At 44.4% G+C, this 70256-nt stretch overlaps 5 protein-coding genes and 1 long non-coding RNA gene across 8 annotated transcripts in view; 3 read left to right on the forward strand and 3 right to left on the reverse strand.

Moving 5' to 3' along the window:
- The window catches only part of LOC140703687 (vomeronasal type-2 receptor 26-like), a 7468-nt gene extending 6578 nt beyond the window's left edge, over positions 1-890 (reverse strand). The window contains exon 1 of the mRNA XM_078388646.1: positions 1-890. This exon is cut by the window's left edge and continues 480 nt beyond it. The gene's annotated coding sequence lies outside the window, so the exon portion shown is untranslated.
- A 12531-nt stretch (positions 891-13421) lies between these two features.
- On the reverse strand, positions 13422-15996 carry LOC144587556 (vomeronasal type-2 receptor 26-like). Its single transcript, XM_078388647.1, has 2 exons — positions 15427-15996; positions 13422-15125 (listed from the first exon to the last, which is right to left on the reverse strand). The coding sequence occupies exons 1-2, from the start codon at positions 15587-15589 to the stop codon at positions 14215-14217; spliced, it is 1074 nt and encodes a 357-aa protein (XP_078244773.1). The 5' UTR covers positions 15590-15996; the 3' UTR covers positions 13422-14214.
- Positions 15997-16166: 170 nt separating this feature from the next.
- LOC110070709 (vomeronasal type-2 receptor 26) lies at positions 16167-25070 on the reverse strand. Its single transcript, XM_078386850.1, has 4 exons — positions 23259-25070; positions 19770-20061; positions 17232-18047; positions 16167-16430 (listed from the first exon to the last, which is right to left on the reverse strand). The coding sequence occupies exons 1-4, from the start codon at positions 23501-23503 to the stop codon at positions 16167-16169; spliced, it is 1617 nt and encodes a 538-aa protein (XP_078242976.1). The 5' UTR covers positions 23504-25070.
- A 5102-nt stretch (positions 25071-30172) lies between these two features.
- On the forward strand, positions 30173-36607 carry LOC140704290 (uncharacterized). Of its 2 annotated transcripts, none has more exons than XM_078388648.1 (2): positions 30173-32354; positions 35652-36607. In XM_078388648.1, the coding sequence occupies exons 1-2, from the start codon at positions 31892-31894 to the stop codon at positions 36071-36073; spliced, it is 885 nt and encodes a 294-aa protein (XP_078244774.1). In that variant the 5' UTR covers positions 30173-31891; the 3' UTR covers positions 36074-36607. The 2 variants fall into 2 exon arrangements, with proteins under 2 accessions (XP_078244774.1, XP_072845162.2); XM_072989061.2 differs by having other exon boundaries at positions 30177-32354; positions 33491-36607.
- A 5352-nt stretch (positions 36608-41959) lies between these two features.
- LOC110070708 (zinc finger protein RFP) lies at positions 41960-55353 on the forward strand. Of its 2 annotated transcripts, none has more exons than XM_078388653.1 (4): positions 41960-47321; positions 51306-51754; positions 52857-52952; positions 54092-55353. In XM_078388653.1, exons 2-4 carry the CDS (start codon positions 51347-51349, stop codon positions 54419-54421), a joined length of 834 nt encoding a protein of 277 aa, XP_078244779.1. In that variant the 5' UTR covers positions 41960-47321; positions 51306-51346; the 3' UTR covers positions 54422-55353. The 2 variants fall into 2 exon arrangements, with proteins under 2 accessions (XP_078244779.1, XP_078244780.1); XM_078388654.1 differs by lacking the exon at positions 41960-47321 and adding an exon at positions 47874-48447.
- Positions 55354-58100: 2747 nt separating this feature from the next.
- LOC144587557 (uncharacterized) lies at positions 58101-59881 on the forward strand. The gene is made up of 3 exons (XR_013542702.1): positions 58101-58212; positions 59229-59295; positions 59860-59881. It is a non-coding gene; the product is annotated as an uncharacterized LOC144587557 (long non-coding RNA).
- The last annotated feature ends 10375 nt before the right edge of the window (positions 59882-70256 follow it).

The following is a 70256-nucleotide window of genomic DNA, read 5'->3' on the forward strand; positions in this document are numbered from 1 at the left end:
ACTCTCCAAGAGCTCATATGTCTCCTCTGTCTCCTCTTTGTGGATGATCCCCACGTACGGGACACGATTTACTTTAATCTTGCAATTAATCTTAATATAAGGTACAGAACATGAGCAAGGGAAATGTCCTTTTGGTACAGGAACACTCTTTTCATATCCAAGATACCGTAGGAAAAGCATAAGGAAGAAAATGAGATAGAATTTTTAAAAATCAAGAGGAAATCAAGGGATTGAAATGAAACAAGTGGTTTTTCCCACCTGGTTAAACCAACTGGACCATCCAATGGCATTTTCATCAACGGTCACCTTGATCTCAGGGGAGTCCCGTCTCTCTATACGCCCAACTTCTACTCCAGCGGTCGACTTGTTGGGAAACATTAACCAGTTCACGATATGGAAGTCGGCTGCCAGCTCCCCATTCTCATCCAGATAAACTCCATTCATGGCAATATTGTAATACTGGACATTTTTAAGAAAAGGATGAAGCTAAAAGGACAAGCAAGCTCATTAGACAATCAGGAAATCCTGTTAGACATCTTGGCCCTCACCATAATTACTAGGGATTTTTTAAATAATATAACTAGATCATGTCGAACTTGAACTCTGTTAGCAAAAGTGACTAAACTGAGACAATAGTATTTTGAGCACATCACGAGAAGAAAAGACAAAATGAAAGAATACTGGGATAAATTTAAGGCAACAGGTAAAGGAATGGTGCAAATAGGAGGTGAATTTACCCAATTAAACAGCCCATTGTCTTGGGTTTGGGAGAGCTGAGCTGGGCTTTGCAGAACAGAACATATTGGAGGTCATTCATTGCTGGAGAGCCCTTAAAGCCAAACCAACATCATAGAATACAAGAAGAAAACTGAAACCCTCTCCATTGCGTCTAGTAATATCGGTGGTGAGGTGAGGGAATCAAACCAGAATGGCTTCATATCTGAGCCTGTTCTCATTTAGAAGAGGATGATACAGGCCATGAAGCCCTAAACCATTCCCCCAACTGGTCAGGCAATACATAAATTCTGTAGAGACCAAACCCAGATTTGTCTGTGCAGCTGAGAAGCAGATCGGTGAACTGGACATCAAGAGAATTCTCATTTTAACAAAGGATCATTTCACCACCCTGACTGATCACTGGAAAGTGGAGAATGGTTCATTGGGACAACAGATCCCACACAGAAAATCTGCTTCCATTGCCACAGGACCCTCACAGATCTTGGTTTCAGCAATTAATAACAGTTTTCCCTGGAACCTTCTGTGAACAGAAAGGAGTACCTGCCATGGCTGGATCCTTTGAGCTGCCAGCCTATCCCCACCCATTGTCTTCCTCCAATTTGATCGGGAAAGGTGTGCTGCACGCAAAGACTGTGTCACAACCTGGATGGCATTGTAAATGCTGTAGCTGCCTTGAGACAGGATCCTCTCGATCACATCCTGGGGCAGATTGTCCCTCTTCTCTTTCTCAATACACCTCTTCCAGACTTTCACAGACAACGTATCTCTTGGATAGAAACAATGAAATGTTGCCCTGATTAACTGGCCATTTTTATAGAGAACCGACTCAAGATCATTATATTGTGTCCCTTTGTTGGTCTGGATCAAGAAGGACAAGTAAACATGGGTGTACTGGAGATCAAACATTCTGAACAACAATCTCACGGTAAGATCCTGCAAAGATGTTGCAATCCATACTTTTCCCACAGGGGATTTTTTTATCACTTCAACTCTTTGAATTGTCAATCCAAGATACAACATGGCCTGAGAGTCTACTTGACAGACAACAACATTGACTTTCGTGCTGCTAAGATTGGAAATCAAGTCAGAAAGTGTTCTTCTGACAAAAACCCCTATGGGTATTTTGTTTGAGAAAGCAATACATATGCCGTTCTTTGTGATCACAGCCGAGAAAGTGGCCATAAATCTTTCTCCGCTTTCATTATCTGGAGCTAGGAGGCCAATCCAAGTCCACCTGAAGTGCAGGAGCAGTTTGACAATCCCCAGGTAAGGAGGCTCCTGATTTGGGACTGCTCGATAGAAAAATGGATATTGGTGTGTCTCCTTTGGTATTTGACTGACGAAACGATAACTGACCTAATGAGAAAGAAAGGGAACAAAACACAGACTCCTAAGATGATCTAAAATGATTTTTACTAACTGATGTGTTGCTACAGTAAAGGAATGCACCTTCCTCTGTCTAAAAACAAAACTGATATCATATACAGTAAATGAAAACTCCGGGATCTTCATTTCTGGTTCAACATGAAAGAGAGTAATAAAAATAATGTATATCCACAAAACAGCAACAATAACACTTTTAATATATATATCATCTGTCTTTCACCCTCCCTGACATTGCCCTCCCCAATGTGGCAATCTATAGAGATTTTTAATAATACAAGGCAACTCGCCCTCTACCCCTTTCATACCTGTGGGATCTTGTAGATGTCCAGTATTGTTGAAATCTGGGTGGACATTTCTGAGTCGGCCCCTTCCAGAACCACCGACAAACTAGTCTGCTTCCCACAGAGGTAGTTTGGAACGTGCTGCTGCCCCACAGACAGCAGGTCCACCAAAGCCTCAGAAGTCGTCCTTGCACTGAAATGATTCTCGTAGATGTTGTAGCCCAGAGTGATATTGGGTAAAAGGGTTGATTTCTCGTTGATCTCACGAACAGCAAACAAGAAGGGCAGGATGTGCCAGAATGTCGTGCCTTCTACACTGTTACAAAAAGGGGACTCATCAAGCACTGTACAAGGAAATAATGAGACTTCTTAGGAAGTCCTAACCTTCACACTGGACTTGTAACATCTATTCAAAATTTATTTATATACAGTATATATATTCCAAGAACGAAAAGAAATAAAGGCCACTTTCTTTTACTGCACACTAAGTTTGACCCTCACAACAATTCTGAATTGCATACGAAAGCCTAAAAATGGGTCCCAACTACCTTTCGTGCACGGAAGAGAGGTCTCCTTGAGATAAGATTCGGACCCACTGAGGGAAGAAAATGCAGGAACGAAAGAAGCAGGCTGCAATCTGTGCCAGTTGGAGTGAGTTAAATTTCAGTGTGCACAAGGTTTCTTTTACATCCCACAGTTGGCAGCTTTGCTTTCATTGTTTCATAAGTTTAGATGGGATTCCTCTGCGGTCTGACTTCTCCAGTGGGGTCATCGCTTTCTGCAATAGGTTACCTGCAACTTTTCTTACTTCCTTTATCCTCCTATTCTCCTTTTCTGCTTTGTTAAGCTGCATAGAAGTGGGTAATTTAAGCAAACATCAAGGCTCAGTGGAAATTTGAATCCAAGTCTCCCTAGTGCTAGTCAAAATGTGTGTTGCTTATATACCGCCCCATAGCACTTCAAGCACTTCCCGGGAGGTTTACAAGTGAATTATGCAGGCTACACATTGCCTGAGCCCGAAAGCTGGGTACTCATTTTACCGGCCTCAGAAGGATAGAAGGCTGAGCCAACCTTGGGACAGCTACCTGGTTTTGAGACTCAGGTCATAAGCACAGTTTTGGCAGCAGTACAGCTGTTAAATCACTGCGCCACATGGCTCCTGCATTCAAGGCTACATGCTGGGTCTCCTCAGGTACAGGAACACACTACACATATGTCAAAGACCACAAAGTACTTGCACCTGCTCTTGGATGAACACCTAAATGTGGTGAGGGAGTTTCAAAGGGTTGTGACAATATAATATAATGAGGAGAGTCCACTGTCGTCAGGATCATAATTGGTCACATCAGCAGGTCATTCTACTGGCGATGAGGGCAAATAAATTCCTGACCGGCAGCTTCTAGGCAGCAACATTACTGGACGATGTCATTACTGACAAGACCTGTGGCACTCAAAGTAACTTTTGTTGCTGTGCAAAAGAAGGCAATGGTGAACCACTCAGAAATTTTTCTCGCTTCAAAACTGCACAGTGAGGAAGACACTCAGTCAGGTGATAGGAAAAAGCAAAAGACAAGGAAGAATAACCCTGCTACTAATGAAGCAACTAGGTTAACGTCGCCACAATAGCTGGTGGCTGATGCGCAGCAAAGTCTGATGCCGTAATTCAACTGCAGTTGGACAATGGGACATGAGAAATAGGAACCAAGGTAAACTGGAAATTGTAAAGCAAAAAATTGAACATTCAAAAATTATAGCGCTTGGTGTGAATGAAGAAAAATGGACTGGAATCGGATATTAACCATCAGAAAACACCTTATTTTACTATTTATATGAAAGAATCAGAAAGCAACAATGCCTCTAATGCTGAGGGAAGATGAAGCTGAGGAAGTTAGAGATATGAAGCAAAGAATGATGCCATAATATCACTCAGACATCTTGGGAAAACTTTTAACATAAACAGCATTCAAATCTAAGTCACCAGCACAGATGCTGAAGAAGAAATGAAAACCTGTAATGAAAATGTCCAGGAAGAAACTGACCAGAGATTCCTGAGAATCATAGATGATTGGAAGACATAAGGATGAACCAAAACATAACCAACGATGTTCAGATGCTGAAGAAAAAGAAATCAAAATCTTTTATGATTGACCAGGAGGAAACACACAGGTATGAACCAAGGTAGAACCGAGAGTGTTACAATGGAAAGAAACCAGAGATATTATTAATGAAGAATATGAAAGACATATTGATTATCAAAAGAAAAGCCCAGATACATAATAGAAGAAACACTTAAAATAGTTACGGACAGATCAAAAGCAAAAATCTATAGAAATAGGGTAAGGATAAATAACCCTTCCAATACTCAGTGCAAAGAAATAGTACAAGAGAAAGGGGAAAACAAGAGATCTCTTCTATAAGACCAAAGAAGTCAAAAGGAAATTTAAACCTACATTACGAATGCTAAAAGATCAACAGAAGAACATAACATCTCACCTGGATGAAATAGAAAGAAGGAGAAAGCAGTATACTGAAGACTTGTACGGAAGATCCTCAAAGCAAACGGATTTCAATTGAAAAACCTGTAATTTCTGAATATTTATTTATTTATTTATTTATTTATTTATTTATTTATTTATTTATTTATTTATTTATTTATTTATTAAACTTATATGCCGCCCATTTAGACATAGTCTACTTTGGGGGGGTCACAAAACACAGAGTAAAAACAGTTTATATATATTGACAATTTTCAACATTTATACAAAAGACGATAGTTAAGAAGAGGTAAGTTAAGTAATGCCTGGAGGGAAGACCTGTCTATATAACCAGGTTTTGAGTTGGTTTTTAAAAATGCCCAGCAAGGGAGCCAAATGGATCTCGGGGGGGGGGGGAGTTTGTTCCACAGACATCAAAATACTATTTATGCCCACCCTAACAGCAAAACAAACGACAATTATAAAAATATAAAAATATAAAGAGAAAGACATGCTCAAAGTGCTTTGAAGAAAGAAATCACCAGGATTGGATGGAATACCCATAAAGCTATTTGAAGTAACAAAAAAAAATAGGTGTGCATCAATAACTTGATTGTTCTGATGGACAAGACTCAATGCTAGGACAGAATGTGGAGAGAAAGAATGTTTTTCCATAAGCAGATGCATAAGAAAAGTGTTAAATTTATCTCCATATCTGTTCATTCTGTATTTACCTCATTTCATGTGGAAAATTAGACTGGATTCAGATCAAGGAGGATTGAAAACTGGTGGGATTAACTTCAATAATTAAAAATATGCCAAACATTCAGGTAGAAAGCAGGAATGACTTGAAACGTACGCCAATGAAAATGAATAAATAAAATGCTCTCAAATAAATGCAGTTGACCATTAAGAACATAAAGATGAGAGCTACAGAAAACGTATGTGGCTTTAATGTTGACATTAAAGATTTTCAGATATTGGAACTATAAATAATTTTTACCAGTGCATTCACTCATCAAAGAAACTGGAAACTGCAGCCAAGAAATCTGAAGAAGGTTGAGATTGGATGATGAAGAAAACTGATGTGAATATTTTTTTAAAGAATAATAATATAGTGCTGAAAGATAGCTTTGCTGATACCCTGGATGGTTAAAAAGAAAACTTGTTAGTCCTTGACCAAATCAAGCCCAAACTGTCTCTCGGGGGGGAAATGATGAACCGGAGTTTGTCCTACTTAGAGCATGTCATGAGAAGACAACAATGAAAAAGACAATAATACTAGGAAAAAGTGAAGGCGGTAGAGAAAGAGGAAGAAGGTGGGGCTTCATAAAGGATGCTAAAGATTTGACGTTCAGAGTGCTAAGCAGAGCTGCTAATGATATGACATTTTGGAAGCCACTCATTCATGGGGTCACCATACGTGTGAGGCTACTTGATGGCACATAAGAATAACGAACGCACCTAGGAACCCTGCAACTCCCAAACCCAGAAACAACCTGACCAAATAAAATGGATCTGGGACCACCTGTGTCCACAAGCACTGGCTCTCTTGCTGGGGCTCAAATCTTCCAGCCTCTTTCCTGGGGTTGCCAGCAGCATCACTGAAACAAGTGTATTAATCAACAGAAATGTCCTTTCTTTAAAAAATAGAAAAGAGTACAGCTCTACTAAATATTAGGGTAAAGGGAAAAGAGTCACCTATTTCATCCTCCAGTATTTCCTACACGTGGAACTGCACATATTTCTACTCCACCCAAATCCAAATTTAAGTGGCAAAGATCACCTTAATGCTAACATTTAAAGAAGAGAAAAGTTCAGAATACGACTGGGCATAAAATGTGCCCCAAACCCCACCCACAGAGAAGTCCAATCAACTCAACAGCAAAGAAAAATACAGAAGTGGGGAAAAATCTTAACAACCATTTGCTTTTATAAAAACCAACTTTTCCAAAACAATCACTTTCATTACAGAGGTCACAATGATTTTTAGTAACACAAGATGCTATTTCATCAATCATTTCGCCTATCATTTGTTCATCTGAAACTCAGATGGCGAGTGTCCATAGAAACAGAATAAAATTGCAAATAAACTTCAGAGGTGGGGAGGCTAAAAGAGCTGGAGCCCCCCTCCTCATTTACTGCTCAGAGACCTGGCCACATTTGAAAAGGTAGCCATGAAATAATTAGAGGTACTTTTGCATTTATGAACCACTCCCATAAACTGTTTTATTAAGGGAAACCTGCAGGAGAGGGGGAAGTACATGATTCTCTAGAACCAGATGAGAGAAATATCCTTTTTGCCATGAGAAAATTGGAAAATGTGGCACCAGTCACCATTACCTACATGAAAACATTGTTGGAGGGAGAACGGTAGAAATGATACGGTTGAAATACAGAATTTGCGGTAGTTATGATCCCAGTAATCTGGTAATCTCCTGGCCTGTAATAATTAAAGAAACCGTATCGATCTCTGATCTTCTTCCAGGGGCATTGTCTCTTGATCCCCAAATGAAAAGCACAGGGTGGCAGCATCAGCATCAGCAGATACCACTGGATCAAGCTGGAGATGCTTAGTAAAGCTCTTTCCATCCTCTCTTCCTTGATTCTCAGAGCCAACTTGTTAAAAGCCAAACCCTCCCTGCAGGAGCATGACTGCACTGCCTCTTCTCTGATATACTTGGGTATCCAGGTCGCCTGTTCTAGCATCTGAAGGGGAGATTAGCTCAATTAAAGCTCACTCCGGCACAACCCTTGCCTTACCTCAGCATCAGCCCCAGGTGCTCAGTGGCCCAGGAGGTCTTTATGCACTAGCTTTTCCAGGCTTTGTACAGAAGAAGTTCCTGAGTTCCTCTGAGGCTCTCACCTGGGATTCAAAGGAGGAAAATATCCTCTGCTGACCTTTGCTGAGAAGTGTAATAAATCACTGTGATTTTGATAATTATTGGGTTCAAAAATCACTTCTGCCAGGTCAGCTCGCTTCGCAGCTGGTCCCACAGACGGCTCCAGAAAATATCCTTATTGTGACACTCGGCTGCAGGGTCTACTTCCTGGGTCCCAAAAGGAGTTGTTCTGGCATGTTCGTCTGTCCTTCAGGGAAGAAAAAGGAGGCCTCCATCTTTTCATGCCTTAGACGGCCACTGACCACTGACTGGGATTATGGGTGTGGAAGTCCAAAATGTTGGGGCCAAATGCTGCGGCTCGCCTTGTTCTCCCCCCTCTCCCCTTCCCCAACAGCCAGTGCTGGTAAGAGATTAGCGGTGCTTTATTCACATAGTCCCACCTGCTGGTCGACATTTAGAAATATTTTAAAACTTAATAATAAATAAAATTTATTATTATTATTATTATTATTATTATTATTATTATTATTATTATTATTATTATTATTATTATTATTATTATTATTATTATTATTATTATTATTATTATTATTATTATTATTAACAACAACAACAACAACAACAACAACAACAAAACAACAATAATAATTTATTAAATTAATTTTATTTATTATTAAATAAAATATTATCAATATTATTAATAATAACAACAACAACAACAAAACAACAACAACAAAACAACAACAACAAGAAGAACAACAAGAACAACAAGAAGAACAACAAGAACAAGAACAAGAACAAGAACAAGAACAAGAACAAAAACAAGAACAAGAACAAGAACAACAACAACAACAACAACAACAACAACAACAACAACAACAACAACAATAATAATAATAATAATAATAATAATAATAATAATAATAATAATAATAATAATAATAATAATAATAATAATAATAATAATGCACAGTAAAATAAAATAAAAATATAATAGACAATACATTAGTTGTTTAGCGAGGCATGGAAGATAGATTAGCCTCATTACTGTAATAAATACAAAAAGGTACTGGTCTGGCAGTGGACATTTTTCTCCGGCAGTCTATGCACCATATGACACACAGAGTTTTAGGACTCCTAAAACACTGTGGCTTTGTTCAAACATGCAGTTTGGAGGATGGGGTACACCGTACCCCAGGTTACATTACCAGCTTAGTTTAACACCACGGCTGGTGTGGGTGTGTGGCCATACCCGTCTGCCTCTTACATGGGTTATAATACCATGCTTCTATGAGCTTTACCATCTGGCAATTAATCAAGGCCATTGGGTGATCACCTCACCCCAGTGACTGAAGAAAAAATATAGAAGGATAAATACATGGATTTGTGAGGAGGAGGAGGATAGAGAAACAGCTAAGAGTGAGCCATCCCCTCATGTAATTGAGGTAGAATCAGAAAGATCAAAGAAACCCGAGACAAGAAGACAAGCAGAAGAGGTAGAGGAAAGTCACGAGGTGAAAGTAGAGGGAGCTTGAGAGGAAGGAGCGCGCGCAAAAGAGAAGCAGTTGGGACCGTTAGAGAGCCCAGAGGCAGGAGACAGAAGATCGTTATACTGCAAAAGGGAAAAGTAACAAAGGTTAAGAACCACTGGTCCAACTGGTTACAAGGGTTCTTAATTTACGCTGGGGTGATTGTTAAGGCTCAACCGTGGTGAGCACAATCTCTCTTCCAGTATCTCATTTTGATATACCTGGCAAATATAGATTTTGCAGGGCATGCCTGGCTTCATTATGACAAATCGTTCTGTATGAGGAGTGCGATTTCCCCAAATCTTCGTTGGGATGAGCCACTGCCGGGTCTCTGGATGTGGCACATGACACCAGCCAGACCCAATTTGGGGGACAGGTTTGATAGTGGCCATTTGAACAGAAAGGTCACCCTGAATCAGAATCCCCGCGTAGGAGCGGGTCAGGTGGTTCAACCCCACCTGCTTTGCTGGGAATACAATGCCAAGGGCGCTTGCACTAGAAAACCATGACGTTTCAGGCATGAGTGTTCAGCATGTGGGGGTCATCATCCCACCACCTCATGTTTTAGAGAAGGGGCCCAGGAGGCCGTTAATTGACCCGGCCCAATTAAAGTTACAGTTCTGGAAGAGTGGTTGAGGGAGTATCCCCACAGAGAGGATGCTATTTACCTGTTGGAGGGCTTCAAACATGGCTTTAGGATTCCAGCAATTGGCAAGCGCAAGGCGTTTTTTGTGTAAAACCTCAAATTGGTGTACGGAATGGAAGAGGTCATCCAGGCGAATATTGAGAAGGAAGTTAAAGAAGGGAGGCTGCTGGGACCCTTTGAAATGGCTCCTTTGGAGACATTGAGGGTTTCGCCTTTGGGAATAGTGCCAAAAAAGGCCCAAAGCGAGTTAAGGCTCATACATCTCTTGTCCTACTCAGAGGGAGCATTGGTTAACGACACCATCCCATCTTTGAGTAGGTTGCAATTCAATTTTTTAAAAATGTTCTGTAGTTGTGTCAAACTATCGTTATTTCAGATAGCAGACAATGCAATGGCGATGGAGGGGAGGTGGGTAGGAGCTGCTGCAAATTAAGAACAGACAGGTTGAGGAGAGACCAACACACGCACATGGAGAGCAGCAGCTTCTAGGCTTGGGTAGGGAGGAGTGCTCTCCTTCATCAGAATGCACCGGCTACCTCCTGCTCTTTCTCTGTAGAGAGAGTTGCTTCGAGTCAAGAAAATCATAAAGAGCCTCAGAGGTGTAAGCGGGAAGGGACTTAAGAGTAGAGAACGACATTCCCCAGGACTGTAGCCTTGATGACTGAGTGGAAGGTCATTTATGGGGCACTTTGTAGGACAATACATGACGATAGATTTCTGTTGCCAGGGACAGGCATGGGGATATAGGCCTGGGCCCTCACATTGCCTGAATGCCAGTGGCACCATGTGTGGTTGCTCTGATGTCCTTCCTTCAAGAACAGAATGTGGTTACAGTAGGAGGGGAACCCATATTTGAATCAGGTTCAGCATGTTTTAAATGAGTGGGGGGGAGGATGAATACACAATGCACAAGGAAGCTCCGGAAACATATTTTCCCCACAGGATATGTGTTTTGTCAGAAAGCGAATTATTTTGAGGTACCTTTCAGGTTCTGAGGCTTGGAATGCTGGTGGGGAGCCTTTAACAGTCAAAAACTGAAGTCAGAAGACTTCTGGTGGGATCAGGACCTCCACCATCAATTCAGCACCCATACGTGACTATTTAAGGCTTCCTCCCCCACATCCCAAAGGCAGAAGGGAGCCTTCGGGACCTAGAAATAAAATGGGAGAATAAAGATTTTCAGGGGTTTAAATTAATTCCTTCCAATCTAGATTACAGGGCCGAAAATGTCCGACAACAAGATTTTGTTCTGGATTCAATATATCGTATACTGGCTGTTCTCCTAATATTACAAACTTGTGTTTCTTTTTTAAAAACAGGGACCAATGTTATTTCCAGCCAAACTGCATTTCTCTTAAGATAAAGGCCTAATGTGGGGGTGGGGAGGCTGGGCAACGGCCAAGGACAGCAATCTTGAAGAGAAATCTTGAAGAGAAATCTCTGTTTGTCGTCCCATTAAAAGCCTGCTCTAAGGCTCTTTATGATTTTCTTGACTCGAAGCAACTCTCTCTACAGAGAAAGAGCAAGGACGAAACCCTTTGGGCCCCTTAAAGACTAACTGCACTCTTTTAATGTGAACTTTTGTGGATAAATTCACTTCCTCAGACAGAGAAACATTTACTTATTTATTTCATTATACTTTTACCTCACCCAACTAGTGGCCAAACTGGGTAGCAAACGGAGGGCATAATATATACGGTACATAGAAGAGCCGTAACATAATTAACATAGGAAAATCAGGGGGTGGGAGGACATCAGCTATAAGAAAAAGTGACTTAAATACTGAGGCAACACTAAAAGAAATAAATTGTTAAGTAAAGAGTATACTATTCAGCAGTGGCAGATGACATCAAGTTCACAGGCACAGGGAAAGCGGGGTGGGGGGGAGGAACCTGACTACTGGCGACAGGATGAATCTGTGGGAAGGCATAAAAGGTCTGTGTGAACAGTCAGATTTAATCTGTCTCTAGAAGCCAAGGAGGAATTTGGAATTTAACCCCAGAAGGTAGCCAGTTCCAGAAAGTTGTAGCCACCACAGAAAAGACACAGTTTTTTTTGGGGGGGGGCAGATTTCTGGGCCTTCCTCAGGGTCAGCTCTCATAACATCCCAGTAGAAGAGGTGTGGGTGGGATGAGGAGATATTTTGAGGGAAAGGTACTCAGAGAAGTAGCAAAGTCCTGAACTACATGTTTCCCTGAAAATAAGACAGGGTTTTATATTAATTTTTGCTCCAAAAACACATTAGGGCTTGTTTTCATGTACAACAATCTACATTTATGCAAATAAAGTCATGTCATCTTCTGGCTGCTGCACAAGAATGGAGGGCCGGGTTTCACTGAAATGGGGCTTATTTAGGGGGGTACGGTTTATATCACAAGGATCCTGAAAAATCATACTAGGGCTTATTTTCAGGGTAGGTCTCATTTTTGGGGAAAGAGGGTATGAAGGGCTTCCAATGTTGTCATCAGCACATTTGTGGAATGCCCTGCAACCCTTGCCCTAAAGAGGTTGACTTGTGTTAGATGCTCTGCAAGTTGCCACAGGTGGGCAGGAGCTGGAGGTTGCTGCTCTGCCTCCTGGGCCACCCCTGATCTTTAGCAGATGGATTTGTGGCAGCGAAGGGAGTATTTCAAATATGCTGTGTGAGTTCCTATGACCTATGATCATACTAAGGGATAGAATATCTTTCTCTTTCTCTTCACCACCAGTTTTCATCTCAATATACGTATGTGAAGTGAAGAGAGATATTAACTAAGGAAACATATAAACTTCGCTATAATTACAGCTGACAAAAATTGCCAAAAACTATTTTTAAAGAAGATTGTAGGATCAAGTACCATCCTGAGTTTTGAGCATCAAATGCTTCTTTCTGTTCAGCTCAGGCCTTAAAAACAATCATGTAATATTTAGCATGAGAGGGCGGTTGTCAAAATGTATGGAGCATAGAAATCGCTTTTAAACCACCCACAAGGCCTCAGTGTATTGGCAGCACTGGAGATTGAAAGAGCAGCGCTCAGCGAGATCTCCTGTCTGCTGAGCCTTTGCAGTAGAAATAGTTGGTGGAGGTTTATGAAGAAAGATGCAAAATAGAGCTTGTCCTTCTTCAAGGCGTGTCTCCAAAATCTTCCATTCTGTTCTTGAATGAAGGATGTCAGAGCAACCACACATGGACCACTGGCATTCAGGCAATGTGAGGGCCCAGGCCTCTATCCCCATGCTTTGCTCCCTCTGGCGAGTCGATAGCGAGTTTCCGAGACTGAGCAGGGATTTGAACCGGTATCACCTGGTTCTCACTTGGACGCTTTGTTCACTCCACCATACTGGTTCAAAGACCTTCAGTGAGTGTTGGTGGGTAGGTGGGTTGGATCAAATATCTGGAGCTCTGAGACACCTTTCAAATTTCACACATTGCCTTAAGTTATATTGGAGGCATTGTGGAATCATAGAACCATAGACTTATGAAGTTGGAAGGGGCCTATTAGGCCATGGAGTCCAACCTCTTGCTAAAAGCAGGAAAGCAAATCAACTGAACATGCAACTTTATTCAGCAGATTGGAAAGTATACAAATATGTTGTAATTAGCAAGTGATAATGGTGAGTACAGGTGGCTAAAAGAACACAATCCTGAGAGATAGGTTATCCTAAAGCAAACCCTGATGTGATTGGTTAAAGGAAATATAAATTAAGGGAAGTGTTACTATGTTCTTTGCAGTTCCTTGTTTGATTGTCTTGGTGAATTTCTGCCCCGTCAACTACTGTATGTTAAGTTCCTGAGGACACTATGTCAGTTTCTATAGCCATCTAAATATATTTCTCCCCATGGATTCCTGCTATCTGTGTGTGATTCCTGTCTTAAGACTTTGCAAGGAGAAGCTTCTGCTAAATCTTTTAAAGCTAACATTCTCCAACACTTTTTCCCCTTGTACGGTGCAAGGAAGACAGAGTCATACATTCAGGTTTCCCCAAAACAAAAATGATTGGAGCAGCTACGGACTCAGCCTTGTACACCCTTCAGCTCCAATCTTGCTTAAGCCATGCCTGACCACAGTCTTGGTGACTTTTAGTACAGATCATTGGCACACTTACCGTAGAGAAGGAAAGGCCCACTGAAACTACTCAAACTTTCAAATCAGTCATTTGGATGCATTTTCCTGTACTATGGGATAGAATACCTTCATCTTTCTCTTCCCTTCTAGTAATTCCTCTCAGTGAATGTGAAGTTAGAAAATATGTTGATTAGGGAAATACGCTAGTTCATTGTAAGTACAGAAGAAAAAGAAGTGTCATTTCCCCCCCTCCCCCCAAAAATATGAAGGATCAGTTATCATTCTGGGTTTTCAACATTAAATGCTCCTTGGCGTTCAGGTCAGGCCTAAACACAATAATGTAGCATTTGGGAGCAAAGATGCAGCCCAGTAACCCCAGACTGGAGGAAATGATGGCAAAGACCTGCACGGCCACCATGTACTTCCCTTTGGTGCTCAGGTAGGTGGGCACAAAGGACACCCAAACGCTGCAGAAGACCAACATGCTGAAGGTGATCAGCTTGGCTTCATTGAAGGCCCCAGGCAGCTTCCTGGCTAGGAAAGCCAGGGTGAAACAGGTGGCAGCCAGAAAGCCCATATAGCCAAGGGCACTATAAAACATCACAACAGAGCCCTCGTTGCACTGCAGTATGATCAGCATGGGTTGGGAATGCATGTCAGATTCTGGGAATGGAGGAGAGATGCCCAGCCAAACAGTGCAGATGCCCACTTGTACACTGGAACAAGAAAGGACAATGGAGTTGGCCAGAGTCTTCCCCAGCCATTTCCTCATCGTGTTCCCTGGCTTCGTGGCCATAAAAGCTACCACTACCATGACGGTTTTTGCCAACAGGGAAGAGACGGCAACTGAGAAGATGACACTGAAGGCAGTTTGTCGGAGAAGGCAGGTCACTCTCTGGGGTCGGCCAATGAATAGAAAGGGGGACAAGAAGCAAAAGAGGAGGGAGCCGAGGAGGACATAAGTGAGGTCCCGGTTGTTGGCTTTGACGATGGGCGTTTCTCGGTGTTTCACGAATATTCCTAACACCAAGAGTGTACTTAGGGATGAGAGCAGGGCCAAGAAAGTAAGGGAGATCCCCAAAGGTTCTTCATAGGAGAGGAAGCTGATAGCTTTGTCAACGCATTGATCTCGGTCCTCATTTGAAAATTGATCATCTGGACATTTGTCGCAGTCTTCTGCATCTGGAAAGAATTACAACACTTTCAGCATTCATACAATCCATCTCGCATCAGTTATCATCACTGGTCTTTTTCATTTATTAAAAGAGAATGGGGAATATATGGCCTCTCGATGTTGATGGATTGTAACTGCCCTCCATAGTAGAGGGATAAAGGTTCATGGGAAATGCAGTCCAGCATCAAAGGGAGGTCAGTTCTGAAGAAAACAACAGATGTGGGATTTACAGTGAAAAACAGAGAGTGTAGGTGAGTTATGCTTAATTATGCTCCTCCTGAACACCTCCTTCGGCCTGGAGTTACCCACCTTCCTGAGTGGAGATGGTTCCTCCTGCACACGGGGCACAGCCATAGCAACAGGCGGGTTCTCCCTCCTTCACCAGCTTGACATGTCCTGGATGGCAACTTTTGGTGCATCTAGAAAAGGGCATCGTCTGGGCATCAGGAGAAGCAGCGTTGAGAGAAAACATGCTAGTTAATCATTTCTGCATTAGTGGAAATTATTTCTGGAAGAGTTGAGATCTTAAGGGGAGACCTTCAATTGCATGCAGGGTTTTATTAACAAGTGACACACTTAACACCATTGCTTTTTTTTATTCAGGATAGTCTGGAGACCAGGCTGGACCAGGCTAAGTAGGGTCGCTTCAGGTCATGTTGAGGTCCAGGATGCATTTGGCATGATCTTTGCATCTGCATGGCATCTGCACCTCAAGGGGCTCCATTTGGCCTGCCTCCCTTCAGAAAAACAAACAATCCCCACAGCAGGGAGGCAGTCTTTGTGTTGTGCAAAAAAGATACCTGCCGTCCTTCCAAAACTCTCCAGGACTTCATATGGCTCCTTTTATCCCCTGGTTGTGGATGGGCTTCTCTGATACCCATGTACAGGACACTATTTACTATAATCTTGCAATTAATCTTAATATAAGGTACAAAACATGAGCAAGGGAAAAGCCCTTTAGGTATAGGAACACTTTTTTCATATCCAAGATACCACAGGAAAAACATAAGGAAGAAAATGAGATAGACTTTTTAAAAATCAAGAGGAAATCAAGGGATTGAAATGAAACAAGTGGTTTTCCGCACCTGGTTAAACCAACTGGACCATCCAATGGCATTTTCATCAACGGTCACCTTGATCTCAGGGGAGTCCCGTCTCTCTATACGCCCAACTTCTACTCCAGCAGTTGACTTGTTGGGAAACATTAACCAGTTCACGATATGGAAGTCAGCTGCCAGCTCCCCATTCTCATCCAAATAAACTCCATTCATGGCAATATTGTAATACTGGACATTTTTAAGAAAAGGATGAAGCTAAAAGGACAAGCAAGCTCATGAGACAATCGGGAAATCCTGTTAGACATCTTGGCCCTCACCACAATTACTAGGGATTTTTAAAATAATATAACTAGAACATGTCGAACTGGAATTCTGGGAGCAAAAGTGATTAAACTGAGTCAATAGTATTTTGAGCACATCACGAGAAGAAAAGACGAAATGAAAGAACACTGAGATAAATTTAAGGCAACAGGTAAAGGAATGGTGCAAATACAGTAGGAGGTGAATTTATCCAATTAAACAGCCCATTGTCTTGAGTTTGGGAGAGCTGAGCTGGGCTGTGCAGAACAGAATGTAGAATGGAGGTCATTCATTGCTGGAGAGCCCTTAAAGCCGAACCAACATCATAGAATACAAGAAGAAAACCAAAATCCTCTCCATTGCATCTAGTAAAATCGGGGGTGAGGGAATCAAACTGGAATGGCTTCATATCTGAGCCTGTTCTCATTTAGAAGACGCTGATACAGGCCATGAAGCCCCGAACTGGGCAGCCAATACATAAATTCTGTAGAGTCCGAACCCTATAATATAAGGAGACTCCAGACTTGTCTGTGCAGCTGAGAAGCAGATCGGTGAATTGGACATCCAGAGAATTCTCATTTTAACAAAGGCCCATTTCACCACCCTGACTGATCATTGGAAAGTGGAGAATTGTTCATTGGGACAACAGATCCCACACAGAAAATCTGCTCCCACTGCCACAGGAGCCTCACAGATCTTGATTTCAGCAATTAATAACAGTTTTCCCTGGAACCTTCTGTGAACAGAAAGGAGTACCTGCCATGGCTGGATCCTTTGAGCTGCCAGGCTATGCCCACCCATTGTCTTCCTCGAATTCGATCGGGAAAGGTGTGCTGCATGCAAAGACTGTGTCACAACCTGGATGGCATTGTAAATGCTGTAGCTGTCTTGAGACAGGATCCTCTCGATCACATCCTGGGGCAGATTCTCCCTCTTCTCTCTCTCAATGCACCTGTTCCAGACTTTCACAGACAACGTATCTCTTGGAGAGAAACAACGAAATGCTGCCTTGCTTAACTGGTCATTATTATCGAGAATCGTTTCAAAATCATTATATTGTGTCCCTTTGTTGGTCTGGATCAAGAAGGACAAGTAAACATGGGTGAACTGGAGATCAAACATTCTGAACAAGATTCTCACGGTAAGATCCTGCAAAGCTGTTGCAATCCACACTTTTCCCACAGGGGATTTTTTTATCACTCCAACTCTTTGAATTGTCAGTCCAAGAGTGAGCACGGTCTGAGAGTCTATTTGACAGACGACAACATTGACTTCAGTGCTGCTAAGATTGGAAACCAAGTCAGAATCTGTTCTTCTATAAAAAACTCCTATGGGCATTTTGTTTGAGAAAGCAATACATATGCCGTTCTTTGTGATCACAGCAGAGAAAGTGCTCATAAATCTTTCCCCACTTTCATTATCTGGAGCCAGGAGGCCGATCCAAGTCCACCTGAAGTGCAGGAGCAGTTTGACAATCCCCAGGTAAGGAGGCTCCTGATTTGGGACTGCTCGATAGAAAAAAGGGTATTGATGTGTCTCCTTTGGTATTTGACTGACGACACGATAACTGACCTAATGAGGAAGAAAGGGAACAAAACTCAGACTCCTAGGATGATCTAAAATGATTTTTGCTAACTGCTGTGTTGCTACAGTAAAGGAATGCACTTTCCTCTGTCTAAAAACATTTTGGAAGATGACACCCCTCATAGAGAGAGAGAGAGAGAGACATATTTGGGACTGTTTTACCTGATTTAGCCCAGCCCTTGCTCCTGTAGAAATTCCCTTTCCCTCCTTCCTTCCTTTTTTTACAGCATCCAAATTACATTTCATCCTAGGATACCTCACCCCTCTGGTATGCACGGCATACATCCATTGTTGTTACTGTTTCTCATCCCTGTTCCTCTACATTTTCCACTAGAGGTTGGACATAACATGGCTATCCTGGCTTTCTCAAGCCAGTTTCCCAGGTCCTAATCCTCCCTGCAATTTTTTCCCATTTATTTATTAAGCTGTTTTTGTGAAATGAGGTCTACCACTTCCGCTCAGGAAAGCTGATGTATGAGAAGGAATGATTCTGTGGATCAAAACTGATATCATATAAATGAAAACTCAAGGATCTTCATTATTTGTTCAACATCAAAGGGAGGAATCAAAAGTACAGTGGTGCCTCGCTTAACGAGCGCACCGTTTAACGAAGAATCCGCACAGCGATTCCTTTTCCGGGATCGCTAATGCGGAGGCATCGCGTCGGCCCCAATAGGCGAAAATCGCCTTGCGAAGATCGGTAAGCTTTGCAACCCGCGGATCAGCTGTTCGGCGGGTCCAAAATGGCTGCCGGAACAGCCGAAATGGCCGCGCACAGTGTTTTCGAGCCGTCCCCTCCCTTAACGAGGGCGCGAAAATGGCTGCCGGCCATAGGAAGCATCGCTGAACGGTACGTTTTCGGCCCACTTGGAACACATTAAACAATGTTTAATGCGTTCCTATGGGTTTTCTTGATCCGTTCAGTGATGCTTCGCCATAGCGAAGGTTAATCCGGAACGGATTAACCTCGCTATGCGAGGCAACACTGTAATGTGTATCCACACAACATCATCAATAACACTTTTAATATTTATATCATCTGTCTTTCACCCTCCCTGACATTGCCCTCCCCAATGTGGCAATCTACAGTGGGGCCTCGCACAGCGAGGTTAATCCGTTCCGGATTAACCCTCGCTGTGTGAAACATCGCTGTACGGAAGTAAAAAAGCCAATCGGCACGTTTACTTACCGTACAGCGATGCCGGCAGCCATTTTCGCGCCCTCCCCTCGCAGAACGTGGGAGCGAAAATGGCTGCGATCAGCTGTCCGGCGGGTCCAAAATGGCCGCCGGAACAGCCAAAAGGGGCCGGGGCGCAGCGTTTTCGCGCCCTTGGTAAGCAAGGGGAGGGCGAGAAAACACTGCGGGAAGCCCCGAAATGGCTGCGCACAGCATTTTCGCGCCCTCCCCTTCCTTACCAAGGGCGCGAAAACGCTGCGCCCCGGCCCCTTTCGGCTGTTCCAGCGGCCATTTTGAAGCCACGGAACAGCTGATTGTCGGGTCGCAAAGTGAAGGTCAGTAAGCGAGCAGCTTACCGACCTTCGCTCTGCGATTTCCCGCCTATACGGGCACCGTTTTGCGATCGCATTTGTGATCGCAAAAATGGCCTCGTAGAGCGAACTCATTGCTCTACGAGGCGCCCGTTCTGCGAGGCACCACTGTATAGAGATTTTAAAAACTAGAAGGAGACTCACCCTCCACTCCTTTCATACCTGTGGGATCTTGTAGATGTCCAATATTGTTGAAATCTGGTTGGAGATTTCTGAGTCGGCCCCTTCCAGAACCACTGACAAGCCATTCTGCTTCCCACAGAGGTAGTTTGGAACATGCTGCTGCCCCACAGACAGCAGGTCCACCAAAGCCTCAGAAGTTATCCTTGCATTGAAATGATTCTCGTAGATGTTGTAGCCCAGAGTGACATTGGCTAAAAGGGTTGGCTTCTCGTTGATCTCACGAACAGCAAACAAGAAGGGCAGGATGTTCCAGAATGTCGTGCCTTCTAGACTGTTACAAACAGGACGCAACAGGTAGAAGCCGATAATAAGACTTATTGGGAAGTCCTAACCTTAACACTTGACATGTAACAGCTATTCAAAATTTATTTATATATATATTCCAAGAACTAAAATAAACAAAGACCACTTTCTTTTACTGCACACTAAATTTGACCCTCACAACAATTCAAAATTGCATATAAAAGCCTAAAAATGGGTCCCAACTACCTTTCGTGCATGGAAGAGAAATATCTTTGAGATAAGATAAGGACTCACTTAGGGATTAAAATGCAGGAAGGAAGGAAGCAGGCTGCAATCTTTGCTGAATGGAGTGAGTTAAATTTCAGGGAGCACAAGGCCATGTTGTGCCTTTGCTCCAAGAGGGTGACATCTTGAGCCTCCTGGAAATTCTTGAAAACTTAGGAAGTTCATGGCTGGGTATGTAATTTCACCTCTCACCTCCTATATCTCAGGACAGAAACTATGTAGGCAGCAATCCATGAAGTGGACAATTAGAAATAGCAGATTGAATAGCTGTATTATACTAGCCAAAGCAAAACCAGGAGCAGATTCTCCTACTGGCCACAAATTGTTAATATCAAAATGTAGAACTGAATAAAGCTGAAAAAGAACAATAAAATAATTATAGTGAGAAAATATTATTTAAATAATATTTCTGCTGAATTCAAATTCCACATAAAAATAAATTTTTACTAAACTCCCTGGATCATGAACAACAGTTACAATGGATAGAAACCAGAGATATTATTAATGAAGAATATAAAAGTCATTTTGTTTATCAAAAGAAAAACCCAGATACACAATAGAAGAAATACTTAAAATAGTTACGGACAGATCAAAAGCTTAAATCTATAGATATAGGGTAAGGATAACCCGTACAATACTCAGTGCAGAGAAATAGTACAAGAGAAAAGGGAAAGCAAGAGATCTCTTCTAAAAGACCAAATAAGTCAAAAGGAAATTTAAACCTATATTACAAATATTAAAAAATCAACAGAAGAACATAACATCTCACGAAGATGAAATAAAAACTATGGGAAAGCAGTATACTGAAGATCCTCAAAGCAAATAGATTTCTTTGAAATTGAAAGAGCTGTAATTTCTGAATATAAAGTGAAAGCCATGCTCAAAATGCTTGGAAGAAAGAAATCACAGAGATTGGATGGAATACTCATAAAGCTATTTGAAGTAACAGAAAAAAATGGGTGTTCATCAATAGCTTGATTGTACTGATGGACAAGACCGAATGCTAGGACAGAGCGTGGAGAAAAAGAATGTCTTTCCATAACCAAACGCATCAGAAAAGTGTGAAGTTTATCTCCATATCCGTTCATTCTATATTCAGCTCATTTCATAATGAAAATTACTGTAGACTGGATTTAGATCAAGGAGCATTGAATACTGCTGGGATTAACTTCAATAATTAAAAATATGCCAAACATTCAGGTAGAAAGCAGGAATGACGTGAAACATACGCCAATGAAAATGAATAAATAAAATGCTCTCAAATAAATGCAGTTGACCATTAAGAACATAAAGATGAGAGCTACAGAAAACATATGTGGCTTTAATGTTGACATTAAAGATTTTCAGATATTGGAATTGTAAATATTTTTAACCAGTGTATCCACTTATCAAAGAAACTGGAAACTGCAGCCAAGAAATCTGAAGAAGGTTGAGATCGCATGATGAAGAAAACTGATGTGAATATTTTTTAAAGAATAATAATATAGTGCTGAAAGATGGCTTTCTTGATACCCTGAATGGTTCAAAATAAAACTTGTGAGTCTTTGCGAAGGCTTTCACGGCCGGGATCTAATGGTTGTTCTGGTTTTTTCGGGCTCTTTGGCCGTGTTCTGAAGGTTGTTCTTCTGAAGGTTGCTGTCCTCTGAAGATGCCGGCCACAGAAACTGACGAAACGTCAGTAAGAACAACCTTCAGAACATGGCCAAAGAGCCCGAAAACCCAGAATAACCAAAACTTGGGAGTCCTTGATCAAATCAACCCCAAACTGTCTCTAGCGGGGGAAAAATGAAGAAACAGAGTTTGTCCTACTTTGAGCATGCCATGAGAAAACAACAATGAAAAAGCCAATAATACTAGGAAAAAGTGAAGGCGGTAGAGAAAGAGGAAGACTAAATATGAGATGGTGCGGCTTCATAAAGGACGCTAAAGGTTTGACGTTCAGAGTGCTAAGCAGAGCTGCTAATGATGTGACATTTTGGAGGCCACTCATTCATGGGGTCACCATACGTGTGAGGCTACTTGATGGCAGATAACAATAATGAACACATCTAGGAACCCTGCAGCTCCCAAACCCAGAAACAACCTGACCAAATAAACTGGATATGGGACCACCTGTGTCCACAGCCCTGGCTCTCCTGCTGGGGCTTGAATCTTCCAGCCTTTTTCCTGGCATTGCCGGCAGCGTCACTGAAACAAGTGTATTAATCAACAGATATGTCCTTTCTTTAACAATTAGGAAAGAGTTAAGGTACAGTTCTACTAAATACTAGGGTAAAAGGAAAAGAGTCACCTCTTTTATCCCCCAGCATTTCTCACATGTGGAACTGCACATATTTCTAATCCACCCAAATCCAAATTCAAGTGGCAAAGATCACCTTAATGCTAACATTTAAAGAAGAGAAAAGTTCAGAATGTGACTATGCATAAAATGTGCCCCGAACCCCACCCGCAAAGAAGACCAATCAACTCAACAGAAAAAAAAAGTGAAAAAAAAATCCTAATAACCATTTGCTTTTCTAAAAACCAGCTTTTCCAAAACAATCACTTTCAGGAGCTGAAATACATTACAGAGGTCACAATGATTTTTAGTTACACAAGATACTATTTCAGCAGTCAATTCACCTATCATTTGTTCATCTGAAACTCAGAGGGCGAGTGTCCATAGAAACATAATAAAAGTGCAAATAAACTTTGGGGGTGGGGAAGGCTAAAAAGGGCTGGAGCCCCTCCTCAGTTACTCAGAGAACTGGCCACATTTGAAAAAGTAGCCACAAAATAACGAGAGGTACCTCTGCATTTATGAACCACCCCCAGAACCTGGCTTATTAAGGGAAACCTGCCAGAGAGGGGGAAGTACATGATTCTCTAGAACCATATAAGAGAAGTCTCCCTTTTGCCATGAGAAAGTTGGAAAATGTGGCACCAGTCACCATTACTTACACGAGAATATTGCTGGAGGGAGAACTGTAGAAATCATATGGCCGAAATATAGAATTTGCGGTCGTTATGATCCCAGTAATCTGGTAATCTCCTGGCCTGTAATAATTAAAGAAAGCACTTCGATCTTTGATCTTCTTCCAGGGGCATTGCCTCTTGATCCCCAAATGAAAAGCACAGGGTGGCAGCATCAGCATCAGCAGATACCACTGGATCATGCTGGAGATGCTCAGTAAAGCTCTTTCCATCCTCTCTTCCTTGGTTCTCAGAGACAACTTGTTAGAAGCCGAACCCTCCTCGCAGGAGCATGACTGCAGTGCCAGCCTCTTCTCTGATACAATAGGGCCTCCTGGACGCCTGTTCTCGCATCTGAAGGGGAGATTAGCTTCAATTAAAGCTCACTCCGGCACAACCCTTGCCTTTCCTCAGCATCAGCCCCAGGTGCTCAGTGGCCCAGGTGGTCTTTATGCATTACCTTTTCCAGGATTTGTACACAAGAGGTTCCTGAGTTGCTCTGAGGCTCTCACCTGGGTTTCAAAGTAGGAAAATATCCTCTGTTGACCTTTGCTGAGAAGTGTAATAAATCACGGTGATTTTGATAATTATTGGGTTCAAAAATCACTTCTGCCAGGTCAGCTCACTTCACAGCTGATCCCATGGACGGTTCCAGAAAATATGCTTATTGTGACACTCGGCTGCAGGGTCTACTTCATGGGTCCCAAAAGGAGTTGCTCTGGCATGTTCGTCTGTCCTTCAGGGAAGACAAAGGAGGCCTCCATCTTTTCATGCCTCAGGGAGGCCACTGACCTGTAATTCTGAGTGTGGAAGTCCAAAAAGTACGTTTCCATAGCTCTTCCTGGCTGACCATGGAGACATCTGACTTCAGTTGGTCTGCAGCCTTATGGGCTTGGGGAGATTAAGGTAACCCGAATCCATATTATTACGCTGTGGGCTGGCTGTGCTTTAGTCTGTTCTGCAGCAATGTCACAGAGCACTCCTAAATTGTGGGGTGGTCTCTCTTCCTGCCCCATTGGATTCCCACAAGGAGGTGGTATGTGAGGTAATACAGAGAGTAGTCTTCCCCTTTTCAAAAAAAAAAAAAACACCAAAAAACAGGGCTCTAAAAGCTAACGCTTCATTTCCCCACATTACCTCACAGAAACGATCTGCTGAACATGCTGTGGAAAATTAATGCTAGTTTGTGCCTCTGCCACTGAGCCCAAATGGCCCAACCAACATGAGATGGCACACACTATATTTATGAGTGTGCCTCCTTCAAGGAAGCCATGTTTCATCAGTTATCAAATCTTCCCCACTGATGCCTGGACCGAGAGCTGTCTTCTGGGGCCATCCTCCATGAAATAAAAAAAAGTGGGCTAAAGTTCATGACATCTTATGTCAATAGAGTTTCTCCAGCTCCTCTTCATCTCGGAAAATACCTTCCAATACTTGAAGAGAGGACTTCAGGGCAGCCAGACACAGTACCACTGGCTTGCAGTCAGAGTGAGACCTCGGTTTGTCTTCACTTGCCTGTCTCTGGCAACATACATTTGACCTGTATACTCGGATGGAGCACTTTGCTGCCCCATGGGAACTGCCCTGGGCCAGTAATGCTCTGCCTTCAAGGCTCCCTCTGAGGGTTCTTGTTACATGTCATGAAGTCCCTTCCATCTTATGCCCACCCTCATAGGTTTCTAGAGGCATGAGATGTTCTACCTTTGCCATGCCGCAGTGACTTTTCCATGGCTGATTGGGAATTGGAACCCATATCTCTTTAATCCTATTCCCACACTCTGTGCACTGCACCACACTGGATCCCAGCTAGGAAGAGGGATGTAAAAATGTCTGGAGTACGGAAATACCCTTTAAAGCAGTGGTCCCCAACCTTGGGCCTCCAGATGTTCTTGGACTACAACTCCCAGAAGCCTTCACCACCACCTCTGCTGGCCAGGATTTCTTGGAGCTGAAGTCCAAGAACATCTGGAGGCCCAAGGTTGGGGAACCCTGCTTTAAAGCATCCCCAATGCCTCAGAGTATTGGGAGTACTGGAGATTAAAGAAGGAGAACAGGGAAAGCTTGTCATTCTAAACAGTGTGCCTCCCCACACCCTACACTCAAAATCTGTCATAGTGTTCTTGAAGAAGGGACCTCGGAACAACCAGACATACTGCCACTGGTATGCAGGCAATGTTGAGCTCGATCCCTATATCCATATGTCTGTCTAGCAATAGAAATCTATCGTCATATGTTCTGGGGTGCATTGCCTTTCTGTCCCATTGGCTATCCTGCACTTGGTTAAGTCACTTCTGGCTTCCATATTAGGATTTTCAAAGTACAGTGGTGCCCCGCACAACGGTCGCTCCATAGAGCGACGAAATCGCGCAACGGAGCCGTTTTTGCGATCGCAAAAGCGATCGCAAAACGGCACCTAGATAGGGGGAATTTCTCAGAGCGAAGGTCGGTAAGCCGTTCGCTTACCAACCTTCGCTTAGCGCCCCGCCGATCAGCTGTTCGGCGGGTCGAAAATGGCCGCCGCGCGCCCCAAAATGGCTGCGCGCAGCCTTTTCGCACCCTCGTTCAGCGAGGGGAGGACGCGAAAATGGCTGCCGGCCATCCAGGGACGTCGCTGTACGGTAAGTAAACCTGCCGATTGGAACGCATTAAACGCTGTTTAATGTGTTCCAATGGGCTTTTACATTCCGTACAGCGATGTTTCACACAGCGAGGGTTAATCCGGAACGGATTAACCCTCGCTGTGTGAGGCACCACTGTATGTCAAATGTTCAAGTATTTTCAAATCAACTTTCACTCACCACCACCCCTCCCTGTGTCCATCTAACAAACCTATTCAGACCAATGAGTAGGCATCCTTCAGTCTTGAGAGACTATGGCGGTGGCTCCTCGCCTTTGGAACAATCTCCCTCCTCAGATCCGCGCGGCCCCTACGCTGGGTACATTTAAAATCCAACTAAAAACATGGCTTTATGGCCTTCCCTCCCGCCAGCATTTAATCTAATTTAATTTTAATCTTCTCTTCCTTATCTATCATTTATGATTTTTGGTATGTTTTGTTAATCATCCGATGTTTTGATTTTATATTATAATTGTATATATTTTGTTGTTAGCCATTCAGAGTGGTATAAATACACCAGATGAGCGGGATATAAATCAAATAAATAAATAAAATAAAATAAATATGGTAACCTTCTCAGCCATGTCTAGTGTGGCTGAGAAGGCCAGTTTGAGAGTGACATTTCCTTCCACACTGAAGATAAATACAATCTCTCCCCTGTCCAGCTCCCTGATTTAGCTAGTTTCAGGACTGTCTCCTTGCCTCGGCCTGCTGTACAAGGGTCTCTTCAAATTGGGAGAGGCTGTGATGCAACGCCTGCCTCCAGGCTGAACGCTCAGATGTCAAGGTTTCCCATCTGTTGGGGTCTGTTCCTAAGGCCTTCAGATCCCGCAGATTCAGACCAGATCCAGACCACATTGAAACCAATGTGGAGGATAGATCAGGGGTCTCCTACCAACTCTCAGACTGAAGAAGCTACTTGGATGAGTATTGAAACATTTCCTGAAAAATTAGGACCACACACACAAGAAAGACCACTATTAACAACTGTTAACAATCCAAGACAATGAGTGGAGAAGGATTGCAAAAGTGGGATTATCCCTCACCCCCAGTCCTTTGTCCATCTAAGGAACCTATTCAGACCAGGGTGAAGTGAAACCAATATGGAAGATATATCAGGGGTCTCCTACCAACTCTCCTCAGACTGAAGAAGGTACTCGGATAAGTTGTAATACGTTTCAACCTAATAAAAAAGTCCAGTTGCCATGACTCAACTTCCAGATAACCTTGCCTGCATGACTGAGAATCTTCACAGATATATCTTGTTAACCTACATTTTTAAAGATAAAAACCTGGGGTGGAGGGAGGGTGGGAAACTACCAAGGAGAATATCTGCTTGAGGATAAATCTATGTGTGCCATATGATTATTAAAGAGTTCCTCTGAAGCTCTGAATAATATTTTGGTTATCCCTATTCCTAGAATAGATCGAAAAGCGACACTTGTTAAATTCGCCTCTAGGATTCTTGTATTCCTTTCTAGGACTCTGGCCAGGAAACCTGAACATTTCCCATGTTATCTAGTATGTTTGGATGTGCTAGTTTAATAACACCCAAGCTAGATTTGAAATGTGCTTTTCCCACTCAAACTGCACACTCCGACTTATGAAATGTACCTATAGTCAAGTTCAAATTCTCTTGCAAAAACAGACATCCCTCCCAAACCCTTCCTGCATTACTGTAACTGAGGGGATCACAAACTTCTGAAGAACTTCCCGCCATGTTTGAGTGGATCTAATCCTCTGCTTTTCCCACTGGTTGGTTGAAGGTTATGCCACACATAAGGAAGTTGAATTTCTCTGTCATGAGCTAAAACACTGGTTCTTAACCTTGGGTTACTCAGGAGTTTTGGACTGCAACTCCCAGAAGCCTTCACCACCAACTGTGCTGGCTGGGGTTTCTGGGAGTTGCAGTTCAAAAGCATCCGAGTAACAAAGGTTAAGAACCACTGAGCTAAAAGAATCCTGGCCTCTTTGTCTTACGAAGTCAAAATAACACGGGATGCTGTTTTCCCATTTTGCTCACCCACCCCCATGTTCTCCCCCACAAAGAACAGATGTGTGATTTACAGTGAAGAAGGAAGAGTACAAGTGAATTGTGCTTAAGGACACCTCCTTCATCAGCTTGACATGTCCTGGATCGCAACTACTGGTGCATCTAGAGAAACACACGGTCTGGGCATCAGGAGAAGCATCCAGGAAAACATGTTAAGAGGTTCATTTCAGCAATAGTCAAAATGGTGGATTGAACAGTTTAGATCCTAAAGGGAGACCTTTAGTCTTCTCTTTGGTGGAATGCACTACTGGTGAAGGTGCACCATGCCCCTTCCCCCCTAACATTTAGAAGGCATTTAAAAACTTTGCTTCCCAGCAAAGCAGCTCAGGATATCCTCTCCTCATAATCCCCACCCCCACACCCAGACCTGTTATCACTGTCTTGGGTTGTTTTATATCTTTGCTGGTTGGCTGCAATAAGCAGGATGAGCTCCTATCTTTATGTGCTATTGAAAGTACATAAATTTAATAAATAAATAAGCACATAGCTGGTGTTACTAATGAGTGATCCTCTACTCTTGTCATTTTATTAGGGCTTGGCTACATCTTTCAACTGAGATATCTAGCCGGCTGGACCAGACTAAGCAGGGTCTCTAAAGGTCATGTAGAGCAGTGGTTCTTAACCTTTGTTACTCGGATGTTTTTGAACTGCAACTCCCAGGAACCCCAGCCAGCACAGTTGGTGGTGAAGGCTTCTGGGAGTTACAGTCCAAAACTCCTGAGTAACCCAAGGTTAAGAACCAGTGATGTAGAGCCCTGGTTCCCAACCTTGGGTTACTCAGGAGTTTTGGACTACAACTCCCAGAAGCCTTCACCACCAACTGTGCTGGCTGGGGTTTCTGGGAGTTGCAGTTCAAAAACATCCAAGTAACAAAGGTTAAGAACGAGTGATGTAGAGTACCATCTGGTGTGACCCTCAAATCCACATGACACAGGGGAGGAGGAAAAGGAGGAAGAGGAGATGGCAGCAGGACCAAGTAAAGCGTGATGGGGTGGTGGGAAGGGGATGGGAGAGCAGCCTGTGGGGCTGAGGGGGTCTAGTTTTCCCTCCCCCCAGACACAAACTTCTTTTAAAAAGAACAACCAATTTGAGGTTCATTTTTTAAAACAAACGTTTGAATGGTTTGTGGTTCGTGGACAGCCATGAGTTACAAACCACCATGAGGCACTCCTTCTGTGGTTCGTGGCCATCTCTAGCTCTTAAGGATTTTGCCACAATTGATGACCAAACTAGACATCATGACAACTAAGTATTCCGTGTGATTTTTGTCCTCCTGCTATGGGATTTCCTCAGAGGTGGAATGCTTCTCCTCCACCTGGTGCATGCTTCAGTTTTCCGAATTAAGCCTGTGTTTACCGTTCAATGATCAATCAGATCTAAAGGGATGAAACAAAACATGCTGGAAATAACGTGGATGAGCAAAATCCCATGACATGATAAATGTATGCTTTTTCATCTTTCCAGGAAGCACTTTTCTAAAATCATGCCAGCTGTTCGGGATGTGCAGGGGAAAAATCTTCCATTTTCCAAATGATTCTACAACAGGGAGCCAGCCTTCATGCTATGCAAGAAGAGGACTGTAACTCTCTTGCAACTCTCCAGATGTTCACACAGCTTCTTTTGTCTCCTGGTTGTGGATGGGCTTCTCTGATCTCACAATTAATCTTTGTGTAAGGTGAAGAAAATGGCAAGCGTCCCTCCCATTGGTACAGAAGCACTATTTTCACAGCCAAGAGACTGTAGGGAAGAAAATGACAAGGAATAAGAAAATCAAGGAAAAATCAAGGAAATGAAGGGAAACATGGAAATAAAGTTTCACCCACCTGGTTAAACCAACTTGACCACCCAATGGCGTTTTCATCAATGGTCACTTTGACCTCAGGGGAGAGAGATCGTCCCCTCTATATGCCCAGTGTCTACTCCAGCGGTTGACTTATTGGGAAACTTTAACCAGTTCACAATATAGAAGTCAACAGCCAATTGCCCATTCTCATCCAAACAAACTCCATTCATGGAAATATTGTAAGTTTTTTAGGAAAGGATGAAGCTAAAAGAACATGTAAGCTCATTACACATCTTGACCCTCCCTGTGTGGTTCACCTGAAGCTTCAACAAAAAAAACCTTAGTGCTTATTTTCAGGATGTGCACGCCCATGGGTGGGACCATCATCCTTCTCATCGTGTGTGTGTGGGGGGGTGTCTTTGCGACCTTTCTCGGATCGCCTCGCGACACCTCGAGGGCCGAGAGGGGGCGTGGAAAAGACAGAGGGCATTTAAGGGGAGGCCACCCCATTGTTTAGCGGGCAACAGGGACGGTAGGCTGCTGCTCCTGGCTCGTTTGGAGGACACGTGGGCGTGCACAAGGGTCCCGGGCCAGCAGTGGACCAGGATCGGGCGAGACCTAGACGAGACTGAGCTGCGGACGTGAGAGGGGGGGAAGAGCAACGGTTCCCCCCCCCCCCCGGCGGTGGGAGATCCCTTCGACAGCGACACTCGCTCCCAAACCCCTTATTCCACCCCCAAGTCCGGCGCCCCCCCTTCTTGTTGCCCTACCCGGGAGAAATCCGGGTGGGGATTCTTCCAGGATCTGCCCCCCCCCCCCGCGGATCAAGGCTCCCTCCCTCGGAGATCGCTTCCCTCACACGGTCTCTGGGTGTGTGCCGGGCGGCGAAGCGCAGCGTTTGCGCCCCCGAACCACACGCGTGGGCCCCAGGCAGCTCCTTCCTCCTCAGCGGCCGGGGTTTGCCTGATTTTGCGTGGCTCCTTTTCGGGTTAAAACGGGGACTCCCCCCCCCCATCTTTGTCCCGCGTGGGAGGATCGCTGTGGGTGGCTGGGATTCCCTCGTTGGGGCTTTGGGCCGGGCCACGTGGCGGCCTCAGGCTTCGGGCGCCTGAACGCCGGCGGAGGGGCTGAGCAGGGATTCCCCCACCAGCTAACCCCCCCCCCCGTTGTTACCGGGCGGCTATTTGCGGGGCCACGTGGCTGCCCAGGCTCCCCCCCCTCCTTGGAAGAGGGATTTCCCTGCCCTGGGGATTCCCCCCTCCCTTGGAACAGGGATTTCCCCGCCGGGTTGGGGAGCTCCTGGAGGGGATTCCCCAGCCCATCCGGAACACCTGGCTTCCCTCTTTGTTGCGCAGCCAGGTAAGGGATTCCCAGGGAACCCAAGGCAGCTTCACCACATCCTAAAACTAGAAAACATCAAAGGGTAGCGAGGCTGCAGGAGCAAACTGGGACAAAAATACATCACCCGCCTGGTGCCTGGCATAAATAAAGCTGGGAAGCAAATCGTTTTTGTCCTGTGCTGACTCTGTTAACAGTTTCAGACTTGGGTTCTCAGGACACTGGAATACAGCATTGCTATCATTGGCGCAAGGAAAGCTGAACCTGTGAGACGCCCTCCGTTTTCTCTTTGTGTAAAATAGAGGAAATAAAAACGGACACATAGACAACTAGAGTTCTCAGTGCTTTCCTGTTCTCACTGGGAGGGGGAAAGGGGCCTCTGGGATATCTACTTCTGGCCTCTCCTTTACTAGCAGAGACCAGATAGCTCACCCCTTTAGGTTAGGGGCTTCCAAGCCAGAGGCTGGGGTTTGATTCCCACCTCGGGCCAGATTGAGTTGCCACAAAGTTTCTTTTTATTTTATTTTAAAAAAATTAATAAAATGGAATGAAGTGAAATGCTTTAAAATGGAGTACAATTAAATAAATAAATAAATAAAACAAAAAATAATAAGGAACAGTTAGGTTAAGGGGACACCGCAAGTGGTCTCCCAGCCAAAGGGGGCGCAACACATAACTCTCTCTATACAGTATAGATATACATACATACATACATACATACATACATACATACATACAAAAAATAAAAATAAATAAAATAAAATAAAAATTTATAATAAGAATAATAATAAATAGATAGGTAATTTAGAACACGGAAACCAGGCGCAGCGATGTCGGCTCGCAAGCTGCAAGGTAACCAGAAGGGGAAACAGCGAGCCAGGAAGCGCCCAGTGCCCGAGCTATCCCCTCCTCAGTCTTCATCAGATGAGGAGGCATGGCCAGTATGGCAGAAGTTGCAGCAGCAGGTGGCGGCCCTGGAGAGGGCACGGCTAGCACGGGCACCCCCTGCCAGGGGAGGGGAGCAGCCCCGCAGGTCCACCCGGGATGCCAAAGGGCACTGCAGGGCAAAGCTTTGGGCCATAGCGCAGGACATTAAGAGCAAAGTTGCCATTTTAGAGGCGGAGCTACAATCAGACGAAGCCAGCGATGATACAGTGGCACCACCAGAACGTAGTGGGAAGTCCAAGGTGCACACCGCGTCAGAATCAGGTGCATCATTGGCAATAACGGGGAGCAGGAGCAAAGCCTTGGAGGAGACCAACCGGGTCAAGACTGTGGCCCCGCCGGTACCAGGTGAGTTTCTCCTGCAGCAGGGTCTGAACTCACACCAACTAGCTGGGCTGAGGGTCGGCAACAGCCTGGCGTAAGCACAGGGATCTTGTTGCTGCTCCGGAGGGGGAGGGTCCCCAGCTGGGGCATTGGCCCCCCTCAGGAATCAGCCCCACATGGCACTGGGCTAGCACCAGCCAGCCGTCATTGGCATTGCAAGGTGCTGGGGGCACACAGGCAGCCACAGTGGTGGCACCGCAACCGTGCCCTGCTGGTGGTACACAGAGTCCATGGCCATGGCACCACAAGGTGCTGCCACCCCGCACCCGGCCACCGCTACTCCGCACCCGGAGCTGGCTGGAGGTGCTCAGCTGGGATTCCCCCTTCCTGTTCTGGGTCCTTTAACTTCCTGTCCATCCCAATGATTCCCCCTTTAACTTCCTCTCTGTCCCCATGATTTCCCCTTTCACTTCCTCTGTGTCCCCATGATTTCCCCTTTCACTTCCTGTCCGTCCCCATGATTCCCCCTGAAACTTCCTGTTCCGGTTCTGGTCTTCCGGGCGCAACGGCAGCCACTGGCTTTTTCCCCACCCTCTCATTTTGGGCACTCAAGCCGAAAAAGGTTTGCCTCCACTGGACTAGGGTCACGGCGGCACTCAGGGAGGACTTGGAGCTTTGGAGACAATTTTTGGAGCAGTACAACGGGATGTCCTTTTGGAGGAGCAAAAGGTTGCTCAGGGCCGAGTTTCAAGTCCAATCGGATGCGGCGGGGTTGGCTGGATTTGGAATTTACTATAAGTGCCGGTGTTGTGCTGGCACTTGGCGAGACCAGTGGCACCAGGTGGGTGTTACGAGGGACTTGACATTCCTGGAATTTTTCCCATAGTGGGTGTGCTGTGGCTCTGAGCAGAGGAATGGTCCAATTCAGTTGTGCATTTCTGGTGTGACAACCAGGCGGTAGTGCATGTCATCACTTCCCACTCTGAGAGAGTCATGGCCCTGGTAAGAGCATTCACATTGCGGGCATTGAAATTTAACATACTAATACAGCCCTTCCAGGGCTTCTCCGCTTCCATGGGAGGCTTCTCAGAGGTCCCCCGCGCGCCGATCATGCCCCTGCCATTGACAACAGTATAGTGGATGCCTTTTCACATCAACAGATGCAACTGTTCAGGGAACTAGACCCGTGGGCCAGCGAGGTGCCGGAGATCCTTCCCCAAGAGGTTTGGTCAATTGGCGCGAAGAAGCGGAGAGGGCGATAAACATGGCCCTTGAACCAAGGACAAGGAGTGAGTACTCAGAAGTGAGTAGAGAATTTCAAAAATTCAGAGAGTCAGTGGGGTTGGAGCAGAGTTGGCCCATCCCAGTCGACCATTTGCAACAGTTTATCGTCAGCCTGCACAGACAGGGTTTGGCCCCGGGAACGATCCAAGACAAGCTGTCAGCGTTGGCTTTTCAGGCCAAAGCCAGGGGCCTCCCAGAATTTTCTGATGATTTTCGAATAAGAAAGATGATTGAGGGCTTGGCCAAAGAAAGGGACAGGGCCAAAGACTCGAGAGCACCCATATCGCCCAAGCTGTTGAAGGGTACAATGGGGTCTGGACCTACGGAATTAATCCGTATTGGAACGGGGTTCGTAGGTCGAAAAGTCCGCAGGTCGAAAATGCATTCCCCATAGTAAGGCATTGAAAACCATTTAATCCGTAACCTGCCCAAGAAACTCCCCCCCCCCACAAAATTAGAATAAATTTTAAAAAATAAAACCTTACCTTTCTGAAGCCTTCCAGGGGTCCCACACCGCCGCCAACGCCACTGCCGGAGGCCTCCGAGGGCCTCAGCACCGCTGCTGGAGGCCTCTCGGAGCTCCACCGCCATCGCCGCTGCTGGAGGACTCTGAGGGCTTTGGTGCCGCTGCCAGAGGCCTCTCGGAGCTCCCCCACCCCTGCTGACACAGGCTTTCCCAGGGTGGACAGGCCTACCAGGGGAGGGCTTCCCCTGGTAGGCCCGGTCTGCCAGGCTTTCCCAGGCAGTAGACCGGGCCTACCAGGGGAAGCCCTACCCTGGTAGGCCCGGTCCACCCTGGGAAAGCCTGCGTCGGTGGGGGGGAACCTCCAGAGGCCTTTCCCGCCACCATGGGAGGCCTCGCGGAGGTTCCCCGCCACCACCGATTGTGCCTCCGAAGCACTATCGGAGGTGGGGGGAATTTCGGAGAGGCCTCAGATGGCGGCGGGGGAGGCCTACGGAGGTCCGTCACCGCTGGGAGCTGCACTGGGCGATCCCAGCCATGCTTGGACTCCACTTACAGACTTTTCAACATCCGAGATTCTGCCACCGCTGCTGCTGGGAGCCGAGCGGTGGCGGGGGAAATCCAGGAATCCGAGCATGGCCGGGATCACCCGGCACGGCTCCCAGTGGCGGCGTGGACCTCCGGATGCCCTCTAGGGCTTCTCCGCCGCCATGGGAGGCCTCTCAGAGGTCCGCCGCTGATCATGCTTCAGCGGCACGATCGGCGGTGGGGGGGGACCTCCAAGGTTCCTCCCATGGTAGCGGAGAAGCCCTGGAAAGCATTCGGAGGCATATCTGTGGCCTACGGACTGGAAGGGGGAGGCGGGGAAAGCGCCAAATTTGAATTTGGTGCTTTCCCCGCCTCCCTCTTCTGGTCCGTAGGTCGATTCTCTGGCCGCAAGTCGATTGGAAATCTTGTGGCCGGAGAATCTAGGATGTTGAAAAGTCCGTAAGTGGAGCCGACCGTAAGTCGAGACTCCACTGTATGTGCCAACAACGGGGATCCATTTGTCGGGATGAATACGAGGTAAGCTTGTTTCAGGTGGCGACCTTTCTAATGTTTTTCACCGCCCTAGGGATTAGCGAAGTAGTCGCAGGAGGAAAAAGGGATGGATCCAGGGCAGCCTTGCAGTGGGCTGACGTCCAGATGAGGGACGGTGTGGTGCAGGTGCCCATACGCTGGTCAAAGGTGACATTGACATGTGACATTGTCGCCATGCCAGATGGACAGCATATGCCCCGTAAGCAGAAGAGGGGCGGAGCCGGGATACGTTTTCATTCACAAGAACGGCTCACCCCTAAGGAAGTACCAGTTTGGGAAGCTAGCCGAGGTTGCATTACAAAAGGAAGGGGGCTAGGGCCAGCAATTCGGCACACACTCCTTCAGGATTGGGGCCGCTTCAATGGCAGCGGCCCTTGAATTACCAACCGCAGGAGATCAAGCGGATTGGCCACTGGGCATCAAAAGCATATCGCTGATACGTTTGGCCGCTACTTAACGCGTAGGCACAAGGCCTACTTTGTTATGTTTTGCAGGCACCCCGGCAGTACCGAGGAGGAGACACATCATCATGACAGGCCACAGTTTTGTGTTTTGGGCCAAGAGACATGCTGCCACATCTCCACGGGGGAGCGACCTAGGCCTTGATGGGCGGGCCCACATGGATTGGAGAGGGCACCACGGCATGCTGTGGAGTCAGCTTTGTCAAGCGGTTGCCTTTGGCCAGCACCCGCCAGACGTGCTGATGATACACCTGGGCAGCAACCATTTGGCTCAGTACCCGGGAAGATCCTTGGTAGTCCATGTGATATGCGACCTTACCTGGCTGAAAGGCACATATCCGGAGATGCAGATTATATGGTCGACAATCATACCTCACCTTTTTTGGAAAGGGGTGAGACAACCATGCCTCCAACCATGTTTAGCGGGCAACCCACCTGCCCACCCTATATTCTAGTGCGAGAGTAGCTGGTCGCCCTGTTGGGGGCCGGATAGGAATTTTTGACCCGTCTCTGGATTGGACAGTGGAGGCGGGGATTTTTCGCCTATCCCGCACTGGATTAGGAGCGTTGGCCTTGGCAGAGGTGGTAGCATAATTCAGTCACACTGGGTGGGTAGTGCGGATTCAAAGGTAACAGAACTTGGCTTATATGGTAACGGCACTAAATGGTAGCGTATCAGAACGGACAGCACTGCTGATCAGGCAATCACAGTGTAAGGAAAGATATGTTGGGCACACTCCCAGACCCACAGATGGCACAGAGGGAGGGAAAGAGGGTCTGGGAAAATTGGAGGCCGATAGTTATCCGATGGTAACAAAGAGGAGAATAACTGAGGCCTGAACTCGGCCTATTGGCTGATCAAGGTCAAGTGAGAGCCCAAGAGGGAAATCTGAATCCGCACTACAGCAGGACCCCCCTTTGCCAAATGATTGGCAATGTTCATGATGATGTAATGGACTTTAATAAAGTGTGGCCCATATTTAACCCCATTCGGATGGTCTTGTGTGGTTATTCCGGGATAAGGGAGCAAAGTGCTCCCCAAGTGGTAAAAGATGCCTGTCACTCTTTTCCACACCATAACTTGCATTTACTTGGTTTTGTTTTGGTATTTGTTTTCCAGAAAGGAAAGATGTCAGATCAGATAACTGATGCCTGATGTACCCTAGGAATCCTTTAGATTTTTATAGACTTCTGGGAGGATGGTGGATCAGAAGCTTGTGTTTGTCCCAGCTGGCATTGATCCCAATAAAGGGTTAAATCCAGAATAAAATCTGTCAGTCATCATATCAAAATCAATCTACAGTGCTTCTATGTTCCATATGTACAAAATTACTATTGTAACAATGAAACATTTACAGCCAAATAAACACCGTAGGTACATATGTTTAAAATTTCATCCTTGCTGTCTATGACATGATGCCGCTGATAAAACCTACGTTGTTGACAGAACTTAAGTCATAAAATCCAAAACTTAAAAGAGTTTTAAAAATATAATAAAAATATGAAAACAAATATCTTGGTTACATTTGAAAATATAAAAGCGAAAAGCCTAAAAAGATACCTTAAAAAAAACAAAGGGCAGAGAAAGCAGCTCTTCAGATATTAAAGTTCTTATAATGAAAAAGTTTTGTCGCTTTAATTGATATTTAGCCTTGCTTTAAAAGTATATTGAAAATACCAAAGGAAAATGTACTTAGCCTCCAAGGCATATTATGCTGTTTAATATCTATATGGAGCTGCTAGGGGAGATCATCCAGAGATTTGGAGTGGCGTGTCATTATGCTGATGGCACGCCGCTCACGCTCTCCTGCCAGGATCTGCCCGTTGTACAAAAACAACTCAGGCAGGCCGTCTGAGGAGGCTAACTCCGAGAGAGGCCAGGAGGAAGAAGACCAGAAGCCAGGCCTGCTCGGCGGTTGCTCCTCAACCGTGGAATGAACTCCTTTTGCAATTGGTTTGGCCCCTTCGCTGGTGATTTATAAAAAATCACTAAAACCTTGTTAATGATTCAGACATTCCAGAACACTAGACCTGCAGATTCAGCTGCGCTTAGTCCGCCATTTAAGTATCTTAAATGTTCTAAATATTTTTATGCATATGTATTTTTATTTTCATGTAAAATACTGTTTTATTTTTATTTTATTATTTTTATTTTCTGTTCTGTTAAATTGTTTTTTCAATTATGTTGTTTATGTATGTTGTAAACCACCCGAACTGGCCTTTGGCTAGATGGATGGCATGAATATTAAACAAACACACAGAGAAAATATTTCTAAAAGCTCACCAAGCCTGGCTAGGTAAAATTACAGAGAAAAATCCATCATGTTTGTTGTTCTATGATGTCTATTGCCCAAGGCGGCATGGAGTTGTAAGGCTGTGACAAATGCCCCCTTATTCTGTCTCTCTGTTCTCAGTTATATTTATACTTTTATCTATTCTTCACCAACCATAAACAATATCTTACTGCTCAGGTTTTACAAGTGTAGGAAACTGTTGTAAGTTCTGTTGTTTGTTGTTTAGTCATTAAGTCGCGTCCGACTCTTTGTGACCCCATGGACCAGAGCACATCAGGCCCTCCTGTCTTCCACTGCCTCCTGGAGTTGGGTCAAATTCATTTTTGTCGCTTCGATGGCACTGTCCAACCATCTCATCCTCTGTCGTCCCCTTCTCCTCTTGCCTTCACTCTTTCCCAACATCAGGATCTTTTCCAGGGAGTGTTCTCTTCTCATGAGATGGCCAAAGTATTGGAGCCTCAGCTTCAGGATCTGTCCTTCCAGTGAACACTCAGGGTTGATTTCCTTAAGAATCGATAGGTTTGTTCTCCTTGCAATTCAGGGGACTCTCGAGAGCCTCCTCCAGCACCACAATTCAAAAGCATCAATTCTTCGGCAGTCAGCCCTGTTTATTGTCCAGCTCTCACTTCCATACATTGCTACTAGAAAAACCGTAGCTTTGACTATGCAGACCTTTGTCGGCAAGGTGATGTCTCTGCTTTTTAAGATGCTGTCTAGGTTTCTCGTTGCTTTCATCCCCAGAAGCAGGCATCTTTTAATTTCGTAGCTGCTGTCACCATCTGCAGTTTAACCACTACACCATGAGACTCCTCATAAACTTATTAGTCCACCTCTTGTTCATCTGAAACACACACCACAAGTGCCAATGGAAATAGAGCAAAAGTAGAAGTAAACTATTAGAGGGAAGGCTATGAGCCTCTAGTCAGTCACTGCACACAGGTCAGGGGGGAAAAATACAATATCAGCCAGAGATACTGGCAGCTGCCCAGAGGGTCTGAAGTGTATTCAAATATAAATCTCACAAGCTGCAGCATTTGAAATGGCAGTCATGAAAAAAGTACCTTTGCAATTATGAATCATCCCCAGAATCAATTTTATTAAGGAGACGTCGGGATTAGGGGAGAGCACACAATTCTCCAGATACCAGAAACCTAATTCTCATTGTTGCAGTGGGACAGCGGGAGAATGTGGCATCAAAACAAAGCGAAGTGTGCTGCTTATTCACCACTCCTCTTAAAGCACTCTTTGAGCAGTTTCCAATTTAATTATTCAGGCTACACATTGCCCTCCCTCCCAGTGAGCTGGGTACTCAATTTACCAACTTCGGAAGATAGAAAGCTGAGTCAACCTAGAGCCAGCTACCTGAGCCCATAGAATTCAGGTCAAGAGCAGAGTCTTAACTATAGTACTGCACCATGAGGCTCCTAAACATCTGTCACTATTTCTTACATGACAAAAATGTTGGTGGGAGATCTGTTGAAATCATATGGCAGAAATACAGTATTTGTGGTAGTCATGATCCCAGCAATCTGGTAATCTCCTGGCCTGTAATCATTGAAGGGAATTATTCTGTCACTGATCTTATTCCAGGGGCCTTGTCTCTTCACCTCCCCACAGAAAGCAGGGAGAAGTAACATAAACATCTGCAGAAGCAACCATGCCCTCCTCAACTCCTTGATACCTTGTCACTAGACTCTGAGGTAACTAATTAGAAGCCAAACACTCCCACAACAACACAGCTACAGTGCCTTCTCTGAAAACATGGGAGCCCAGCAGTGCTGCCGTCTGATCTGAAGCCGGGTGGGATGGGGTGGGGAAGTTGTCACAATCAAGCCATACTTTGACATCCCCCTTGCTTTCCCTCAGTGACAGCCCCAGGTGCTCAGGGGGGCAGGAAGTATCTATGCCCTAGGTATTTATGAGCATGATTTGAATCATCTTCACATATCTCTGGCATCAGTTTCAAAGTTAACTTTTGGAGTGGGTGGAGAAATATACCCCTGAGCTTTGATGAGAACTTGGGGGGAAAATCACCATGATTTTCATAATTATTGGGGGGGGTCTAGAATGACTCCCGCAACACTGTTGACTCGCCGAAGGGTTCCCTTTGCAGCTGCGTAGCTGGCAAAAACATGTTTTCCGGACTCCGTGATGTAATCTATTTCATGGATTACAGAAGGAGCTATTGCAGCAACATTTGGACAAACTTTATGGAAGACAAATGAGGCCTCTTGTCTTTGTAGGCCCCGAAGTTTCTGATTCAGATAGACCAGTCTCCTTGGTGTCAAGGAGATTCTGGGAGGGGCAGCCCATAAAGTAATGTTCCCAAGTTCACCTCCGCTGACATCTGAGACCTCTGGTTTCTCTTCTTTTAGCCTTTTGTTTCTGTCCATGGAGTTTTCTTGGCAAAGATACTGGAGTGGCTTGCCAGTTCCTGCTCCAGGTGGATCGCGTTTAGTCAGAACTCTTCCCTTAAATAATTTGAGAAAAAATTGAGGGTTCTATACACGGAAGACAGCTGTTTACTGCTGCCTTTTGCGAAGGCATGGGGCTTAGCAAAAAGGAAGGGGAGGCATTTCTCCCTTCCTTTTTGCTAAGCTTTCCCCTTCCTTTTTGCTAAACTCTGTGCCTTCTCAGAAGGCAAGGAAAAGAAACAGTCACTTTGACAGCTGCTTTCCTTGCCTTTTGCAGAGGCATAGGGCTTAGCAAAAAGGGAGCTTTTTCTAATCTGGGTTTAGAAAAGGAGGGGTCATCTTATACATTGGGTCATCTTATAAATGGAAAAATATGGTAAGTCCAGCCTGAGAGCCTGGAATTGGGTAGCTTGAAGCTAAGGGTGGGGTTCACTGGGCCTTTTGCCAGTGAGACTGGCATAGGGAACAATAACTATCCTGGGGACACCAAATGCTTCAGCCTGCCAGAACCTTTGAGTTCTCTGTGCAGGAAGGAGACGTCCTCCCATGCACTCCCTTTTTGTCTTGATTCAAACTTAATACAAAAGAACGAGGGTCAGACTTTGCTGGGTATCCCCCATTCTAGCTCTGTCACCAATGTCAGAACCGAGGTAACTCACTCAGCCAGCCATCCACTCTATCCTTGATGTTGTTAATCGCCATATCTATCTTGAATAAAGCTCAAATTATTCAGGACTTGATCCTGAATGAAGCGGCAGACCTGGCATATATATTACTGAGACCTGGGTGGCTGCAGAGCGAGGTATGACCCTCTCACCCATCTGCCCACCCGGACATTCCATCCCTCATCAAGGTAGACTAGAGGGTCTGGGGGGGGGGAGTCGCCATTATTTATAAAAACATCTTTGAGGTGGTCAGGCTCTCTGCCTTGACAGTCCCAGGCCTGGAGGCCCTCCATGTGTCGGTGGGAGCTAGGGATGAATTTTGGGATGATGCTGGTTTAGCGTGCTCCCCACGACCCAGCACTCTCCTTTTGAGAGCTGACGGGTTTCATTGAGGTTCCCCAGGCTTCTTGTCCTGGGGGGCTTTAATGTCCATGCCGAGGTTGGGGCCACAGTTCCAACTCTTGAGTTCTTGGAAACTATGGCCTCCTTAGACATGTCCCAACTTGTTAACAGCCCCACCCATGTGGCTGGTCATACACGAGACCTGGTATTCTCAACTGGACAGGGAGTGAATGATCCAAGGGTGACCAACTTGACATCAGTCACTGTGTCATGGTCGGACCACGGCCTGATAAACTGCAATGTCTCGGTGGTATTTATTTATTTATTTATTTATTTATTTGATTTTTACCCCGCCCCTCTAGACCATGTCTACTTGGGGCGGCTTACAAAATAAAACAAAACAGTATAAAAATATATAAAATCATAAAAATTACAACTACAGTTTCAATTTAAAACAATTAATTTAAAGAGAGGATTACCAAGATGGAATAGCAAAGAAAAAGAGAAAGACTTAATTGACTGGAGGGAAGGCCTGCTTGAATAACCAAGTTTTTAACTCCCTGCACCGCAGGGAGCAGGGACCTATTAAAATAGTCCACCCTCACAGGCTATTGGATCCAGCCAGTTTCCAAGATGCAATGCAGGGGTTACTGGCTGAGCTAGTTGGTGCTCCTGTTGAAGCTATGATGGATGGTTGGTACACTGCCACCAGCAGAGCAGCTGACACAATCACACCTAAACGCCCACTTCTTTACCGAACACACTCAACTGCTTGGTATAACTGGCAGCTATGTGTGATGAAGCAAAGTAGGAGGAGGCTAGAGAGCCTTTGGAGATGGGACCCGACAGAAGCTAATTTAATAGCCACTAAAATTGCATCTAACACCTACTTGGCTAAAGTGAAGGCCATATCTTACTTTGTGTCCCGGATAAGTGAAGCTCGTGACCATCAGGCTGAACTTTTTCGTATTGTGCGCGATTGTGATTCCTACCAGTGCCTTTATCTCCTTCCTTCTCATTGTGGTGTAAGGATGAGTCATGAACATCAAGGTCTTCTAATAAAACATCTTTATTCTTTGACAACTTACCCAAGTCTCTTGCTTCAGAGGTGGATCATAACATTTATCATCTTCAAACTCTAACAAATTTCCCTTTAACGTTAAGGGTGATGAACTCCAAACTTGGCCATACTATACTTTGGTGATAAGCCCAAGGATTCGGGTGCAGTTATGTTAGGTGTCATTGAGGGGGGTGGAAAACCCAGCCCACCTGTGGCTCCCAGACATTTCTGCCCAGGTTTTGTCTCAACCTTGGTCTGGATGGACTGACCCCACAGGGTTTCCCAGGAGTCTCCATACATTGTCTGTGTTCTCTCTTTTTGGTCTCCTGTTGCCAGGCTTTGAACTGCTTTCTCCTTTCTCTTCAGTTTCCCCCCAATAAGGTGGCTTTCTATAGATTTGTCTCTTCCACTCTTTCTCGGCATACTAACTTGGGACTTTGAACTCTATCCACTCCCCTATCCAGGGGTCTTCCTCTTCTATCTTCAACTGCCCCTCTCCCTCCTCCTCCCCCCTTCCTTTTATCCCCTCCATCTTTCCAACACAATCCCTGTAATTCTCCTATTATGATAGACAGGTGTCCCTCGGTGCTTCTGCTTGAAAAGATGGACGGTACACTATGTGGAGGTACTCCCAGCCTCACGGCGATTTATCCGGGATTGGACCCTGCACTGTCAATGGAATCTCACTTACCGTCTGTGGTCCACACTGCCTACTTCCATCTAAGGCGAATCGCTCAGCTGCATCCCTAACTTGACACTGGGTCCCTCACCACACTGGTTCATGCACGGGTAGTCTCGAGATTAGACTGCTGAAATGCTCTCTACATGGGGGTGCCCTTGGTGCTGTCATGGAGACTTCAGCGGGCCCAGAACTTAGCCACCAGATTACTAAGTGGTGTGAGGAGACATCAACATCTGGCCCCCATCCTGGCCACCCTGCACTGGCTACCTGTTAGTTTCCATGCCAACTTCAAGGTAATGGTGTTAACATAAAAAGCCCAAATGGTTTGGGACCTCATCGTCTGGCAAAACGCCTCCGTCTGACCAGATCTCCCCATCCTGTAAGATCTTCCCAAGCTGGACGGCTGAGAGTTTTGGCCCCGAGAGAGGCCCAGAAAACAGTGACCAGAAATTGGGCCTTCTCGGCAGTAAGCCCACAATTGTGGAATGTTCTCCTGCCCAATATTTGCCTAGTGTCTTCATTGGGAACCTTTAAGCGATTATTTAAAACATTTTTATTCAGACAGGCCTTCCCAGACTCTACATTATCTTGAATCAACAGTTAATGTTCAACCCTGCCATTTTTTCCTTTTCCTATGTTAAAGTTTGCTGGTATTATTTTTATTTTTTTAAATATTGGATTGATTAATTTATACTTTGCCCTGTTATTGTTTTGTTTCGTTTCTATACTCTGTTATACTATGTAAACCATCCAGAGTGGCCTGGGTTGTCAGATGGGCAGTATAGAGATCAAATAAATAAATACTCCAGTTGTAACTTACTACTGGCTTTCAGTCATTCTGTTCCTTTGAAATTTTAAAGTATTGTCCTCTCAGATTTTGCAGGGAAGATATGATGATATTCCCTGATGGAATCCACAGGGCATACTTTGTTTTACAATTTCCATACTGAGTAATTTTAAATTGATCTTTTTCATATGAGGTGTCACAAGATATCTGTGAAGCAACTCCTCCCTCTTTTTTAATGGCATTAAAATGCCTCGCCTCCCACCAAGAAATCTGATTCAGATTATGCACACTTCCCTATTAGGTCTATTCAGACACCATTCCGTTTGTCAATAACTATCCTTTTCTCTTCAGCGGATAAATTTTCAAAATAAATGCATCTACGGTTTTAGTAAAGTAACCCTGGGAGGCATCTACCCCTTGATCAAAGTTCCCTGAACCATCATCTCAATTATACAATAGATGTCTCTATATTCCAAAGCTATATTCCCAACTGGGACCTAAATTACTCAAGCTTTTTTGACTCATAAATGAGTTGTCTCATGATAATTTAAGGCTTGCTGTACTAATGATTCTGCCTCCTTGTTTACTTCATACCATATTAATTAAACAACTCACTGGGGATTTTTCTGTTTATTTTCCACTCCACATTCGAAGAGTTGACACGGTGTGTTGAGAGGGCAAGAGAGTAATTGGATACAAGTTTCTGAAGCAACATTTCACTCTAACTCCTGTCAACAAGAATGTTATCTCTAAGGATAACACTTGCTCTTTAGTCATTCACAGATGTTATTATTGCTCTTACATTACTATAATCAAATATGTATCCCATGCTTTCGACATCCATTGTCACAACAGAGCCCAGGTTTGCCCACTTCAAGATCTGTAGTAAATGTAACTTTTATTGAAACTCATTTAATAGTCTCACAGAATTGGGACAGTTACACAGAATTACCATGTTTCCCTGAAAATAAAACAGGGTCTTATATTAATTTTTGCTCCAAAAAAAATGCATTAGGGCTTATTTTCAGGGGATGTTTTATTTTTATTTTATTTTTTTCATTTACAACCATCTATGTTTATTCACATACAATCATGCCATCTCCTTCTGGTTGCTGCACAGTGGTGGAGGACGGGGTTTCACTTAACTAGGGCTTATTTTTGGGATAGGGCTTATATAAAGAACATCCTGAAAAATCATAATAGGGCTTATTTTCAGGTTAGGCCTTGTTTTCAGGGAAACAGGGTACCTGACATTTCATTAAGATGGGAGCAAAATATTGTCTAATACTTAGCACTCCATGCTTCAAACGTGTGATTTCCAACTTTTGGTCCCCAGATGTTATTGAACTAAAATTCCCAGAAACCTTCACTACTGGCTCAGCTGGCCAGAATTTCTGGCCAGGAGTTGTGGTTTAAGAACATCTGGGAAGTCAATCTTGGGAACCATTGCTTTAAAGTATCATATGTTTAACCACAAACAGTATTTGATGTACATCCAGAAGAACATTTCTGTGACATTAAATCTTCAACAGCTTCTTGTATATTCAGATCTTCACATAACAGATCAATGTGTGCTGCCTATATACCGCTTCCTGTAACTTGAGTCCATTGTTGTGTGTTCTGCACTCTGGGATAATCAAGGACAAATCCTGCCTCTTCTCTGTATGACAGCCTTTCAAGTATTTGAAAAGTGCTATCATATCTATCCTGCATCTTCTTTTCTCAAAGCTATACAGTACATGCCCAGTTCTTGTCTGCATGGGTATTGGAATCCCCCGGGCAGGTCACAGGGGACGTCTTCAAGTTAGGAGGTCAGTTGGGTTCCAGTAGCGCCTCTAATTGTGATTGTGTCTATTTTCCTATGTGGAACTGGGTTCAATACTGCAGAAAATTGAGCTCCTGTGTCAATCAAGAATGTCCTGAGTTTATTTCCCACCCATAATTTTACTGGAGGCACCGTGGGTGGGTCCTTCGTCTGCCCCTGACTCCCTCAGTCTGACTCCTCTTCCAAATTGTGGTAGGCTCCTTTTTCCTGTCTCTTGTCACCCTTTTTGACATTCTGAGAACATTGCGCTCTCCAGTGGCCAAAACCCTGGCAACGTGAACACTGGTCTTTTGCTAGCGAGGAGTACGGTTTCCCTTGTGTCCACGGTCCCTTCCGTACACTTCCGCCCCTGTCTTTATTCTGGACTGAGGGTCTGGCTTGGTTGGCCATCTGGACACAGCCATGACCATAGCTTTAGCTTTGACCTTTTCCTTCTCTACAGGCCGGGCGTGAAATACTTTCTGAGCCTCAGCTCGAAGGGAAGAGATGTTTTGTCCCATAGCTCCTGGCATTTTCAAAAGTTTCCGCTTTATGTCAGGAGCAGAGTGGGTCGTAAAAAGGTAGTGCATTAGTGGTATAGTCCCTGGGTCATCTAGACTTTGAAAGGTATGTTTTCGGACCCCGTCTCTCAGATTCTGTAGAAACTCTTTTTCACCCTGCCAGATCTCAACCGTGTCCCACTGATTTTTAGGGACCACTACCCATCTGAGACCACCAATTATACTTTGGATAAAAATCCAGATATTTGCCTCCCCTTTGTAGAAGTCCGCGGTAATAGCATGACTATTATTGGGATCCCAAGTTATGGGAGGTGATGTTTGCCAAGGGACCATGTCATCTGGGTCTGGGAGGAGGTTATTTGCCTGTCTCGATTCTGACTCAACCTCTATAGCTTTTTCTATAACTAACTGTTGCTCCACTTCATTGAGAATTAACGTCGGGGCAGCCTTAATGTCTTCCCAGGTGATCATACGGATATTGAACAAACTCTCCACTGCAGCTATAACTCCTTGAGCATTGGAGGTACGTAAAGGTCCCTGTTAGTACCTGTTCGTGACCTGGCTGGATAGCTCAGTGTGTTGGATATTCTGTGGCTGAGTGAGAGGTAGGGAGTTCATTTCCCCACTATGCATGTGATTGCACAGCCAAATGGTCCCCTCTTGGATGGGGTAAATAAGGCTCAAAAGGGTTGTTTGGAAGTGCACATATTTCAATTGATCCTTTGGTACAAACAAAGGATCAAACAATGGCCATGGCTTCCTTTAGTGAGTCAATCCATCTTATGTTACGTCTTCCTCTTTTCCTACTGCTTTAGTTTTTCCAAACATGACTATCTTTGCCAGAGAGCCTTTCTGTCCAGAGGCAGCCATTTTAGGGGATTTTCCTTCTGCTGGCCACAGGATTATATTATGCCTTCTACAGTATACTCAAGTATGAGGCTAACAGGATACTTTAGGTTGACCAGATGTAAAATGGGACTAAACTCCTGCACGTTAAAGATGCAATTTCGGCAGGTGAACTTAGATTCCTGGCTAAAGGCAACTCTTAAAGGAACAGGAAGTCCTGCCCTTATCTGCTTCTGACTGCTCAGTTTAGGACTATATCTCCTGACCCCCTGCACTACAGGATAACCAGTAAGTTCAACTTGCTTTTGGTTTAAAAGGAAAATAGGCACACTTGTTATACAGGGACTCCTACCAGTAGTAGCCAGTAATGAGGGATTACAGACTTTGTAACCCCATCTCAAAAAGCTGGTATAATTCAATGGCTTGGAGTGCTTGGAATGCAGAGTGAGTGGCCTTGTGCAAGCCGCATGACTCCAGAAGTCTACCAGACTAGATCTGAAATAGTGTCTTAAGCCACAGCCAAATGTGATATTATGTTGTTATGTACTGTTATTTTGCTTCCCAACCAAGCAGACCCAACCTTGCAGAGCAAGGCTCAAAGGTAAAGTCTATTACTGTATTCTTTACACATCGCTACATGTTTTGCTTTGATTTGGATTGATGCATTGAGCAGGGGGCTGGACTCCATGGCCTTATGGGCCCCTCGCAACTCCATGATTCTGTGATGTTTTGGCTGTTTCCTTTATCCAAGCTTCAAAAGAACCGGAGTCATGTTAAAGCATGACTAGGTGTGAATTGCAACCAAATACCACTGTCCCTTTATCTTCAGAGCTGTGATTGAATGCATTACCCCATAGTCTCTGTATTTTCTCTCATATGTCTGAAAAAGCTGACATTAAAATTTAACAGTCTTTAAGACTTGTTTTGGGTGTGTAGTGGGTGTTTTTTTTTTCCTTGCTAATATGCTTCTGAAATACTTTGCCCAGAGAACCCTGGAAAGGGTTGTGATTAGTCTGAATCAACCTGGTAACATGTATTTATTATTCCATCTTCCCCTAGCTTTAGTTGCTCCACCTCTTCACCTGCCATTCATTCATTCATTCATTCCCCCAGGGCTTCAGCTCCCTCTGTTATTTCACACACACAGGGCCAAACAGTCATTCATTGGCTGTTGTAGAAAGGCATGGCTGTACCCAACCATCCCCATTTATATACAGCCGTCAGTTGCAGCTTTGGCTTTCTCTTCGTTAAGCGTTGGAGACTCAGTCTGTTATCAGGGGGCTGGTTATTCCTTGCTTGTTTTGCCTTCAAAGCAGCAGCTTTACTCCCCTCTGTTGACGCTTACTGAGTAGCATTTGGCCCACTTCTGTTTTCCCTGTGGCAGCATAAGCAATAGAGCCAATCCGACATTTTGGTGGGTACTCCATGTTTGCTGTTTTGTTCTTTATCTTCCCTTCTTCTCTCCTGTCCCACTTGTTGTGTAAACAATGCAAGAAGATGCAGGCAATAAGGATGCAAAACTGCCATTTGCTTTTCATATATCTAGTCTCAAGCTTCACAGTCCTGTTTCTTGAGTTAACTGTCTAAAGTTCTTGCTTTTAATTTTTAGATGTTTGTGCTTTCCTCTTACCCCCAAACCCTACTTCATGTCTCCTGGGTCTAAAGCAGTGGTCCCCAACCTTGGGCCTCCAGATATTCTTGGACTACAACTCCCAGAAGCCTTCAGCACCATCTCTGCTGGCCAGGATTTCTGGGAGTTGAAGCCCACGAACATCTGGAGGCTGGAGGTTGGGGACCACTGGTCTAAAGAATTCAGGAGTGGGCATACCAGTCCCTCTTTCTGGGGATGATCTGGAGCCACACAGATGCCAGATGCCACACAGGTGGCAGGGCACATAACCCCATTGGCCACAAATGGTCCAGGTGATCTTGTGTGCCAGGTGCCAGGGTGGGGAATTTCAGCTCCTGGCTCTGCAGCCAAACACTCCAACCCACTTCTGTCTCAACACCCCCTAACGGAGTTCCTTGTTTAAATGAGTATTTTGCCATAGCCATAGGGTGAGCAGCAGACTCCTTATATCAAAGGAAGGCTTAAGAAACGATTTCAGACACAGTGATCCAAATATTGCTGGACTACAGCCCCCATCGTTCTTCCCCATGGGCTACTCCAGCAAGGGCTGATGGGAGCTGAAGTCCAATAACACCTGAAGAACCATGTGTTCTTCACCTTTGTTCACTATATATTGAATATTATTTAGATATTTCATTGGTAAAATAAATAATAAGCGGGAGATAATTACTTAACTTCTTTATTAGTTGATATCCTGCTTTTCAAGGCAGAGTACCTGCCTCTCTGCTGTTTCCTCAAAATGATACTGTGAGATCGGACAGGCTGAAAAACTGTGCCAGTTCCATTTATTTATTTATTTATTTATTTACAATATTTTTAGCCGCACCATTGCCAGTGGCTTCTGGGCGGCGTACAGCATTAAAACTTAAAAACATTAAAAACATTTTAAAAGACAATATAAAATAGCATATATTAAAATAATTCTTAAAACATGATCATTCATTGAATTTCATGGTGAAGAAAAGATTCATGGTGAAGAAAAGATTCTACCTCTTCCACCAATAACAGCTAGATGGTCCTGGCTGTCATTGTAATTTAAAAGGCTCTTTAGGAAATGAGTTTATACTTTAAAAAGATCTCTAGTTGCATACTATCTCCTCCGCCATTTCAAAAAAGACCTTCAATACATTCAATTTTTGCTTTCAGTGACATTAACCTGCTTAGTATTTATTTTGAGTTTAATTCATTAAATATACCTTGATTATCTTGTATTTATGTTTTGTGATTACTTGTGAACTGCCCAGAATGACCATTGGTCAGATGGGTGGTATATAAATCAAACAAAGAAATAAGATAAATTGTAAAATTATTTTTATTTCTAGCTGTAGAAGGAGGGTCTGGAAAGGCTTGTGTTGTGTTAGTCATCCAGAACAGCAGACATAGTGAAAAAGAAGGGGGAAAAGCTGGCTCTAGAGACCAATTTAAGGTTCTTACAATGCTCCTGAAATAACGGTCTTCTGTCTATGCCATGGTTTACATACCTCTTACCTTGAGGCCAAATCTGGCAGTCCTTTAGTTACCCAGAAGGCCAGACCTTCTTCCAAATTGACACAATTGATGATTTACCAGTTCCTATACAGGGGTTTCTCCCATTCTTAAGGTTCGAATGCCTCTCTTAACACTTCGCTACTAGCACCAAAATACTTATAAGTAAAATATGCTGGGAGATGGTGGGCCTGCCCTTAGCCTTTCAATCTACTTACTACTAGAATGTATTCTTCCCAGCCACCTAAGAAATTTTATGAAATTGAGTTTTGCCTCAATACTGAAAGAGGTTCCGACCTTTGCTCTCTGGGTCCTACATTCTAGGGCAGTGGTTCCAAGTCCTGGATCCCCAGGTGTTTTTGGACTTCAGTTCCCAGAAATCCCGGCCAAAACAGCGAGCGGTGAAGGCTTCTGGGAGTTGCAGTCCAAGAACACCTGGGGACCCAAGGATGGGAACCACAGCTCTAGGGCATTGTGGGATAGTTCAAAGGTTGGGTAGAATCACAATTTGGGAATGTTATCCTTTTCTATTACAGATTCCCAACTTTCCACCAACAACAACCGTTTTGGCTGGGGAATTCTGGGAGTTGTAGTTAAAAAGAGCAATCTTTCCAATCTCTGGCTAGATCTAGCCATTCCATTCAGAATGTGAGGCCTGGGAAAGAGTTAGGGGGGACCTTAGCTTTTTTTCCCCCCAAGCATTCCAGATTCTTGTTCCAGTCAGCTCTGGGTTCTTCAACCTTAAGGATATTAAGTAAAGCTTGTTTAACATGGAGAAGGGAAGACTGAGAGTAGCCGTGTTCAAATGATTGAAGAGCTGTCAGTTGGAAGATGGGGCAAGCTTGCTTTCTGTAGCTCCAAAGGGTAGGATATAAAGTGACCGATTCAAATTGCAAAAGAAGAGGTTTTGCCTAAACATTAGGAAGAATTGATTGCCAGAAAGAACTGTCTGACATTGGAATACAGTAGATAGTTTCAGAGGATGATGGATCTCTTTCACTGGAGATTTTTGAACAGAGGTTTGAGGGCCACCTCCTAATAGGGAGGCTTTCGCTGCGACTTCCTATTGAGCATGGAGCTGGACTCAATGTTCCTTGTGGTTCTTCTCAGTTCTAAAGTTCTCTGACTGTATCATTCTCTTTCTTTTTCCCCCCAAGCCTGTTTCCGTGTTTCTTGCACTCCGAGCAACAGAAACAGCATGGCGTTTGAGAGGCTTCAGGCAGAAGTGACCTGCCCCATTTGCCTAGACCTTTTCAGAAATCCCGTGATCTTGGACTGCGAGCACAGCTTTTGTCGTGCTTGCATTGAGAAGTCCTGGGCCCCTTTGCCTGCCAGTGGTCTCTGCCCTCTTTGTCAAAAGGCAATCTGGGGAAAGAAACTCAAACCCAATAGGCAGCTGGCCAACTTTGTGGAGATCACCAAGCAGCTTGACACCCAAGTGAAGAAGCAGGATCCCAAAGTGAGGAAAATCTGCGGAAAGCACGAGGAGCCCACAAAACTGTTCTGCAAAGACGACCAAGTCCCGATCTGTGTGGTATGCGACCGATCCAAAGGTCATCGAAACCACAATGTGGTTCCTGTAGAGGAAGCTGCTCAAGAGTACAAGGTCTGGAGGAGCTACCTTTTCATGGGGTTGGGAAATCGGGGAAGGATATTTTGAATGAAGAACCAAGAACTCACTTGCAAGATCAAGGACAACTTTCCTTCCAGGCAAAATTAAAGGGGAAGAAAGAAAGAAAAAGAGAAACAAACTACTGCTGCATTTTAAAAACTAACATTTGTTTCAGTGTGGGCTTTCATGAGTCAAAATCCACTTCTTGAAACACAGGCACGCAAATACATGTCCTCTATATGTATACATATCCCTAAATATAATGAACACGTATTTGCACTCCTGTGTCTGAAAACGTAATTTCAATAAGTGAAAGTTTAATAGTAAAAATTATGTGCCATCAAGTCCATTTTGACTTACGGTGGCCCTTTCGAGGGTTTTCTAGGTGGAGAATATTCAAAAGGGGTTTGCCGTTCCCTTCTTCTGAGGGTGTCCTGGGACTGTGCAGCTTGTCCAAGGCCACACAGGCTGGCTCTTCTGGATTGCACAATGGGGAATCAAACTCCCAAAGACTGGCTCTGCAGCCCGATATCTAAACCACTGAGCTATCCGGATTACCCTAAAATAAATCTATTAGTCTTTGAAACACCACAATATTTTGTTTCTCCCTCTCTCTTTCCCTTTCCATTCTTCTCCTTTAATTCTGCCAGTGTGCTAAACCAGACTAACACAACTTCTCATTGGAAAGTAAATTTCCTGAAGTTATTTGCTTCAAAATGTCTTTCATCTGTATTTACAATCTACCCCAATGAAGGACTTCCATGCATTTTGGAAACAAGTTGGAATGTCTAATTAGATGATCTCTAAGGATTTTCAAGAGGGGCAGCATCTGGAGAAACGAGCTGCTGTAGTCCATGCAAGTTTATGTCAAATGCACCTTGTAGCCTAAAACAAATAAAGGGTTATAAGGAGGAGCAACAGATAGAGAGTGAGGGGGCTGTCTATTCAGATAAAGAGTGACGGGACAGTCTGAATAAAATGGGAATTAAATGGAGAAACAAGCATGTTCAGAGTAACAGACCGCCACCAGTGTCTTCCTAAAGAGAATTATGACTCTGAAAACATAATCAAATTTGTGAACTGCTTTTCCCTTCAGGAGCTCATTTCTACATTCCTGGAAAGGCTAAGAAAGCAGAGAGAAGAGGTTCTACTGCATAAATCTAATGCAGAGAAGGAAAGCCAAGACCTACTTGTATGTATCACTTGAGAGTACTCCTACTGGCAGGGTATGGTCGCCAAATACAGAACTTTTGCATTAAGCCGCTACATCTAATCTATCTTGAAGACTCACAATATAGCGAAGGGGACAACTTGACATTTTTTAAACTTAGGAAATCCATTCATGGACAGTGCAGGAGGAAAGAAATCCCTAAACTTACTTACAGAAGCCACGAAGGGTGGCTCCCATGTTTGCAGGTCTGTTGGTGGCCAACATTTCTCTAATTATAAAAGAGCAAGAACAGCAGGAAATGGTCTCAAGAGTGCAATGACACACAGAGAGAAATGCGAGTTCACTTGCTGTTAAGTTGCACTCAGGAGTTCAGGTTTCCCCAGGTCTGTCTGAATTAACACAGAGAGGAGGAAATTGGCTAAACAGCCTTGTTTGCTACTAGTTAATGTAGCTCTCTTGTAGCTCTGCTGAGACACATTTACAGAAGAGCTACTAACAAGGGTAGAGTACAAATTTCCTCCTCTTGTTTCCTTTTCTTTTTTTTCTTCTATGTGCCTTAGTGCAACAGCACTGGCATCACACTGTTTTTTAAAAAAGGAAAAAGAAATAGTATATTGTGCCTGGATGGGAATAGCAAAGAATAAGGGATTGTTTTCTGCATCAGTTCACGTGATCATACCACTTGAACAAATTAAAATTGGATAGAAGCCTCTGTGGCCTCTGTGGCAGAGGGGAAAACTACAGATTGGGAGGGAAAAACTTCAGACTGATTTAAATTTCCTTTTATGTCATGTGTTCAATGGAGAAAAATGCAAATCAGGTCATCCCACCGATGTGCCAGACCTTCAGAGAGAGGAAAGAAACCTGAAGTCTTTTCCAGTTAAGTTTTTTTTTTAAAAGTTAACACCATTTTCATTTAACAAAAACCCATTGTTATAATTTTATGGTACAAACTATTTTATTTTTAATTTTAAAACATTAAAATGCAACTTTGCCTATTTGGCCACACCTTCACCTTTAGTCCCTCTTGGGAGTGCAACCTGCAGGTTCCTGGCAAATTAGGAAAAATGGTGTTCGGCCCAACTCATTCAACCTGATCTAAAATGAAGAAATCGTTGATGTCTGCTCTATTCCGATTCACTTCTATCCCCTTGTTGCAGAAAAAAACAGAGGGTGAGAAGCAAAAGACAAAGTTTGAGTTCCAACAGCTGCGCCAATTCCTGGACAAGCAAGAGGAGTTTTTGCTAGCCCAGATGGACTGGGCTTGGAAGGAGATTGTGAAGAAGAGAGATGAGGGGCTAGCCAAGTTCTCCCAGGAACTTGCTTCTCTGAATGGCTTAATCCAAGAGATGAAGGAGAAGTTTCGCCTGCCAGATGATGAACTTCTGCATGTAAGAGGTGTTCTGTCAACCATTGCCATCTACCTGCAGCAATCCCATTTCTCTACTTGGCCTTGGTCATTAGGGAACCCCCCCAAGTGGCATCACTGACACATTAGAGGAGGGGTTCTCAACCTTGGGTCCCCAGATGTTCTTGGACTGCAACTCCCAGAAGCCTTCACCACTAGCTGTGTTTGCAAGAGCTTCTGGGAGCTGCAGTTGAAGAACATCTGGAGACCGAAGGTTGGGAACCACTGCATTAAAGATGGGCTACTTCTAACTTCCAGATGTTGTCTGGGCTAATAGAGCAATGCTGAGAGAGATGGGCATTTCAACCCATAGTTGTTCCTGTGTCTTGCTAGGGAGCTAACCAGAGGCATCTGGTTCCCCACTGTATGAACAGAATATTGGGCTAGACAGGCCTTCAGTTTGGTCCAGTGATGGCTGTTATGTTCTTATATTCTTAAAGCTGCTTGACGCCAAATCAAGGTACTTCAGCTCTGTCTTCTTGTACTGGCTTTGGGCTCCTGACATGCATAAGGAGAGTCCTTTGTCGTGTCTGAGCTCCTGGGACAGAACTTGGTCCCTTTCTCATGTTTACATATGGGCCAAAAGGGAAATGGGGGAGGTTGCTACACAAGGTTAGCAAATTGGTGCTCTTAAGATGATTGGGATAAACAACTCCCATTACAACGAAGCCATCATGGCCATTGGTTAGGGTTCATGGGTATTGAAATCTATCGACATCTTGAAGGTATCATCTTGCCTGCTTCTGCTCCAGGGAGTAACCCATGCTAGCCACTGACTTCTCTCTTTTTCTCTCTTTTTCTCTCTTTCCCTTTTCTAGGAGGTCAAAGGCATTTTGCAGAGGTAAGTGACTTCTTGGCCTTTGGTGTGATGTCAGGATGGCATAACGTGTCGGAAGTACAGGAGCTGGTTCAACATAATGGAGAATCCTCTCATTTCTGTTGTGTTTGGAATAGTTTGGTAGGAAGCAACCAAAAAAAGAGCAAGTTTCAGGTTAATGGGAGAGTATGTGTACTGTCACTTATTAGGAGACACTGTATTTATTTATTTATTTATTTATTTATTTATTTATTTATTTATTTATTTATTTATTTATTTATTTATTTATGAATGATAATCATGTGCTGTCGAGTCATTTCTGACATGGCAAACTCTTTTGAAGGTTTTTCAGGTAGAAACTACCCAGATGTGCTTTACCTTTCCCTTCGGCAATTTTAGACTCCTTTCAGCCTGTCACGCCTGACACTGTCGCCAGGGCGCTGGATCGCTGTCGTGCCACCACCTCCTCCCTGGACCTCTGTCCGGCCTGGCTAATCAAAGCAGCCAGGCCTACGACAACGGAATGGGCCACTGCAATAATTAATGGGTCTTTCCTTGAGGGCAGATTTCCATCTGCTCTCAAGGAGACACTCATTAGGCCCATCAGGAAGAAACCAAGTTTGGCAGCGGACGAAATTGGCAATTATAGGGTGGTGGCCGACCAGCTTCAGGCGTACCTGGACGAAACAGATGCCCTGGATCCATTTCAGTCGGGCTTCAGGCCGCACCACGGCACAGAAACGGCATTGGTCGCCCTGTGTGATGACCTACTGAGAGAGGCCGACAGGGGCAACGTGTCCCTGCTGGTCCTCCTCGACATCTCAGCGGCCTTTGATACCATTGACCATGGTATCCTCCTGGGGAGGCTCTTCGAGTTGGGAATTGGGAGCCTTGCTCTGGCCTGGCTCCGTCCCTTCTTGGAGGACCGTCCCCAGAGAGTGCAGCTTGGGGAGAGCGTCTTGGCCCCGTGGAATCTCAATTGTGGGGTTCCACAGGAGTCGATCATCTCCCCAATGCTGTTTAACATCTATATGAGGCTGCTGGGTGGGGTCATCAGGGGGTGTGGAGCACGGTGTCATCAGTGCGCTGATGATACTCAGCTCTACATCTCATTTCCACCTTCCTCAGGAGATGCCGTTCTGTCCCTCCAGCGCTGCCTGGGGACCGTACTGCAATGGATGCAGGAGAACAGGCTGAGGCTGAACACGGACAAGACGGAGGTACTAAGGGTGGGCGCCCCCACAGTCGGGAGCTTGGGAAACTCCCTCTCCTTTGGGGGGGGTGACCCTTCCTGCTAAGGATGGGGTCCGCAGCTTGGGGATCCATCTCGACCCGGCGCTCACTATGGAGTCCCAGGTGGCGTCGGTGGTCCGAACCGCCTTCTACCATCTTAGGCGGATTGCCCAGCTGCAGCCCTATCTCGATGTTGGGGCACTCACCACTTTGGTGCATGCGCTCGTAATCTCAAGATTAGACTACTGTAATGCGCTCTACGTGGGGCTGCCTTTGAGACTGCTGCGGAAACTTCAGGTGGTGCAGAATGCGGCGGCCAGACTTCTTAGTGGGGTGAAAAAATTCCAACACATTTCACCCACTCTGGCCGCATTGCATTGGCTACCCATCCGATTCCGCATCGACTTCAAAGTGTTGATGCTTGTATACAAAGCCCTAAACGGTTTAGGGCCTCAATACTTGGCGGAACGCCTTCTACCACCAAGATCTACCCATGTCACTCGCGCGAGCCAGGAGGTGAGGCTGAGGAGCCTAATGCCGAGGGAGGCCCGGAAGGAAAAGACAAGAAATCAGGCCTTCTCGGCGGTGGCTCCTCGCCTCTGGAACAACCTTCCCCCTGATATTCACGCGGCCCCCTCGCTGGGTATTTTCAAAAAGCAACTAAAAACATTGATGTTTCGGCAGGCCTTCCCCTCTAGTTAATTCCTGTTCCCCCTCCTCTTTTCTTTCCTAATGTCTAACTCAATTGTCGTAAGTTTTCCTTTATGTAATTCTGCTGTTTTTATTGTATCCCTTGCTGTAAGCCGCCTAGAGTGGTCTATCGACTAGATAGGCGGGATATAAAATAAATGGATGGATGGATGGATGGATGGATGGATGGATGGATGGATGGATGGATGGATGGATGAATGAATGAATGAATGAATGAATGAATGAATAAATAAATAAATGAATGAATAAATAAATAAATAAATAAATAAATAAATAAATAAATAAATAAATAAATAAATAAATAAATAAATAAATAAATTTTTCTGGGGCCATCCTGGGACTGTGCAGCTTGCCCAAGGCCACCTAGGCTGGCTGCTCAGGGTGTTATCTATTTAAGAGATGGTGTGAATATCTGGGAGGGAAATACTATGGGAGGTATATCCAGGAGGGTGGAGGAGAGAGAGAAGATGGATGGAAGGAGCTGGATAAAACGGAGTGCTTTGGGCAGATGATCCCAGAAAGTAAACAGATGCTAAAGACCTGTAGGCAGTCTGGCCTTCCAGGTTTTGTTGGATGGCAGCTCCCATCATTCCTTATAGTGGGCTTTTCTGTGGTGAAGGGGGCTGATGGGAATTTTTTTTCCATAAGTTCTGGAGAAATGCACCTTGCCAACTCCTGTTGCAAATAAATCAAGCGGCAGTTTCCCCAGGACCTTGCAGCTTCAATTAAAATATATCTCAGTAATAGTAAGCTGCTGGCTGAGTCACTGTTCTGCATTGCTTTCTGGTGTTCCATTTTCCTTTATTCATAGCTAACATATCTGATGAGAAATAAGAGCTCGGCAGTTTAGGCATTAGAGTTTGATTCCCCACTGGCTTTCCTTGACAGGGGATGGTCCTGATGATCTATAGGATCCCTTCCAGCTCTGCAGGTCTAAGATTATCTAAGATTAAAGATATGCACCTTCCCTCTCTCTTGGTCTCCCTTTATCTCCAGGAGTAAGAAAGGAAAGTTTGAAAATCCTTTGGTTTTCCCATCCTCACTGAAATGGAAAGTTTGGGAATTCTCAGATATCAATCCTGCTCTGCAGAAGTTCTTGAAGAAATTCCGAGGTATTGGCATATCCTTGTAGGTCTTTCTGACCAGGAGAGGGTGGGATCCCTTTGGGAGCAAGGCTCTGTGATTTACACCTGCACCTTTATCATGACTTGCATTCCCTGAACAGGTGGCAGCTGATGGAATGGGCAGGAGCCCATGAAAGCTTTTGCCGAATAAAACCTGTTCGTCTCCAAGGTGCCACAAGACAGAGGTGGCCTACAGACTGAACAGGGGTTGGGGAGATACCTGCATTTCCACAACGCACGGTGGAAAAATAGTTGTGTCTAAATTCCAAAAATTTTCTAATGCTGGAGCACTGGGTTAGCATTTTTAGATGTGGCTCCTGTCTCACAAAATACACCTTGAGGCAGAATATGGACATTTTTAGTTTTTTAGGCGACAACCTCCAGAAGTCCTTTGATCGCATGGCCAGGAATCTTAGAAAAGTCCCTTTTTTATTTATTTCAATATTTTAAAATTTATTTTTTTTTTAACCTGCATTTCTCCTTTAAAAGGACCCAAGGCGGCTTACAACAATTAAAAGAGAGCATTTCAGTTAGGCACTGTGAGTATACAATGCTAAAAGAATCAATGAATACAATACCAACAAAAAAATAAGCAACACCAAAACGGATTCAATGCAGTAAGGCACAACAATCCACTCGTCAGACATTCACTCAGGGAAAAGCTTGCCTGAAGAGAAAGGTCTTTGCCTGCTTCAGGAAGGACAGCAAAGAAGGGGCCAGCCTGGTCTCCTGTGGGAGGGAGTGCCAAAAGTCTGCGAACAGCAGCAGAGAAGGCCTTCTCCTGGGTCCCCATCAAATATGAAGATAGTGGGACCAAGAGGAAGGCTACTACTTTCCATACTCCCCAGCCAGCATGGTCAAAATACCACATGTGTTGGCAACAGTTTTTTAATCTAATAATCGGAAAATACTATGGTTGGAGCAGTAAATCCAGAGGCACAGAAAAAAGTCAGTGGTAAGACTCTGCCTGGAATTGATGCTATTGTGTTTTATATGTGTTTTAGGCTTCCCTTTAATTCTCGTTCCTTCCTTCCATAGTTGCCCTGGCATCTGCATATTCAGTGAGAAAAGGTAAATCATATGGCACAGGGTTTTGAAGTGAGTTTTGAAGTAACAGACTGCCGACTTGCAACTAGTTGTTTTTAAGGGAGGGTTTAATGAAGTTATATTTCTTAAATACAATAATGAACAGGAGCAAAGCTAGTTTATTGGCACAAGAATAAACCCTCTTAGAATGACAGTCCCACCTAGAACCTTGCAGACAGGGAAGGAGAAAGCAAGAATTTACTTTGGAGAAGGTGTGATTGCATATCAGGTGTAGGAGGAAAAGCCTTCACCCCAGTTCAGACAGTAAGCTATTGAAATAGACTTTCCACATAGTCCAGAACTCTGTGTGCCTATAGCAGTTCTTGACTCTGACAGAGGCTTAAACCAGCCCAATGCTGCTTTGCTACAGAAATTGTAGCCCGTTGTTTGTTTCTGGAAGAAACAGGGATGGTGTGGGGCTTCCTGACCATCCATAGGACATGTCACAACCAACAGCTACTAGAGTCAGATGGAGGCTTTGGTAGAACAAGGGCAACGCCTTAGCTATGGCACGTTCTGCTCAATGATACCCTTATTTCTGTCCGACAGCAAATGTGACCCTGGATACCATCACCACCAATTCTCAGCTCACTCTATCTGAGGACCAGAAAGGTTTGACACTGAGTGATGGGCCACGGACTCAGACCGCAGGGTCTCTGCAATTCCATCATCAGCAGTGCGTGCTGGGACATAAATCGTTACACTCTGGCAGAAGCTACTGGGACGTTGATGTGGAGAAGGAGGGCGCATGGGCTGTGGGTGTGTCGGAATATAATGTGGAACTGGAAAAAGATATCCAGCCTGGTCCGAAAGCTGGAATTTGGGCCATTGGGAGGTGGGAGGGTCAGTACCGGGCTGTTGTCCCCCCAGATTACCCTCCTCTGTCTCTGAACAGGGAACCCCAAAGGATCCGGGTGTATCTGAACTACAGCGCTCGGGAGCTGGCGTTTTTTGATGCCAATACAGCAGCCTTGCTCTGTACTTTCACGCTAACCGAGTCATATTTTGCGAGATTCTACCCCTTCTTTTGGATATGGAAGAATTCACACCTAAGGCTCTGTAAATGAGGTCGTAACTAATTCTGTTTATCTTGCCTACTTGCTGAGCAACCAGCCTTATGCCCACTTTCTCTTCATCATCCCCCTCAGACGTTGGTGTGTTTGGAGGTAGATTCCTCCCTGGGAAGAATCCAGCAAGCCAGATAATGTCAGAAGGGGTGGGGCCCTATCCTGATACCTCTTTCCAACATTCATTGGCACTTCACCCTTGATGAGAGAGGCATCGTGTCCTGGATCCTCTGTGGGACCAGACTGGAATCTCCCATAGGCTAGAGTAGACCTCAGAGCCAGAGGTAACCTTCCTCTGGCACAGCTCAACCTTGAATAGGACTTGTAAAACTTTATGTTTCACTATAAAGAAATTCTTATTTTCCTTGCTGAGTGGTCTCCTAAGAGTACATCCTCTAGTGAAGAGGTGACTGTGTTCTAATCCTCCAGATGTTGGACTATAACTCCTTTCCTCTCTCACCATTGTCTTTACTGCCTAAGGATGATTAGAGGTGTAGTGTACAGACTCCTTGCCCCTTTCCTCCCTCCCAGTGTGTCATGAAAAACCAAGGAGAGGGGAAGAGAAGCCACTTCTGATGGTGTTTCTCCCAGGACCTGAAGATATTCTTGTCCACACTGTGATAAATCAGGCAGAAGTTGGCTGCTGCCTACTTTCGTCCTGACTAGGCTGGAAGGACTGTCCTTTCCGTGTGTACTTTCAATTGATGCCGGCTTGTTGCACAGCCTGGGAAAGCTAGTTTTTGGACTGTAGCTCCCAGAATCCCAACTCGAAATGTAAATTTTCACAGCTCTGGTATGCTGGGAGATGTTACACTGAAGACGTTTTTAAACAAATTGTTTTTCTGTGGCTGCTTTGTGCCTTCACATTCATAGATACTGTTCTATATATGTTACAGGCTCCCAGGGAGATATATAAATTAAATAAAAATTTCATTAATGAACATAAATAATGTGATCGTTTTCTTGAAAAACTCCCAGTGCTCACTTTTGTGGCATTGTGAGCGTTGTCTTCTGAATCTCAGGGGTGTGTGTTTGGGCAACCTTTGGAACCCCCCCCCCCACGGTTCCCATTACCTGTGTGTGTGGACCATAGAGGTGCCACCCCTGCCTGTGAGGGGGCACAAAAAAGTGGAGAATCACACTTCTGGGCACTTCCAGAAAGTATAATTTTGACACTTAAATCATGTTGAACTATCTTCTGACACATCCACACACCCCTTGGAGTTGGGGGAGGGGGAGATTGAAGCCAAATGTGGATCTCTGGTCACTTCTGGGTTCATCAGCAGAGGGTGATGAGGCCTGCAGTAGGCCTCCATGAGATATAAAACTGGGGGGGGGGGGCAGACTCTGTGAAGTTGCCCATCCTTGCCCTCTTATAATGTACTGCACATTATTCTACTCCAGAATATTTTCAAGGTTTGCTAAGGAAAGGTAAGGGGCCTTAAGCCGACAGGCCATGGAGATCTGTGAAAGGTAGCTGAGGACCTCTCCTTATTCGGAAAATGGCTTGGTTTCTGCACTGTGGTGGGAAGAAACAGCCAGTGTTTGGCCAGTGGTGCTGTGGAAAAAAAAAGGAGGGTGGGAGAGGCATGTTCTTTCTAGAATCTGGAATGCAAGTATAGGTCATCATCATCATCATCATCATCATCATCATCTTAGAACTGCAGAGCTGGAAGGGAACCTGTGGATCGAATCCAGCCCCTCTCATGAAGACACAGTGGGGAATCAAATTCTCAAGCTCTGGTTCTGCCGCCAGATGCCTAAACCAACGGTAGCATTCCTTGCAGTATTAAAAGTCCAGGTTCAAGTCCCCACTGAGCCCATAAAGCTCACTTGGGGGTCACCCTCTCTCGCTCTCCAATCCACTGAGCTATTCAGCAGTTGAGAGTCATACAGAGGCAAGCCCTTGGTTCATGTCACCCAGTTGCATCAACACTGAATGAGCAGCTTTCTGGCCAAAGTCTTCTGTAGTTCCACTGCCTGGTGATTTTCCATCAAAGTACTAACTGGATCTTAGCTTACAAAAGTAATGTCTGTGGATTTGAACTCGGGTCCCTCCAATCTAGCACAAGCCATGAGTGTGGCTCTTTTTTTTCTAAGTGCACTGTAGCGTTCCCCTTTATGATGTCAATGGTTCATGTTTTGTTATGTGAATTGTTCGTGCTTATTCATGTTGCTGAGAGGCAGAGCCGAGAGAGGTGGGGCCTGAGATATTCAGAGAGCCAGAGTCAGAGATGAGTAGAGTGACAGAGTGGATAGAGTGTGGAATTAGAGTGAATTTGAGGAGTGATTAGAGTTAGGAGTGTATTATAAAATAGAAGGTTGTTGTTAATAATAAATTTACCTAAAGAAGATATTCATGAATCACTATCAATTTCTGTAATCAATAAACAAAAGTTCTATTTAAAAGACTTTGAAGTGTGGACCTGAATCTTCATCTTCCTGAAGTAATGGTGATTTAGTGATCACCTGGTGGCAGCAGTGTAGAAGAGGGGATTGTTTGCCTTCATGTGCTCTTGAGTTTTGACGGTCAAGAAAGGGGCACTCTCCGATTCAGCCTCAGAGGTGGGAAAGAAGGAGGAACAGGGGCGCTGGGAGGGAAACGGATGATACCTCTTAAAATAAAGATGGGGAGCAAAAAAAAAAAAGGATGCATGGTCAACCAAGGCTGAAGGCAGGGCGAAATAAAATTCATCGTAAAAGTAGGAAACAATAAAGCAAGCAAGCAGTAACTTGTGTGTGTCAGGTAGGTCTGGCCCAGACGGTGTGGCTGTCCCAAAGCTTGCAATGGGGATTTTCTTTACCAAGCGAGACTTGAGCCTCGTGTTTATTGCTGTCCAGGAATTCATTCTTGCCAGTGAAGCACCCCGGGCATTCACTGTCCGAGCAGATCATAAACTCGAAATAATGTGGTCCTTCCCCCCCCCTTCCTTCCTGATCCATTAGGACCCTGTATCCACAGGAGATCGGTTTCAAAGCTGTTACCACCCCCGCGGATGCTGAAAAATAGTGAGCACTATTTTAATCGTGAACGCTATATATATAGCATAGTGTCTGGCTCCCTCTAATAGTCAGTTCTGGTAACTTTAAAAATGTACTATCTTTTAAAATGTACTCTTTCTAGGGATTTTCTTTCAATATTTTTAATATTTTCAGACTCTGGATAAGTGGATCAGTGGATACTGATCCTGTGGATAAGGGAGTGTTTGTCAAGGTATGTTTCAAGGAGCTTGGAATGCAGTGAAATTATTGGTGTAAAAAAGAAGTGGCACAAATAGTGAATGTGTTTTGATGCTCCCCCCCCCAAAGAAGGACTTCTTGTCACAAAACTTGAGGTCACAGCCCAGTTGGAACAAGGCCGTGAGTTTCAGATTCCCATTACCTGTGTGTGTGTGTGTGTGTGTGTGTGTGTGTGTGTGTGTGTGTGTGTGAGAGAGAGAGAGAGAGAGAGAGAGAGAGAGAAAGAGAGAGAAAGAGAAAGAAAGAAAGAGAGAGAGAGAAAGAAAGAGAAAGAGCAAAGACAGGGCAGACTTCAGAAATCCCGTGGAGTGAGAGAAGCTTGGGTAAACCGTTTTGAGGTATCCTATGCTCATGTTAGAGTCAGAGCTGGGAAATGTTCCTTTTTCGTCACCAGGAATAAGCAAATCTGCGCACTCGTAGATAATGCTTGTCTCTTGGGGAATGGGACGATCAGATTTCTGGGATTTTCGCTGCCAGAATTTATCCACAATTCTGGCAGCAGGGTCCTCAAAACAGCAGGTGATTGAGGAGCTTTCCCTTTTCTTATGGTGCTCCTTTTCACATGCTTCTGAGCTGCATTGAATAACAAGGAAGCAGCTTGAAAGAGCAACCTGAGAATTGCAGTGCTACCTGGGACTTGCAAGCATTTGTGGGAAAGATAGTACTGTGGGAGCCGCCCTCTGCTCTGCCAGAAGCCTATGTGGGTCCTGTTTGTGGTGTGAGAATCATGTCCTGAGCCAGTTTTAGGCTTTAGAAACCATTTTTAGAAACAAACTGGCCCACTGGTTACTTCTAGTTTCTTAAAGAAAAATCTTTTAAGGCATAAAATATAAAATATGAAAACTTTTCTACTTTCTTGGAGCATATTAAAAGTTGACCAGTCCCAGTCAAAAAGACTGAATTCACCAAAAAACTGCACCATTTTGCTTCCAAATAAAACTTTTAATAAAACAGTAAAAGATCAAGCTTTTAACAGGAAATAATGTCCTGCCATCTTCAGGATGCAAATGGCATACCAACTACACTGCATACAGCAATATACAGTGGTGCCTCACATTACGAGCGCTCCGTTTGACGACGAAATCGCATCATGACGAAGATTTTGCGATCGCAAAACGATGTTCCCTATGGGGGAATTTCGCTTTGCGATGATCAGTCCCCTGTTTCGCTAACCAATTATTGCAAAGCGATGATTTTCGGCCAGCTGATCGGCGGTTTCAAAACCGGGTGAAAAACATGGCCGCCCGCTGTTTTCTGGCACGGTTTCCTCGCTGCACGGGCAGCGAAAATGGCTGCGCTATGGAGAATCTTCGCTGGACGGTGAGTTTTAAGCCCCTAGGAACGCATTAATTGGGTTTTAATGTGTTTCTATGGGCTTTTTAAAATCGCATGACGACGTTTTCATTCGACAGCGATTTTTTCGGAACGAATTAACGTCGTCATGTGAGGCACCACTGTACAATCAATGTGATTACAGCACAAAACATTCCAAGTGGAGTAATTGCTTAATTAACTTACTACTGTCCTGATGAGATCAGTTATATAGGAAGCTACGAGTCACTCTTTCCCCTTCCTCACAGTTCACCGCATTACTTCACTATCTCTAAAGACGTAAAAGTCTCAAATTTCAAGAATGTAATTGAAACAGGTTTTTTGTTACATTAACGCCCAGTTTCCCAGCCGTGTTTTGCCAATGCAGACTTTTCTTTTTGACCCAATCTTAAATAATGTTGATGTTCCTTGCATTGAATTTCAGTGTTTCTTCCTGTCAGTCTGATATATGTCAAACCACAAGAACCACAGTACAGTGGGGTCCCGCTTGACGATTACCTCGTTAGATGAGGAAATCGCTTAATGATGAAGATTTTGCGATCGCAAAATGATGTTTTAATAGGGAAAAAATTCACGATGATTGGTTCCCTGCTTCGGGAACCAATTTTTCGCTTAACGACAATCAAAACAGCTGATTGTCGGGGTTCCAAAATGGCCGCCCACTTTGCAAAATGGCTCCCCCCTGTGTTTTAGGACAGATTCCTTACTATACAGGCACCGGAAAATGGGTGCCCTGTGGAGGATCTTCGCTGGACGCTGAGGTATTTTGCCCATTGGAATGCATTGAACCAGTTTTAAATGCATTTCAATGGGATTTTTACTTTCGCTTGACGACAATTTCGTTCTACAGCATTTTTGCTGGAACGGATTATCCTTGTCATGCGAGGCACCACTGTATCTCATAAACACCTGGCAGTCCCAAGCCCACTGAATGAAAGGGTTAAAATATCTTTCTGATTGTACCCATTCAACTGAAATGTTTGCCTGGGAAACTCATTTTTTTCTAAATGATGTGCTATGGTTCTTGCTCTGTATTAGCATATACATCACTGAACGTTTTTGCACAGGGTAATGAAGACTAGCACTATTCAAACAGGTTAGTGTGAGTTGTTTTCATATATGCACTTCTACCCAAAGAACCATCTTTATTCCTATATACTAATGCATCCAGGAAAGGTAATTTTCTGTCTCTTTCTAATGTGAACTGTACATTATTATGGATTGTATTTAAATGTGCTACAAAATCATACATTTTATTTTCTCCATGTGGCCAAATCAAGGAAGTTTTATTTACATATCATGTAAAAAGATTATTTAAAAGGTGGGGCGCTAAAGCCTGCTTTTCCAGTGCTTCCATATAGAAATCAGCTACTACTGGGGGCAAGGGAGATCCCATTGTTCCTCCGTCTACCTGTTCAAAAAACCTTTCCATTAAACATAAAATAAGTTGGAAGCTAAACCTTCACATTTTTGGTCAACTCAGTCTGTTTGATTGGGATTGGCCAACTTTTAATTAAAAATATGTTTTCTACAGCAAATTTCCCTTTCACCCAGTGTCTTCTGGAGAGACAGAGTGTACAATGTGGAGGTGTCAATTATAAATTCATATTAAATTATATGGCTTGAGAAAATAATAAACTGAAATGGGGAAACATTTCATTCAATGAAATTAATATAAATGAATATGAAATAGCCATTTTGTATTGTGTTCATTGAACTATATTAACCTATATTAATTCAAGGGGTGTGTGATTTTACACTCCAGCCCTTAAAAGACCCGCTCTAGGGATCCCAGGAAACTGGAGAAATAGGTTGTTGAGATGTTAACCTCTGGAGAATTTAGAGACTTGGCAGAAAATTGTCACTGAAAATCCAAGAGTAAAAATAAGATAGATTTTACCTTGTTTAGACTTGGAGAAGACACACCAATTTTGTTATTTATTCTGGAATTTCTGCCAGGAGGGATAAAAATGATGTGATAGGATGTGACATATTTAGATGTATTTTGCTCTGCCACACTTTCTGTCGCTTTTATAATATCTAGAGATGTGTATTGTAATAGATCCTGAGTAACTTTCTAAAGTGACTCATATGAGAGTTTGTACATTTTTCATTTTTAGCATTGAGAAAATAGTTCTAGTCTTGAATATTTTGAATTATTAAATTTAAGCTCTATACCATAAGTACAGAAGACACAAGCTTAGTAGATCATATCGTTCTTTTCTGAACTGTTAAGTACTAAATATGATACCCAGGAGAAAGAGCTAGATTAAACATAAAGACGACAAATAATTTCCTTGCCAGTTGTGTGTAAACCCCAAATCTCTAAGTCTCTCGTAGGGAGTCTGCATAAGACAGGAGCCCTGTGAAGACATTCAGATATTCCTATGTGGAATCTGAAAGAGGCAGTCTGGAGTGACCTGAAAGACATTGTGGAGGCCCCACGCAGTCTCCTGCTCTAGGTGAACATCCCACTCCGCCTCGTGGCGCAGTGGTTAAAACGCTGTACTGCAAGCTAAAACTGTGCTCACGACCTGGGGTTCAAATCCCAGGTAGCCGGCTCAAGGTTGACTCAGCCTTCCATCCTTCCGAGGTTGGTAAAATGAGTACCCAGCTTGCTGGGGGGGGGGGGGCAATGTGTAGCCTGTATAATTAAAAATTGTAAACCGCCCGGAGAGTGCTTGTAGCGCTATGGGGCGGTATATAAGTCCAATAAAATAAAATAAAAAAATAAATAAATAAATAAATAAATAAATAAATAAATAAATAAATAAATAAATAAATAAATAAATAAATAAATAAATAAATAATTGCCTAAATGTGGTTGGCTTGAGTCTAAGACTGATATTTCATGGGGCAGTATTCCATTCAAGATTTATGTGTGCATGGAATTTGAACTGCAGAAGTTGTGGCACTGTGATGAGGTGCCATCATGTGCGACCAGATACAGAACCAGCACCGCCTTAAATTGCTACAGTAGATTCCACACTGGGAGCTCCATGCATGCATATACAGTCATAGTAGGCATCCTTCAGTCTCGAGAGACTATGGTAATATGCTCTGAATAGAGGTCTTGGAACAGCGTCTAGTGTGGCTGAGAAGGCCAATTCGAGAGTGTCAGTCCCTTCCACACTGAGGACAAATACAATCTGTCCTCTACCCAGTTCCCTGATTTGGCTGCTTTCGGGACTGCCTCTTTGCCCCAGCCTGCTGGACAAGGGTCTCTTCAAAATGGGAGAGGCCGTGAAGCACCGCCTGCCTCCATGCTGAACGCTCAGATGTCAAGGTTTCCCATCTGTTGAGGTCCATTCCTAAGGCCTTCAGATCCTGCTTGAAGATATCCTTGTATCGCAGCTCTGGTCTCCCTCAAGGATATCTGCATATACAGTACAATCCCTGTATCCACGGAATTGGTATCTGTGGTTTCACTTATCCGCAGTATGAAAATATTAAAATACATTTTTTAAAAAAACTAGGAAAACATATTTTCATGATGTGTTTACTAGAACTGGCCACTAGGAAGCTGACAGCATGTTATATATTCTTGTTACATCTTATGGTCTCTGGTTCCCTCTGTTGGCCAGTTCTGCTAAGACATGAAAACACATTTTTCTGGAGTGTAGCAAATGCTATACATTCCATGTATAGTGTTCAGTAGTATCTATAGTTTTTGCATCTGCAGGGGAGGGCTTGGAACTAATCCGCCACAGATATGGGGGTCCTACTATATTTAGAACAGAATCAGCTGGAGGTATCCAACATTTGTGTTTTTTGACTACAACTCCCAGAATTTATGACTCATTATGCCAAAGAAGTTGGCTTATTAAGTCACTGATTCAGTGAGCCTACTGTAGTACAGTTCACTACACTAATCAACAGGATTTTGACCATAGAAAAATCAGAATATAGACTCATTACTTTTTGGAATCAACCAGTCTGAACCCCATTGCCAGTATGACCACAGGACACAATATTCTAAATAAGTAGCTTCTCCAAGATTTCTGATTGTATATATTTGCATGCGCACCCATACTTGTACACACACGGGAGAACTGAATACAACTGATTGGCATGGAATATAGCACCACGTTAACCCTCCTTTGATGAGCAGCTTCTAGGGCAGAAATGGAGAGCTGAGGTTCTGCAGATATATTGGGCTTTCCGGATTACTTCCCGTGTTCCCTAGGCTGGCTGGGATTGGAGTCCAACCAACAATATGGGATGGGGATGGAGGGAAACACCAGAGCTCCATTGTTCTAAGTGCATTTGAATGAGCACCGGTGGAGACAACCCTATGGAGCTGCTACTTCCTAACAGAGCGGACTCCTGTACGTACCTTTGCAAGGTGACCAGCCGGTTCGGCATTCTAGCATCATATGAAGGAAGGACTGACACCCCATTGGGGAATTGTCACATAGCTGCTAGCAAAAGACTCAGACCCTCACCCCCACCCCTGATACCAGGAAGAAACACCATCACTTGAGAATGGCACAGTCTTGAATGGCTCAGGGTAGGATCCGTTCCACATATCTCAAAGCAGTGGTTTCCGAACTTCAAAATCAGGATGCCTTTTAGATTTCTGGCAAACCCTCATGCTCCCTGTCTTCTCCTTTCCCACCCTTTTGACTTCCCTTTCAACAATTCATTCCATAATTCGACCTTAAACATTTCATTGCCTTCTGCTCTGTACTAGATGGAGTTAAAGTCCCTTTGAAAACACAGGTGTGCAGGCTGGGTATGCTCCTTAAATTTGTCTCTGAGCCTGGATGCCCAAGGTTCAGTCGTGGCCAGGAGTTCCTTTGCAAATTTAAAGCTAGTGTACCTACCAGGTATGCCCGTTCCTGGAGAGGTCTGGTCTGGCCATGGTGACATGCCTTAGTTACATCCCGGCTGGATTACTGTCAGATGCTCTACCTAGGTTTGCCTTTGGAAAGTGCTTGGAAGAAACTTCAGCAGGTCTAAAAAGCTGCAGCCAAGTTTGTTAACTGAGGCTGATTACAGGGATCACATAACCCATCTGCTACGGCAGCGCTAGTGGCTGCTGATCCATTTCCAGGCACAATTCAAGCATCTGGTTTGAATCTTATAAAGCCCTAAATACAGCTTCAGCCCAAGCTACTGAAGGACCACATCTCCCTCTATGTGCCTGCTTGGGTGTTAAGATCATCAGAAGAGGCCTTCCACTGAGTTCCACCATCTTCACAGCTGGGCTTGTTGGGGACACAAGAGAGGGGGCCTTCTCTGTTGCTGCTTGCAGACTTTGGAACTCCCTCCCACTGGAGGGCAGGCTACCCCCATTTCTGGTGT

The sequence above is a fragment of the Pogona vitticeps genome, chromosome 2, assembly GCF_051106095.1.
Source record: "Pogona vitticeps strain Pit_001003342236 chromosome 2, PviZW2.1, whole genome shotgun sequence".
NCBI lineage: Eukaryota > Metazoa > Chordata > Lepidosauria > Squamata > Agamidae > Pogona > Pogona vitticeps.

What these genes read in the sequence shown, in the direction of transcription:
- LOC144587556 (XM_078388647.1), bottom strand. Translation starts at nt 15,589, where the DNA reads ATGTTTTCTCTCAACGCTGCTTCTCCTGATGCCCAGACGATGCCCTTT. An exon ending in AACCATCTCCACTCAGGAAG is followed by an intron (nt 15,126 to 15,426) that starts GTGGGTAACTCC and finishes AATTCTTTCCAG; the next exon opens with ATGCAGAAGACTGCGACAAA.
- LOC110070709 (XM_078386850.1), bottom strand. Translation starts at nt 23,503, where the DNA reads ATGGAAAGAGCTTTACTGAGCATCTCCAGCATGATCCAGTGGTATCTG. An exon ending in CCCTCCAGCAATATTCTCGT is followed by an intron (nt 20,062 to 23,258) that starts GTAAGTAATGGT and finishes TGTTTGTAACAG; the next exon opens with TCTAGAAGGCACGACATTCT. An exon ending in ACATCTACAAGATCCCACAG is followed by an intron (nt 18,048 to 19,769) that starts GTATGAAAGGAG and finishes CTTCCTCATTAG; the next exon opens with GTCAGTTATCGTGTCGTCAG.
- LOC140704290 (XM_072989061.2), top strand. Translation starts at nt 31,892, where the DNA reads ATGTCGGCTCGCAAGCTGCAAGGTAACCAGAAGGGGAAACAGCGAGCC. An exon ending in TGTGGCCCCGCCGGTACCAG is followed by an intron (nt 32,355 to 33,490) that starts GTGAGTTTCTCC and finishes TCACATCAACAG; the next exon opens with ATGCAACTGTTCAGGGAACT.
- LOC110070708 (XM_078388653.1), top strand. Translation starts at nt 51,347, where the DNA reads ATGGCGTTTGAGAGGCTTCAGGCAGAAGTGACCTGCCCCATTTGCCTA. An exon ending in AAGCTGCTCAAGAGTACAAG is followed by an intron (nt 51,755 to 52,856) that starts GTCTGGAGGAGC and finishes TTTTCCCTTCAG; the next exon opens with GAGCTCATTTCTACATTCCT. An exon ending in AGGAAAGCCAAGACCTACTT is followed by an intron (nt 52,953 to 54,091) that starts GTATGTATCACT and finishes CCCTTGTTGCAG; the next exon opens with AAAAAAACAGAGGGTGAGAA.